We start from the raw sequence: 72,089 nt of genomic DNA, 5'->3' as shown, positions 1-72,089 counted from the left end.
AAGTGATGCAAATAAATATTGAAACAAGCAACACCCTATAATGTATATTGTTGAATGGGAGAAGAAAAACAGTATTATTATACTATGCAATGTCACTTCACTTTTGCTAATTTCCTGTGTATACATACATGTTCATAATATATTCATATATAAATTTCATTAAAATTCAAATAAAATTATGTCATTTAGAAACCGTTCCACAAAAACGCCCTCTGAAATTTTATGCTTTGTTTAAAAATTAGATTTTGCATTGCATGCATGTTATATAAAATTATATATACAATACACATATTTATATCAAGCAACAAATAAGAAATGTGCTCTCTCTAAGCACAAATGCATCAGTCTGTGTCTAGCCAATTCTTTGTCAGCCCTTCAACTGCTAATTCATTTTGAATTCTAAAGTGTGACTTTACGATAAACAAAAATTTGCCAAATATCATTATTTTTATTCTTAAGAAAGTTCAACAGAGAAAATGGGTCTAAGGGAAATTATTTCATTTTGTTAGAATTAAAAAATCTTAGTACAAGCCAGGTGGTGGTGGTGGCACTCGCCTTTAATCTCAGCACTTGGGAGACAGAGGCAAGTGGATCTCTTTGAGTTCAAGGCCAGCCTGGTCTACAGAGCTAGTTTTGCAAAAAACAAAAACAAATGAATAAAAAAGATTAATCCAGTTGTTATAAAATAGTATTATGGTATAATGGGTGCTCCATTTGAACATCTGTCATTTTATAAATTCAAACGTATCTCTGCTTAGATTGCACTACCTTTCACTTTAACTGAGATTCTGTATATAAAATGGGAAATTCAGCTATTGTACAGTAGATCTCTTAGAGACTACTTTATTATAATTCAAGTATTAACACCCCGGGCTAACAATTATTTGCAATAATAGCTTAAAGATGAGATGTAAGACAGTAATGAATGCATTTTGAGTTGAGAAGCAAACTCACGGGGCTTTGTATGTTTTTAATTAGAAATGCCCTTGGGTTGTTTAAAACTCAAGTTTATTCATAGTTTTAAAAGTTAATTTACCTGCCTAATATTTTTAGAATATCTGCTGTACTGAGTACAAGAAATGAACTGGACCTTTTCAAAAATAGTTAATTAAATGATTTACTAGCAAATTAAAACTATGACATATGTGCAGGCTAGTTTTATGTCAGCTTGACACAAGCTACAATAATTTTTTGAGGGGAGAGAACCTCAATTGAGAAAATACTCCCATGAGATTGGGTTGTAGGCAAGCTGGTAGAGCATTTTATTAATTAGTGTTTGATGGGGCAAGGGCCCAACCTATTGTGGGTGGTGCTATCCTTGGGCTGGTGGTCTTGGGTTCTATAAGAAAGCAGGTTGAGTAAACTATGGTGAGCAAGCCAGCAAGCAGCACCCCTCCATAGGCTCTGTGCCATCTTTGTTTGAGTTCCTGTCCTGACTTCCTTCTTTGATGAACAGTGATATAGAAGCATAAGTCAAATGAATTACTTTCTCCCTATGTTTCATGGTCATGGTGTTTCCTCACAGCAGTAGAAACCCTAACCGAGACAACATACATTAGAAAACTGCAGTGGGAATCGACATGAAGTAGGGTAGAGATGAGGACCTTCCTTTTGTCTTAAAAAGGAATGTTGACAGCTTCTAAATACCACTGACCTGAAGCACCCTTGCAGGAACCAGAATTTCTCTGTAGTTCATGAACCAGTTCTCAACCTGTGGGTCATGACCACTTTGGGAGTCTTAGAACCCTTTCACAGGGTTCTCCTAAGACCACTGGAAACCAGGTATTTACAATACGATTCATAACAGTAGCAAAACTGCAGTTATAAAGTAGCAATGAAAATAATTTTGTGGTTGGGAATCAGCACAAAGTGAGGAACTGTATTCAAGGGTCACAGCATTAGGAAGAATGAGAACCACTGAGTTAATGGGAACTGGCCATACAGTCCCCAACAAATATTCTTTGGTGTCCATATCTGTGTTTTCTCTTATACATACCATAGACTATAGGAAGAGGAATGAAAACAGAGCCAAGGGCTTGTTGACCATGAGATGGTCCTCCAGAGAGGGTTGCTCTGTCAGAGAAATGGCTTTAGGGAAATGTACTTTGGCTTCAAATGAGTGAGTTTATTAACTCAGTGTAGCAAGCCAAAGTAAAAGAATAAATTGAGGGTAGCAGATAGATGGTAGAACGTTATCATATCAGAAGCTTATGGTATCCTGCAGAAATGAACGAGGAAACCTTGATGAGATGAGATACTCACGCTGGGGCTCCTGACTGAGTCTCAGGCCGAGCTGAGTGGTTGTCTCATTTCCACAACAGGCTATTATTCCAGCCGTCGGATAAGCAGTAATCACCTCAGCTCAAAATGGTTTTCCTTAGAGCTGCTCTTAGGTTTAAAATGTTTATTACATTTTATGTATTTATTTCTTTGTTTATTTCTTTATTGTATGTGTGTATGTGTGTGTGTGTGTGTGTGTGTGTGTTCTCACATGCTACAGCATACTTGTGGGTACCAGAGGACAACTTTCAGGAGTCAGTTTTGTCCTTCCACCATGTGGGTCCCAGGCAAGCCCCCCTACCCACTGGACTATCTTGTTTGCCCAAAGGCACAATGTATTTAATATCATGAGCCGTTTGTTGTTTTCCTGCTATAGTATATTGAGTCAACCAGACCCAGGACAAGGGATCTCAGAGGACAGCTCAGATTACTATGTTGCATCAGAGAGAAATCAAGGGCATTGTCTCTCACTCTTAGAGTTAAGCTGTCGTCAAGCACAAAGAGCACATGACTGCCTTCCAATAGAATGTGTATTACACGTGCATTCTTAACAACCCCTAGTGTCACAGCTCAGAGGGTCACTGCCATCTGTTGACCCTTCTGACATTTATGCAGAGTTCTGAGTGAAAGACAGGACAGAAGGGTAGATAGTAAGTACTAATTACAAGAAAATTAGTTTTTACATGTTGTATCCTTTTTATATGCATACACACTGTTTGATGTGTTACAGCTAATCTTCGTAAGAACTCTTCAGCAGATGTCATCATAAGTGAAAGAATGAACAAGAACTTAGGCCCCAAATAATGAAGGTCTTGCTCAAAGTTACCCAACAACTACCTCAAAGGTCTATGGTTGGAAGTCAAGTCTTTCAAACTCCAGATCTAGCATAGTTTTCATTTACTTCAGTGCTTGTAGTAGACTATCTAAGTGGGAGGGACATGGGAAGAGCAGCTATAGAAGATGGCGTGGCTGTCTTATATGAAAAGAACGAGAAAGGAATTTACTACCAAATAAACCAGCTGATGTTATCTCAGGAGCTGTCTTAGGATTTATTGCTTGGAATTCAGCTCTTGCCAGCTATCCCAAATGCACTTTGATTTTCCTCCCCTTTCTACTTTTTCCTCTTCCAAGAACATGGCTTACAAGAAAATGTAGCACATGCCCTGGATACCAATGCTATCCTGTGGGCCCCTCATTCTTTGGCTTGTGGTACAGTTGCGTCATGCCCCTTTGCACCTGGCCCTTGTGTTAGTTAGTGAGCTACATTTTTCCTACTCCTCAACTTTGGGCTTAAACATGTATCTTGTTTTGACTATAAGGATCTTGGTGACACAGAAAAGATCAGAAATGTGTTTGAACACTCGTCTTGTCCTCTTGCGTTCCAGGATTTCAGAATAAGAACATGGCCCAGATAGCTGTTTCCTAGAATAAACATAGGTGGGACAGATTTGGAATGAACTTTAAGCAGGGAGCCAAGATTAGCTAACCTACAGCCAGAAAACAGAGTCCAGGTTAATCAACTATGTACTTATAGACCTATAGTGTAAAAATAAATGACTTTTAATGTACACACGCATGTGTGCATGCGCACATGCACACACACACAAATATTATATTTCCAGGCCACTAATATAGTTATGCCATGCACTAAAATTTACGGACATGTGGAAGAACAAGAAAACCACTGTTCTTTTTTCTTTCTGAGTTAGTCAGTAGAGAAAATCAGAAATGAGGTTCCAGAATGAATAGGCCTGAATCCATGGCCTGAGTGTGAGGGACAGATGATTGTGGTGTTTACTAGCTGGACCGGTGAGCTGCCGGGTGAAAGATAGAGGGGTCCCCTGACAGGGCAGGTGTGCTTCCCCAGCCAGGCTTGTAAGCTCCACCCCAGAGGCCAAGGAAAGACTGCCTGTCGCTGGAAAGAAGCCAAGGGACAAAAGGATGAAGCGATGGCTGCCTTGGCTCTTTGCCCTGCTGCCTTAGTGAAACTAGTGAATTGCTAAACGTAGTTGTCATGTTGCTAATCGACCTCATTTCACTTCATCTCCCTCCAGGATGCTTCCTTCAGCTAGATAGGACTGGGGCTTTATTAGAAATACTGGTGTATTTTGTGTATGAGGTAAGCTGTAGATTAAAGTCATTGGAACAAAGGATCAAAAATGAAGTTGCTTTAGGCAGTTTTGCCTCAATCTAGATCACTTGCCTGACGGAGGAATTACCACAGAAAGATATTATTCATAGTTTTTCAGGTGGGATTTGCTATAATAGTTAATGAAACACACATGAAGCCTATCATGAAATGCACTGGTGTGGGGCGTCTGACACCCCGAAGGAACTTGGCGCTGGTACTGAGGCTCTGCTGTATGATGACAAGGACGCCAACTCCTAGGAGGAAGTTAATTTCAAGAGAGACAATGACTTTGTGCTGTAGACACCCACGCTGGTGCTTTCACAGGGCTTGGCTAGAGATGTCCACAGTCATTCCCAGTTTAAGATTTCTTCTTGAGACTAAGTCCTACTTATTCACCCTGAGTCCTTGGGGTTCTGACATGGAAAAGTCTGGTGTTGGAGGGGATCCTTCTGACTTTTCTACTATGTGAAAGATCCAGCTTATGACTGAGTTGGTCTTAAAAAGCCTCCCCCCATTTTATTAGGTTTTACAGTCATATGCTATATAAGTACAACTTATCAATGCTATACAGCTATTTGGTGGGGTGAGAGTGGACGGAATGGAAACCATATAAACGGAAAGTATGGCCATTGAAATCTCTCAGCGGGTATAGCATTAGCTACACAAGCCTAGAGAGTTAGTTACAGTCCCTGGGACCCACAAAAAGGCAAAGGAGAGAACCAACTCCACAAGATGTCCTCTGAATTCCATACCATGCCATGTGCCACATATATGACATATACATTAATAAATAGTTTACTTTTAGAAAACAAGCCAGAGCCATTGTATCTTATTGCTTCTCTCCAATTTATGAGCCCTCATTATGATCAAGTATTTGCATATGGAAGTAATTAACTCTCTTACGTTGGAACTTAAAATGTACATGAAATTAAGGGCTGCAATACTACATCCTTATATACAAGAAATAATCACAGGCTTCCTTGAAACCACACATTGGCCTTTTGGTTCTGAGGCTTGGAGGCACGATGTTGACCTAAAATCAAGGTGCTGGTGGGTTGCATGGGTTTGGGGTCGGGGGGAAAGGTTTTCTTTTCATTTTCCAGCTCCTAAGGCTGTCCAGGTTCTTGCTGAGTGGCTCCCTTCCCTTTGAAGTCAGCAACAGTCAGTGCTGAATCACTTTGAACCAACCCTCTCACCTCCCATTTTAGCACTCAGTAACTCTAAGATTGCATTGATTCACCTTATAAACCAGGATATTTCCCATGTTTTGAGGACTGATTTATAAACTACCATCTGGTATTTTACCAATAGTACTGTAGGTTTCACTTACAGCTAAAGGTAACTTGAAAATAGATTGTTTCCAGCACCAGATAACTTATGAAAACCAAACAGTACATTGAACAGAAAATAAGTGGGTTTCTCCCTCCTTCCCTCCCTCCCTCTCTCCATCCCTCCACCCCTTCTTCCCTTTCTCCCCTCCCTCCTTCCCTCCTTCCCTCCCTCCCTCCCTCCCTCCCTCCCTCCCTCCCTGTCTGTCTGTCTGATTCTCTCCCTTTCTCTTTTCTGAAAAAATCTGTCTCAAATTTCTGTAATTCCAGCTCTGAGCTCAGCAAACAGCCATGTTTCAAGGTAGTCATCTAGATTCCTAGTTCTCTATCCCTTTCTTCCTTTCATCTATGTGTTCAGGTAGGAGTATGCTTGTGTACACATGGAGATCAGAGGTCAATGTGAGATGTTTTCCTCATTGATCTCCACAATATTCTTTGGGACAGGGTGTCTCACTGCACCTGTAGTTTATTGATATGCTAGGCTGACCAACCAGTGAGCTCCAGGGGTCCACTTTTATCTATTCCACCAATGCCGGAGTTACAGATGTTGAGTTCTGGGGCTGGATTTCATTTAAGTCCCAGGTATCTGAACTCAGATCCTCATGTATGTCCAGCAAGCCATTTTCCTAGAGCCGACTGGACTTTCTTCACTGTCTCTCCTTTCCTTCATTGAATCTGACTGTCTGATCATCCCTTCTTTCTGCTCCTAGAATCCATCCATACCTATTTCCTGATCTTATATCCTAGCTTGCCCCTGGTTCCATGGTCATATTACCTTTGTTACCATACTTTCTAGAAGAGGAGAAAGAGAAGAAGAACCGGAAGAGAGGAGAGATGTTGTTTAATCAATTCCCAGTTTTCATCAGAGCAGAGTTTACAAATTTAACACGGCTAACCATTTTCTCTACAACCTAAAGGATTTCAGATTCATCTCATAATACTCTATCTTGGTCATGTTCTCCACGGCAATCTTCAGAGATCGGCCTAACTGGGGAGAGGAGGGAATGAGGGAATGAGGAATGGGTAGATGTGATATTCTTACAGGCAAGATGGGAGGTGGTTTGTGCTTGGTCTGAGGAAGGAGACTAACTACAGCAGCAACTGAACACTCATTGATTTTATATATCTGAATCAAGTGGACATTTTATATATCTGAATCAAGTGGACAGGTTTATTGTATACAGTGAAATAACGAGGCAGCTTCATGGTATACAGCTAAACAAGGAGAAGGGGTTAATTAATCTTGGTGTGTGTGTGTGTGTGTGTGTGTGTGTGTGTGTGTGTGTTTTGGGGGAGGAGGTCTTTGGAGACTAGCTGTCTCAGGTTTCAGTCATCCAGGAAGAAAAATCTGTTGTTGCTAGGGTTCCTACATCCCGGTTAATCATTCATAAACACTCATACTTGGACTATATAGCAGGGGTCTCAACCTTCCTAACACTGCGATCCTTTAATACATGATGTGATGAACTCCAACCATAAAATTATTTTGTTGCTACTTTGTAACTGTAATTTTGCTATTGTTATGAATTGTAATGTAAATATCGGATGTGTGACCCCTGTGGGTGTCATGACCCACTAGTCGAGAAACACAGTGGATAAACTTTGACTAGTACAGGGTTATCTAGTTCACGAAGGCTAGGAAGTCCAAATGTATCTCTGTCAAGGGCAGTCTTACTGCATCATAGGAAAGCAGAGGTTGTGGAAAATGGTGAGACCAAGTGAGGATTCTAGCATGGGTCTCTGCCCCCTCTTATAAAGCCATTAGTGCCATTTGATGGGGTCCAGTCATCATAACCTTGTATAGTTAATCATCCCAAGGCTCCAGTTTCTAATAATGTCAAATTATGAGTTCAGGAATTTACTTTCCACCAAACATACTTTTAGAACATACATTTCACCACAACCTTGAGGAATTCTGGATTTGTTTAGTCTCTGTTTTCACACTGTTCTCTTTTCAAGAACAAGTGATTGCCTTGAAAAATCCTCCTTTTTTATCTCCTTCAGTTACGTTCAAATCTTCTGTATTAGTCTTATTCTTTAGGGGAACAGACCTGATAGCACGAACATATGGGATTTATTACCTTGCAGGCTGTGGTCCAGGCAAACCAACAATGGCTGTTTCCCAACAGAAAAGCCAGGCATCCCATAGTTGTTTAATCCCCTAGGCTAGGTGTCTCAGCTGGTCTTCAGTCTACATTGGCATCCTGAAGAAGTAGGTTCTAATACCAGAGAAGGAATGCCCCAGCAGGATAGACTTCCCAGTAAGAGTTAGTCACGCAGTGAAAAAGCAAAAGCTTCCATCTTCTGTGTCTTTTTATATAGGCTGCTAACTGGAGGAATGGCCAAGATTTAGAGTGGGTCACAAGAAACTTCTTCACGGGCATGCCCCATCGCTTGGGTTTTAGTTGACTCTAGATGTAAGCTGATAACCAAGATTAGCCATCATATCTCTCAACCTTCAGGTACTTTTTATTTTTATCTTTAAAATTTATTTATTAATAATGTGTGGATGAGGATGATGATGACAATGATGACAGTGTGGATGATGATAATAATGATGTGTGTGTGTGTGTGTGTGTGTGTGTGTGTGCGCGTGCGCGTGCATGAGCATACACTGGTTAATTTTGTCAACTTGAGACTGCCCAGTGTTACATGGGATGAGAGAACCAGAACTGAAGAACTGCCTCCATCAGAATGGTCTATAGCGAGGCTTATGAGCATCTTCTGGACTGACGACTGATAAAGAAAGGCCCAACTCATTGTAAGCAGTGCCACTCCTAGGACAGGTGGCCAAGGTTGCATAAGAATGCTGGGAAAGCTGTGGGAAGCAGACTGGTAAGGAGCATGTCCCTGTGGCTTCTGACTCAAGCCCCTGCATGACTACCAGTGCTAGCTTCCTTTGATGATGGACTCTAAACTATAAGATTAAAAACCTCTTTTTGCCCCAACTTTCCTTTGGTCAGTGTATTATTATAGTAGTAAAGCAAAAAAAAAAAAAATAAAGACAGTGTGTATGAGTACAGACACATGTGCACCACAGAGTATGCATGGAGTTCAGAGGACAGCTTTTGAAAGTCCAGGGGATTTGCGGTTTGAGTTCATTCAGGTTGTCAGGCTGGCTTGGCAGCATTCTTACCTGCTAAGCAATCTTTTCAGTCCCAGGTACTTCTTAGGCAGCACTTAGTCCAGATCTTTCTTGAGCTTTCTCTTGATGCCACGGCACCCTGGATTTCCTCTGTTAAACACACACACTAACCTTGGTGGTTCTTTCTATGATTAGCTGCCTTGATTTCATAGTGTAAGCTCCATGGGATGAGCACACTGTCAGCCAGTTTTAGTTTGATATTCAACAAATCTACCTATCTGTCTGTCTGTCCGTCTGTCTGTCATCTGCCAATACAAATTGTTCCCTCTGTTCTAAAATCTCATAAAGAAGACAAGCTATTTCTGATTTTTGCAAGGGACTTGAAGCCATAGAATCAAGAGTTAGAATCTTGGGTTTAACTGGAATCCTCTGTTTTCCTTAAATGCCCCTAGTGTTCGTGGAAAAGGAGAACTTTCTGATATTTTATCCTGATTATCTAAATTTATCTAAATGATGCTTAAAAACCAGGAGAAAGTTTTTCCAGTAAATGGGAAAATGAAGACCTTTGTACCTGCTGGATAGTGAGTCAGCACCTTTCAAGCACTTCCCCTGAGGACTATGAGCTAGTTAAGGACCCAGCCACAATGGTTCCCAGCATTACTCATGGTGATTCAGACAAGAAGACTAGAGGGTTTGTGTTTACTCATGTAAAAGTGGGATGACAGCAACATTTCATTCAATAGGGATTTAAGGACAATTCAGAGCAGAAATAGAAACTTGAATGGCAACAGCAAAGCCTCCAGTCTTTGCATGGATGAGCTGGAAACTCTGTTTTGGAAGCTTGGAGTTAAGAACAACTGTCGTCTGTGCAACAATTCCCCCAATTTACTAACACACTGCATTCTCTTTTCCCAGTAATAGTCTAGTCCAGCACAAAGTAGTGTTGAATATAGAAAAAAGGAACAATATGTTGAAATACAAATTTGGGACACAGGTAAGAGTTAAGTCTACTAGTACTGACAGATCTCTGCCATTGACTCAGGTGCTTAAAAACATTGCCTATATACTGAGGAAGGAGTTGTAGCTAACATCGAAGCATGCTACTGTTCCATTTTCCAAATTATTTGAATTTTGTTAATATTTGTATGATTAAAAAACCGTAAAGCAATTAAAAACTTTGATCCAAAAATTTCCAGTAATCTGGAAGAAATTAGAATCTAATCAGTTATTGCAATTGCCAGTCTTCATTGTCAACTAGACTAGATTTTGAGCCACCTGGGAGACGGACACACCTCCAGGTATGTTTGTGAAGGAGTTTCCAGAGAGGGTTAACTGGAGGGGAGACACAACCTGAATGTGTGGGGCATCATCCCATGGGGACCTAGACTGATTAAGAGAGACAAGGAGAAAGTAAGCTTTGTACCACACTCTTCTCTTCTTGTTTCCTGCTTCAGACACGATGTGAGCAGCCACTTTATGGTCCTGATACTAGGTCTTAAGCAACTCTTGCCAACACACTTTCGCTGCTGCTACTGGTGTTTCTTAAGCTGGGAGTCAAAACAAACCCTTTCTTAATTTTTTGTTTGGTCAGGTATCTTGACTCAGGAACAAGGAAAGTAGCTAATGTAGTTATCACACTACAAGCACATCTACATATTTCTGAAGCCCAAAATTGATAGACTATTCTATGTGTCTTTTTTATTTATATCAATAGGTGTTTGTATATTCCATGTTCATGGATAGGCTGACATCCAGCATCAGTACCTAGGGCATAAATAAATTATTTTCAGAGTTGGAGGCTGAAGAACTGAATTCTTTGATAAATGAGTACACTTTGGTCGCTTGTTAGACTCAGGAAGTAAGGATACAAGTAAAGGGGAGAGGAGCAGGTCACCTGAATGTTCAAATGTGCTTTTCTAAGATGAGTTCCCTGTCACTCAATGACAGCTCCTTTCAAGGCTGAGTGTGGTGGTTTGAATGAGAAAGTCTCCCACAGGTTCAAATATTTGATTTTGCGATCCTCCATTGGTGGTATTATTAGGAGCCTTATAAAGTGTGGCCTTGGTGGACAAGTATGTCACTGAGGATAGGCTTTGAGGTTTTAGAGTCTCATGCTATTTCTACTTGTGTTCTCTGTTTGTGTTTGAGTCTAAGGTGTGAGCCCTCAGCGTCAGACTTCAGCTACTGTGTGTGCTACCTGTTACCATGCTGTCCCTGTCCTTATGGACCCAAAATCTCTGGGTCTTAAGCTAAAATAAACAGTTTTTTTTCCACAAGTTGCCTTGACCATGGTGTTTTATTACAGAAACAGGAAAGGTAACCAACACATTGATTCCAAGTATTTTATCTGCTTCTGGTTTTCCTAATGCTTTCTTTGCCTCCTCATCACCTTTCCTTTTATCCTTCCATTTATGTTTCATTTTCATTCTATTTATGCTTCATTTATTGACACCTATTACCTACACAATGTGCAGAAGTCTGAGATGCCTCTTTGGCTTATGAACATAGGTCCCACAAAGGAAATCTGACAGAACAATGTCTTTAAAATTATGTTTGGATTACAGTCTTTTTGAGAGTTGATAATGATGATGAATCCTCTTGTCAGAAAAAAAATGCATACAATTCTGATAGATAGCCCTTGAAATTCACAAATGAATGCTAGACCAGTAATCTATCCCTTGAAGTACAGAGAAAAAATTACTTATTGGCAGCATAACCATTTTGTTTAGTTGATCAAGAGCTGTATTCTCTGCCAAACATCAACAATGAATTTCTCTACCAATTCACTTAGATTGATATTACAATATATCATAGCCTGGGTGACAGAGACATCAGATATGTGCTTTCCTCAGTCTGGAGGTTGGGAGTTGAAATTGAAGCACAATCATGTATGGGTCCTGGTGAGAGTCTCTTTCTGACATGTAGAAGCTAGTTTTCTTGCTATGTCTTCATAAGGTGGCGGAGAGAGTTTAACCATACATTCTCTGAACCTTTATATAGGAACACTAATCAGATTATGAGAGTACTACTATCATGATTTTACTTAACATCCAAGCCTTCTAAATACCATCCCATGAAGGCTAGACCTTCAAAACATGAGATAGGTGTTGAGATGTATATGGGAGGAGGCACAGTTCTGCCCACTACAGCTTCCTTAGGGATTCTACCCGCCTCGAGGCACAGAAAAGGTGACTAGGGTTTCCTTAACAATAGAAAATCTGGACTAGGTTATAAACAGCCATTGATGCTTCAGGTTGGTGTCAAGAAATTATGTGGAAACATGTTTAGTGATTCTTATAGAAAAAATGGTATAAATATTCTTGTTATTGCTATAACAAATCAATACAAATCAATCAAAGCAAATAGCAATAATGGAAAGCACAGTCTAATTTATGTAATTTATTTAGTATCATTTATGTAATAAAGGAGGAAGATAGGAGGAAGAAAAGGAAAAGAAGAGAGGGGAAAGGAGAGCAAGAAAGAGGGAGAGAGAGAGAGAGAGAGAGAGAGAGAGAGAGAGAGAGAGAATGAAGATGCACAGTCATTATCCTACCAGTTAAGGTAAGCACTCACTTGCAGAACATGTTCCTCTGATACTTTGTTTATACCTCTTGCATAAATGCATATTTTTTAATTTCAAAAATGAATTCAGCATTCATTCTTTTATACTATCAGTGTATTGAGAGTTTTTTAGATGTATTTGATGATATTCACCCTCTTCCTCTAATTTCTTATTTGGCTGTTGATTCATCCACTCATTCTCTGGTTCTTTTAACAAATACTTATTGATCACCTACTATGTGTGAGGACTGCAAAAAGGAAGAGGGGAAAGGAGACTGAGGACTAATGATGAACAGCTCCAGCTGGCTTTAGAGGTAGACCAGAGGAAACAGCTCACAAGCTCAGTATGGTGGCTTAGGCCTATAATTCCAGTCCTAGTGAGACTGAAGCAGAAGGATTGTTGAGAATTTGAGTTCAGCCTGGGCTACGTAGTGAGTTCAAGGCCAGTGTCCCAATCTTGCCTTGACCAAACAAAATCAAACAAGTAAAAAGCAGGACAGTGATTGGCTCTGGAATCAAGGATGGCCACAGCAGGATTTTTGATGGGGTGGTATTGTCAGAAACTGCTGAGGTTTCAGGCTATGTTCAAACAATGAAAATTCAACCTCATCCCTCTGCCACCAACGCCTCTTTTCATCTGGAATCCCGCTGAGCTGCATGATTGACATGGCCATGTTAGATTGCAGGGGTGTGGATGTACAGAAAAAGTTGGGGGAACATGGACTAAGAGGATGTACAGATTTTGTACACCGAAGAAATCCTAGAGGATATCATTGAACAGACACAATCTTTGCTCCTTTTTGAAGAATCAGAAGTTCGTTAGTCCAGAGGCATTCCATGCAAACAACACAGAAATGATACCACGCAGTGGTATGGGAAAAGAAATGATTATATCCTGAAAACACCAAGGTGTTTTATAGCTGCTGCTGCTGCTGTTGCTGCTGCTGCTGCTGCTAGTGGTAGTGGTGTGTGTGTGTGTGTGTGTGTGTGTGTGTGTGTGTGTGTGTGTGTGTTTATATAGTAGACCAGTGGACCAGATCTGCTTAATAATGCAACATGGGACTAAGTTTTGATGAGAAGTATGTACTTTATGAAATTTTTAAAAATTTTCTGTTTTAGGTTTATAATGTTAATAGTCTCCCTATCAATCTTTCTCCACAATCAAATCGCAACTACAATAATCTGGCTTAAAAGGCCATCCCATTGGCTTCTCTCCCACCCCATCTCCTTTTCTGGACAACTGAATTTTCAGACATTAACATGAACCAGTGGCTGAAAAAAATTCCCCCTGTCAATATGTTTATCTTGTTAGTGACATGATTAATCAAATTCAATTGGATTAAATAAGCTGGAACACACTGTCAAAAGCCATTAGCAATATAAGAGCCTCAAGCCATGAAGAACTCTCCTGTGTATCTTAGAGTTTTTCTCATGAAAGGAGAAATTCAAAGTAAAGGAAACAGTATGTTTCATTTACAAACTCAGAGTCCCTCAGGTTCAGGGTCAGCTTATTAACTCTCTGGTTTAATTATTTTCTTCTCCTCCTCCTACAATTCAGGAGCATCACTTTCTACTTAGTAATTTTTCAAGTACAAGGTTTTCTTGTTGAGATTAAAAATCTTGTTGACCATACAGTTGATATGTGATTTCTATTTTTCAAGGGGAGGAAATGAGGAACTACAGTAAAAACTAACAAGCAAAGCAGCACAGGGTGCTCCCCTCTGCCCTGTGCCCACTTCCTAGAGCCTCTGATGTATTTTTTCAGCCTTAAGAGCATCACACAGTTGCCACCTGGAATGGCCCTGATTATCTGCTCTGCCATGAGTGGCACTGACATCTCATTTATGATGATCATCTGGGAAAGTCTTAGACTTGATTTCCCAACTTACATAACCTGAATGGTCTTTTATCTCTGGGTTTATGAACAAAATTGAGGACTTATTGAAGTAACTGAAGGTGTGCATTGGAATGAAACCTAAGTTCCCACTATCTTAAACACAATGGCTTACAAATTTCAAATAAAAACTTTTAGAATTTCTTCAAAAGTTTAATCCTTCCTTTCTAATTGATATATTAATACATGTCATTTAATATTATCTTGTTTGGTCCTATTTTGTTTTCTCTTTTTTAAAAAAAAATATTTATTTATTACATATTAAGTACACTGTAGCTGTCTTCAGACACACCAGAAGAGGGCATTAGATCTTATTTATACGTGGTTGTGAGCCATCATGTGGTTGTTGGTATTTGAACTCAGGACCTTTGCAAGAGCAGTCAGTGCTCTTAACCACTGAGCCATTTCTCCAGGCCTGTCTTCTCTTCTTTTAAAAATTCATCTACCCCAGATTTTCATTTGTATGGCCCTTACTATCACCAACTGGTCTTCACTAAGATGGTCATTTCTTTACACGTTGGTTTTAGTAATGACAAAAACCTTCTTTGGTCATTGAAGGATTTTATTATGGTTTTTATGAAGTGTATTGAAAGAAAGTGATAGACTGTTGGGCTCTGTACTCTCCAAACACCTTGGTTACTCTTAGACACCTCCTGACTGTTACATTTTTTCATTGTAGAACTAGGGAACATTGTTAAATTCTCTCGTTGGAAAGAGGAATAACTGTATTTGAGTTTAATGGATCTTCCACCTGGTGGAAACTTGAATGCTGAGACAGCCTGTGTTAACACAATCAAGTTTCCTTCCTGGCTGTTCTGGGATTATGAATAGTGTGGTATCTCACAATGCCACAACTTGTCTTATGAATCATCCTAAAATATGCTCCAAATGTTTTTAAAGCACAGGGACTAGTTTAATAATCACATTTTGGTATTTCCAGAAGAAATAACTTGTGTAATCAAACAATCTCCAAAAGTCAACAAACAAAAATGTATCGAATAGCTACAGTGTACATCTTAGTCTGCCTATGTTCTATTAGTAATTTGCTACCTGCTGTCATCTGTGATATAAAGGGACTTTCATAGAACTAAAAACATACTACACAATGCTATTGTTCATGTTCTGACAGGGAAATACAGCACAATAAAGAAGCACGTGAACATTGCTAGCACAGCTGGTACTTTGAGAATAAGTCATGAGCGACTGACTGACTCTCTCTCTCTCTCTCTCTCTCTCTCTCTCTCTCTCTCTCTCTCTCTGTGTGTGTGTGTGTGTGTGTGTGTGTGTGTAGCAACCATCAGGGTCTTCAGGTTCTCTTAGCTTTACTAAATTTGGCAAACTGTTTTCTGATTTGAAGCTTCTAATCTCCTTTTTCCTTCCGTCATTTACTTTGGAATGTAACTGTACATTCTTTCTGTGCATTTCTGATACATCAATCTTTTTTAAAAAATCCTTATGCTAGGACTTCCATAAGGATCTGGGCACCATCCTTTTGAAGTGAAAACATGTAGAAGTGTAGCACCCTCACTCCTTCCTCTCTGGGAACTAGGAAACTAACCGGGTAGCAATTAGAAACACAGATGACTTAATCACAGAGAAAAGTATTTGCAAACTCAGTACACTTTAGCCTCACCAAGTCACCCCTCCAGCCACAGCCCTTGGAACTCTTCCAGCTGCTCATCTCAGCCCTCTAAAGTCTTTTGTTGTAATCCATTTGTGTTGGGCTGAACTCTCTCCCATACTGTAGTAGCTTCAGATGAAGTTCTCCTTGCTGATTGCACTCTCTATGGCGCTGTTTATTAAACTCACAGAGTTTACCTAGAGCTTTTAATTGAAAGCCACTCACAGCAAAAACTGGAAATGCTTCTGCACATTAGCTTTTAAATGATTCATGTACATGCTGTGGGGTGCTTGTTATATGAGGCTGCACACTGCTACCTTAGTCACTTGTAATTCTAGCATTGCTTTTTCCAATCCTACCTTCCTGTTTTACGTATTTACTTTGTAGTAGTTATCACTACCAGACATCTTGTCGTTTTGTGTCTTCTTTACACAGAATGAAAGCCCACAAGATCAGTGCTTTTTATGAGCCTTGCTTACTTCCGTTTTCAGTGGCTATGCCGTGGAGCATTTGTTCAATGACTTGAACAAAGGAAAGATCCGTTAGTAGCATGTTACTACTGTTATCAATAGCATCTTACTATTGTTCTCCTTAGCATTAGGTTGTGCTTTTTGATGTAATTAGACCTTCTAAAAGCTGACCCAAGTTGAGTCAGAATGCCATAGATTGCTTCACAGTGAGTGGTTACAAGGGTCATTTTATATAATCATAACCTAATATGTTGTCATCTGGCTGTGGTGAGGAAAATAGACATGAATTGGTAGAATACTGCTGAAGATGCCACTCACGTCTTTGTGCAAACCAATGCAGAAATTTATCTCTGCTCAGTTTCAGTGACATCTGGACAAGTGGCTGATTTTTCAACTTGTGGACCCTGGAAACTCACCAGTGGGTTTGGGGTCTCTTCCTTCTTGTTGGCTGTCATAAACCATAAAGCAAAATGAGATTTGTCCCACGCAAGGGCAGCCTCTGCGTTGTGTGGTCATCCTGGCTTTAGACCTGTTTATTTTGCAGCTTTCCCCTTGCTTTTTTTTGTGGTTGAGCTTCAAAAGACTTGCATTCTTCATTAGTGATGTAAAAACTGTTAAAAATGTAAGAGAAACACGGTAAATTCTTTTTATCAACAGCAGTTTACAGAGACAGTGATGGTCATTTAATATTTTGAAATACTTTCTTAAAGCATTGTGTTAGGTGAAATATCAGACACAGAAACATCAATGTACTCATTTATGTGCTTTGAACTCATGGAAGCCTAGGATACCATGTAGCAGAATCTGGGAAATGTTCTGAAGGGGTAGGGATGGAGAGAAGATGCCGATTGGGTACCAGGAAATGGCAAAGAAAGAAGAACTTTTAATGTCCTATAGCATAGTAACATAACTATAATTAATAACACTTGAATAATGTTTCCAGATAGCTACTACAGAGGATTTTGAGTGTTCTCTATAAGAAGAAATGAAAAATACCTTAGACAACATACTGATACCTTGACTTCATCATTAAGTGTACATTAATGTGAGGTGTCACATTGTATCCTGTAAACAGATAAAATTACTATGTATATATCCATTTAAATTTCTGGAAAAAGTAATTTTCTAAATATAGTTTGTTTGGTTTTTCTAAAATTGCTTATTAATTTTCTAGCTGGGAAAACCAGAGCACAGAGTGGTCAGATTTATCTCAATTTAAATGACTAGCTTTGGTGGTGATATAATGATTAGCAAAGCTGTCTTCTGAATTTGAAGAGGTAACTGAATTTAGGAGCCAGATAGAATCTCAGTTTTCAAATTCTTCCTCCAACGTTACCACCTCTAGCTGACCTTTCTTTACTTGATTTAAAACTTCTAATAAGTTACACATTGATCATAATATGTCTGGCTCACCAGTACACCCCTGCCAATGGAATTACACCATACATAGCATTAAACCTAGAAACATACTTGATATTCAAACTTAGTTGCAGAAGCAAAGCAAAACAGACTCACTCTGGAGTAAGGCTCTCAATGCTAAAATTGTAGACCTAGCCATTTCTATGTATAGGACTTGCAAAACATGCCTAGTAGCTCTGGGCTCCAGTCCTTCACCTTATGAAAGAAATAGGGGCATTTTTGTCATTAGGTTATTCTGAGAATCTGGCGAGAGATTACCTTTGGAGCTCCGTGGGACAATACTGGGGACAGAGTCAGCAGTGAGTAGTTCTTAAGCATTCTCTTAGCCCAGGCTCTGAGGAAATGAGCTTAGAAGCAGATGTGCTAAAACCTTAGACTACATGCGAGTCCAGAGCAGCAGAAGTAAAAGAGAAGTGGGTGGGGACTGAGGGGAAGCCAACGTTGACTGAACATTTTGTTTGCTCATTTGCTTCAGAGCTTGCCACTGTGCTGTGCCATCTCCACTAAGTTTAGATACAGTTTGCCCTTGGCATGCATCAGGCCAACCCACACAGATCCACAATAAGAGCACGGTAACTCCATCCACATTACAGTCACCCATGAGCATTGGAGGATGACCTGTTGTCACTTGTGACATTTATCTTACTCTAGGTCATTTTCGTGCAGGTATGTATGTGCTGCACTTTGAGGGTGCTCCTCTTCAGTCTACTGCTTTCCCTTCATTGCCTCTTTCTCTCCCACTCATCCCAGGACAGCTTTACTTCTCTTTTTCTGTGCACTAATGATTTAATGTAACTGTGTGAAAATTAGGGCCCATAAGCAGAAGAAAATGTGTTCTTGATAAGGGACATACTATACTTTGAAATGTTATTTAATGTTTATTTATGCATGTCTATATATACAAGCATGTGAGTGCCATAATGTGCATGACCGTGTGTGTGTGTGTGTGTGTGTGTGTGTGTGTGTGTGTGTCTGCATGTGTGTGCATGCATGTGAGTGTATGTGCTTTCATTAGACGACTACTTGCAGGAGGAGCTGATTGTTTTTAATCATGTGTGTTCTGGGGATCCAACTCAGGTTATCAGGTTTTAACCTGAATATCAGGCATAACAGCAAGGGCCTTTATCCACTGTCTTGCTAGACCTATGTCATACTTTTCTTCCTTCCTTCCTTCTCTTCCTTCCTCTCCCTCCCCTCTTCTTCCTCCTCTTCCTCTTCCTCCTCCTCCTTCTCTCTCTCTCTCTCTCTCTCTCTCTCGTAGTTTGTATTCCTTTTTTGACATAATATTTTATTGATTCTTTGCAAATTTCACATCATGTACCCCAATCACACTAATTTCCCAGTCCTTCCATATTTACTCCCCACTCTTGTGATTCCCCCTTCCACAAAAAGAAGAAACAAGTATTTTTAAAGCTTTCCTACTTTGTGTTAATGTGGTGGGATCCTGTCAATCAATATTATTTGCCTATTAAACATTTTTTCTACCTTGATTGACATCCAAGATCAATGTGTGGTAAGCCTTAGAAACCTGTGCCTGCTTTGATGTGCTTTGAAACCTTCCAGGTGTTCAAATAGAAGTGACACACTAGTTTTAGCCTTCTTTTAAAGTGGAGAAGGTCTGATGCTTTCCTCTTTGGAAGGGGGGGAGTAGGGTGGGAAGTGTCAACTCACGGCCTAGGTTCACACTATTCTACTGAACGCTGCTTCTATGCCTCAAGTTGCTCTCTCCAATTACAGTTCCTTTCCTGCATTGTCTATTCAAATCCTCAAACCCCTCCAAGGTCCATGCAAGCACTACTGTTCTGTAAAATCTCCCAACCCTTTCCTTTGTACAACCACCAACTGCACTTGAAAACTGAGTGACTTGTGTGCCCTTAAATTGAATCGCACAATCTAAAATCTGCCGTTGTTTATATGCATAGTCTTTTATGCAGGGGACATGCAGAGCATAGATCATTAGCTCTTTAGAGCCAAGAACCATATAGTATAATCTTTCTTGGACTTTCTGTGCCTAACAGTTTCTGGCACACACAGGTGTCTGAACAGATTCTATCAGAGCTGGAATTTCCAGTTGAGGTGTCAGGAACAATTCTGTAATCCACAAATCAGAAAGTAATTTTTGTCTGGGACACTGTCTACCTTATTTCTCAACAGCATCTCTAGCGTCTGACATGATGCCTTAGTGCACAGTAAGTTGCTGAACCAACAGTTTGACCCATTTTTCTCACAAAGTTGATGCAGAGACACAATGTCCCTCTCCTACCTGTATAATGTTACCGTGAGAATGCCGTCACTGCAGAAAGGCAGAGCCATGCCAAAACTTGAGCAAGTCTTAGTCAAAACCACGATGTGGTGACTTGCTTCACCGGGGTACTCATAAATTTCTTCTTTCAGAAGCTCAATGATTTAATGTGGCAGACATCGAGATTCCCATGACTTTTCTACCTTCGTGCTTTATGGGCTCACATTACAACTAATGGTTAAATGGAATTCTTATAAACAACGTTTTATGTGAAGACCGAAGAGCAGCTCAATGAGCTAATGGGCCAGGTGCGCTGTACCTAACTCACATACCTCTCTGTCTGGCAGCACTTCAACCATTGCTTTTAAATTTAATGTTCTTTGGCCAACCTTTCCACACACCTCGGATACTTTTATTTTTCTGAGTACAAACACACCCTTTCACGCCCACAGTTAACCACCCACCCATCCACATATTTTCATCTGACATCATTATGACATGTCTCCCCCGGCCCCCAAGAATCCTCATGTATTCTTCAGTCATTTTGTTAATATGCAATTATTGAACAAATAGACCGTGAGTCAGCCTGTCAAATAGAGTATAACTTCTTTAAGATTAGGATGACGGAGGGGCCTCTGGGAAAGTAAAAGAGTTAAAAACCTGCCAGAAACCACCTCACAGAAACTGTGTGGCATTTTCATTACTATGATCAATAAAATAGGGTCTTCATTTCAAAAGAAAATCATCTGCATGAACTCATATAGTGACATAATTCACAACCATCTGAAGGTGGAAATAGTGTCTATCAGTTGACAATTGGACAAGATAGTTGACACAATAAGGAATACTTTCCTCATATGTCACAACAGTGATGGATCTTGAACACAGGTTAAGTGAAGGAGACAACCACAGAGTTCTACACATTATATGATTCTGTGGATATAAAATGCCCATGAGCACTGGAAAAAATTTCCTGAACAAAACACCAATGGCTTATGCTCTAAGATCAAGAATCGACAAATGGGATCTCATAAAACTGCAAAGCTTCTGTAAGGCAAAGGACACTGTGGTTAGGACAAAATGGCAACCAACAGATTGGGAAAAGATCTTTACCAGTCCTACAACAGATAGAGGCCTTATATCCAAAATATACAAAGAACTCAAGAAGTTAGACCGCAGGGAGACAAATAACCCTATTAAAAAATGGGGTTCAGAGCTAAACAAAGAATTCACAGTTGAGGAATGCCGAATGGCTGAGAAACACCTAAAGAAATGTTCAACATCTTTAGTCATAAGGGAAATGCAAATCAAAACAACCCTGAGATTTCACCTCACACCAGTGAGAATGGCTAAGATCAAAAACTCAGGTGACAGCAGATGCTGGCGAGGATGTAGAGAAAGAGGAACACTCCTTCATTGTTGGTGGGATTGCAGACTGGTACAACCATTCTGGAAATCAGTCTGGAGGTTCCTCAGAAAATTGGACATTGAACTGCCTGAGGATCCAGCTATACCTCTCTTGGGCATATACCCAAAAGATGCCCCAACATATAAAAAAGACACGTGCTCCACTATGTTCATCGCAGCCTTATTTATAATAGCCAGAAAATGGAAAGAACCCAGATGCCCTTCAACAGAGGAATGGATACAGAAAATGTGGTACATCTACACAATGGAATATTACTCAGCTATCAAAAACAATGACTTTATGAAATTCGTAGGCAAATGGTCGGAACTGGAAAATATCATCCTGAGTGAAGTAACCCAATCACAGAAAAACACACATGGTATGCACTCATTGATAAGTGGCTATTAGCCCAAATGCTTGAATTACCCTAGATGTCTAGAACAAATGAAACTCAAGACGGATGATCAAAATGTGAATGCTTCACTCCTTCTTTAAAAGGGGAACAAGAATACCCTTGGAAGGGAAGGGAGAGGCAAAGATTAAAACAGACACAGAAGGAACACCCATTCAGAGCCTGCCCCACATGTGGCCCATACATATACAGCCATCCAATTAGACAAGATGGATGAAGCAAAGAAGTGCAGGCCGACAGGAGCCGGATGTAGATCTCTCCCGAGAGACACAGCCAGAATACAGCAAATACAGAGGTGAATGCCAGCAGCAAACCACTGAACTGAGAATAGGACCCCCGTTGAAGGAATCAGAGAAAGAACTGGAAGAGCTTGAAGGGGCTCGAGACCCCATATGTACAACAATGCCAAGCAACCAGAGCTTCCAGGGACTAAGCCACTACCTAAAGACTATACATGGACTGACCCTGGACTCTGACCTCATAGGTAGCAATGCATATCCTAGTAAGAGCACCAGTGGAAGGGGAAGCCCTGGGTCCTGCTAAGACTGAACCCCCAGTGAACTAGACTATGGGGGGGAGGGCGGCAATGGGGGGAGGGTTGGGAGGGGAACACCCATAAGGAAGGGGAGGGGGGAGGGGGATGTTTGTCCGGAAACCGGGAAAGGGAATAACACTCGAAATGTAAATAAGAAATACTCAAGTTAATAAAAAAAAAAAGAAAAATACAATAAAAAAAAGAATTGTGAAAATTCTCTGACCACAGATCTATAAGGAAATAAATTTGTGTTGCCTAAAAAAAATAAAATAAAATAAAATGCCCATGAAGCGATGATCTACAGAGACAAAACAGAAGATGAGGACACTGGAGAAAGTGATGATTGGATGTTGAGAGGTAAAGGATACATGACTTCTAAAATGATGAACTATTTTAAAGATCGAGTGTGGTAACTGCTGAGTATCCACTGATCTGGATACAGTAAATAGGTAAATTGTGTAGTGTGATAATCTGCTAAGGTTTTCATACAAAATATCACAAACTGAGTAGGTCAAGCAACTGAATTAATTAACTTATTGTTGTAGTTCTGGAGACTGGGACTCTAGGATCAAAATGAATTGGTTCCTTCTGAGGGGTGTGAAGGAAGGATCTGTTCCAGGTCCCTAACCAGACCTTATAGATGACCACTTTTTGTCTGTATTCCTGTATTTGCTCCCATATCCCTTCTATGTCTGTGTCTAAACTTTCCCTTCCTAGGAAAACACTGGGGAGGAATTCTGATCAGTTTGAAGGAAGGGCTTAACTCTAGTCAGTGAGGCAAGTGGATGATTCTGTTTGTGGAAGGTCATAGGCAGATAGGCTGAGGAGGCTAACAAAATACCCACTACACTTTTTCTTTGGTTAAGGGAGAAGGGGGTATTGATTTCAGTTGTTACTCTTGCATTGAATATTACTGTATTGTTGGCTTATTTTTCTTTAAGATGTCATTTCGTGATATTGTAAAACCCCAAGGCTGGGAAATATGGAGTCATTACACTTTCCTGATCGAAATTAGAGCTAGCAAATGAATTGGAGACAGATCATGTTTGTGAAACACATAATGTCCTGCAAGGGCTGTAAAAATAGATGGAAAATTTCACAGGAGAAACAGAAGAGTGCTCATCTGTTTGGTCTTATAAGGTGGGATTTATTTATTGTAGAATAAAACTTATTTATTTATTTATCTATTTATTTATTTAACCTGGGCCAATTTTGAAGTACTATTTCCTTAAAAGTATGTCTGGTAGTGCTGGGTGGGAGCATGGAGGCCTTTGACTGTAATAGGAACACTAGGAAGGCTGAAGCAGGAAATGGTGAGTTTTAGGCCAGTCTGAGACTCTGTCTGAAAAGTAAGAATAACAGAAAACAAAATCATTCAAGAAAAGTGTCAATCTCAGCTGTATTTTTTTAATGACTGAACATACTGGTGGAATAATTGCTCCCATTAAGTCCTTAGTTTTTACATTGCTGCTTTATACATTTTCATGATCCTGAGCTTTATAACAAGCCTATAAGATATATTATCCATTACCACTGAATAATAATACCCTTTACAAATGTGACAGCTTATAGTATTTTCATCGTTTTGCCACAGATACCTTTTTGAATATGTCTTGCTCTGGGGCCTGGGATTTCTCCAGTTTTTAATCTTTTGTACAATTTTAAAATTGCCATGCCAGATCTCAGGCATGAGGTCAACTTAGTACCTGAGAACAGCAGAAGAAAACATCGACCTCCCGATTTACCATAGATTTTATTATTGATTTGTCATTTCTTAAAATTAGAATTAAGCCTTGAGGGGACTTTTGGCAATTAGTATAGTCTAATTATTAGGGAGGAATGGATAATATAACATATTTTATTTTTGCTCCAGTTTTAGAACTAACTTTTACTTCCTTGTCAATATGTTGGGGGCAAAACGTTAAGAACTATGTGGAAGAAATAAGAGATTTCCAAAGAAAAGATAAAATTTTACAACAGATCAAACTTCTTTTGACATTTGCCCTAAATTTCAAAGCACTCTGCATGTTCTTCATTTCTCCTCACACACTCAAGTGCACTTTTCCTCTTCCTTGGCTGTTGATTTTAGATCAGATGAAACCCTCACATTGTCCTAAGGGTCAGTCGACTCAGTAACGTTTTCCCTGCAAACTGAATCACAGACAGGGTGATGTCACCTCTCAGTTCATGAGCCAAGGATAGTTACATACTGTTATGAAACTTGAATGTGTGCAGACCATGTTCTTTTAATGACACGCACACACCCAAAGGCCAAGTTCTGCTGATTTATGAAAGAGAAGAAAATGGTCACAATCCAGCTTTGTTTTACATGCTGCATAAGCATGAATCCACCTGGTCCAGCTTTGGGCTTTCTGCTAGGTAGTTCCTCTTACACATCACATTCCAACCTTCCAGCTCCTCCATCCCAAAACACTGGTACCCTGCTTGATCTTGTCTTTTCCCACCAGCAAACACTGGCAGCATTAACGGAAGCGTCTACTAGGAAGCTGAACATTTCTGCTGATCCTCAAGTTTCCAAGCCACCCCTTTAGACCATGGCAGTGACCTCTTGTATAGATTCTCTGCTTCTGGGTTGCTGCCATGCACTCAAAACCAAAACACAGCTACAGTGCTTCCAATAACCTGTCTGCCATAAAGCACATAATTCAAAACTAGTCCCGTGTCTGCTAAACATCCTCCAGTGGGTTTCCATCATTATGCAGAATAAAGGACAGCTCATAATGGGTCACAATGTCCTCTTCCCTGGACCCTCCTTTCTCTCTGTGAGTTCACCTTGTGCTCTCTACACATTGGTTATCAGTGGTCTCCATAGGAACCTTGACTTTGCCTTCTTCGGGTTCTTGCTAAAATGTTGACTTCTTTTTTTTATAGAGTTGCTGTTCAAAAACAGCTCATCCCATCACCCTATTTCTTTATTGTTCTTATCATATAATTCATATATTTCATGTATTTCTCCTTATTTCAAGACAGTGATTTTTTAATGTTCATTGCTGTATCTACAGGCTCTAGAACAGTGCCGGTTTATATAGTAACTCTCAATAAATGTGAAACTGAACGCTTTCCAGACCAGAGTTACTTAGGAATGTCCTTGAGACTCCTCAAGTGGATACAATTTTATTTTGGACTAAAACCAGAGATTAGAACCACTGTCTCCACCCCCCGTACCCCCCGGGCTATCCAGGAAGCTTGACCAGACACAGCAAGGAAAGATTCATCACGGTGTTTCAGATCAGGAGAGCAAATGCTGAGAACACCCTACAGAGCTGTGGTTCTCCAACTTCCTAATGCTGTGACCCTTTAATGCAGCTAAAGGGTGCATTAAAGCTGTGGGGACCCCCAACCATAAAATTATTTTCATTGATACTTCATAATTTTGCTGTTAAGAATCATAATACAAATATTTTTGGAAATAGAAGGTTACAGTGGGGCTGCGACCGGAAGGTTGAGAAACATTGCTTTTTAGGCACTGCACTAATCTCCCAGAACCCTTCTGTCTTCTCTGCAGCAGTCCTGGGAACTAATGGTTAGCTTCAGGAAGGACCATGAAGGATTGCAAGTTTAAAATGTAGGTGGCTTGAGTTAAACTCCTCCTCAGAGAAAAATGTTTCACTAAACAAACAGTTGATCACTGATGTCACAGAGATCACATTAAACACCAAGCTAATTCAGATCCATAGATTTCAATGAGGAACCACCCTTAGCAATGCAATGGCATGGGCTAGGAGGAGGACAGTGGTTTTGCACAGTGGAAGTGTGTATGTTAGATTCATGCCAGCACCTGCACTGCGACATCTCTATTCTTGCCCCATCTCTTACAGGGCCTTGTGATCCCAGCTGTGGTAAGTGCTAACACCAGCTTTCTTTCTTTCTTTTTTTTTTCTGGAGCTGGGGACCGAACCCAGGGCCTTGCGCTTGCTAGGCAAGCGCTCTACCACTGAGCTAAATCCCCAACCCCAACACCAGCTTTCTTGATCCCATTGTAAATTGTCACAACCACAGAAGAGGATCTTTGCTTTTTAAAAAAAAATAGAGACACAAGATGCTGTGCCTACTAACCCGTCATCAACATGCCAGGCAGCTTAAAAAATTGCGCTGAATCAGAAAGCAACACAGGCTGCCAATTTGCACATGTCAAAGTTTCTTAGCACCATTCAAAGTTTGCTTTGACTACCAAAGCCCATGATGGTAGGTCGGAATTTCCAGCAAGTCTGCAATGAAGTATCTGGCAGGAGGCTTTGTGTTTTGTTTCCCTTCACAAATTTCCCTGAGATTTCTGTTGACTTCTGACACCCATTATGTCATGCCTCATCATGTTGAGCCAAGCATGGTGGAAACACAAGGAATCTGGGAGACTAAGAGTCCACATAGAACTTGTCCTAGAACTTTAATAAACAGCTGCTGGGTACATGTCGTGTATGGCCACAGGTATTAACGCTGGAGACATCTGCAGTGGTCACTCTAGGGGTCTAAAGCATTAAGTCTGGTTGTTATGTGATTGAGGGGAAGGAACAGTTAGAACAGAAGAAGCAGGTGAGGTAAAATCAGGCATGCTCTGTGATGGTTTGGGTATGAAGTGTCCCCACAAAAGATTTGGTTTCGAGCCTTGGTGCTCAGGAATGGTGGTTGAGTCAGGGGGACAGTAATATGTTGATGGAGGTCTCCATAGTGAATTAAGAGACTGAGTCTCATTAGAAGAAGTAGATCACAGGAGTTTTCTTTAAAAGACATATCTTGTCTCTCTAGTTGCTTCTTGGCCACCAGAAAGTGAGCAGCTTTATTTTATAACACTCCCTCTGCCATTACTTTTGTCCTTGATGAGGTAGGCCTAAGATGAAAAGGTCAAGAAATACTTCCATCCCTTGGTTAGTGAGTTCAAAAAGATTTTAAAACATGCTATCAGGGCTTGGGGGTACATAACTTTAATCTCAGCACTTAGGAAGCAGAGACAGGAAAATCTGAGTACAAGGCCAGACTGATCAACATAGTGAGGGCTACATAGTGGCACCCCATCTCAAAAAAAATAAATAAAGTGTCTTATTTGGATATCTGCTCTGTGATGTTTGAAACTGCAACAAGTGCTTCCAGGAAATGTGTCTATCTGTGCACAGGAGGAATTAGCTTGTGGTGAACGCACTGCCCTGGCGTGTTTCTTTGAAGAAATATATAACATTCCTCACAGCTGTGTCATCTCTGGAACAGGCAAGGTCATCAGGAACGGTTCCAGTCTCCTAACTTCACTATAATTTAGTTTCTTAAGAATGTCTGAAAATGACAGTAACTCAAGGAAAAGCACAAATCTGCCCTAAAGCCAGCTCCTCCGGCTTCCCCGAGACCCTGCGGTCAGAGCTTCTCTACAACTTAAAAGTTACGTGCTGGCAGAGGTGAGTGAATGGATGGGTCAAGCTTCAGAGAGTGTTGGGGAGTCAAAAATGAAAGTGAAAATCTCACCCTAAAACTGAGAACAAATGTGTACTTTGTTTTATTTTCAGTTGAAGTGCTGATATTTCCAATAAAATCAGGAATATTAGGAAAAATGGATAATGAGTATTAGGGAGACATGTACGTGTGTCTGAACGTAATGGTATACATTTTAGAGTCCAATTTTGCTTTGAATAGTATGGGAAACTCAATGTACTCACACCATTAGGGCTTTCTAAATGCCACTAGTTAGCAAATAAAAAATCACCAATGGTCAATTTCTACATGCCGAGGCATCTGCTTGAATATTTAATCATAAAACATCATCAAATATAAATGATGGCTCAAAGAGTGGTCCATTTCTAAGCTGCTGGTGTTCCTGTCAGCTTTTACCTGTACATGACTCAACATAAATTATTTTTTTAATAAATTTCATTTTTTTGAGTGTGAACCAGTTCATCACACAAAAGAACAACTTAGTCTTCATTATACTGTGTTCTTTAAGACCGCTCCCTTGATCCACATAAATATCCTCACAGAGCAACACTGATCTCAAGGATTTACACTTCCTGATTCTTTTCCCAATCAATTATAAGCCAGCCAACTTTCTTCCACTTTCTATTTTCTATCCCTTCTCATAAAATCCCAATCCCATCAACTCTTTTTTCCCCCTTAATTGTATCTTCCTAACTTAGGGACAAAAATAGTCATTGAGAGATTTTACTTGGTTGAATATATTTTTCCTTATTATTTGACAGTTCTATATTTGTAAACAAAATGAGAAAAACTAGAGATGAGAGAAAGGGTGTGGTAAGCCTGGGCTAAAAATAAAATAGATGAAAATCAGCAAAATCTGTTTTTTTGTTTGTTTGTTTTTCAACACCACATTTATTTAAAACAAGATTCTTAGTGGTTTAAAATAGTACCAAGTCACTAAGTGCCACTGTTTAAACACTTCCTTTCATTACATATCAAATGTAAGTTAGAGAAGAGCTTTTCATACATGCCCACTCCCTCCCCCAGACCTGTGACATCAGCATCATCTGAGAATTTGTTTTAAATGTAAATTGAGTCACAGTACACATCTTAAGTTAGTAACTGAGGATTTGAGAGTCTTCCAGACAATAAACATAAGAGAAACTTTGACTTAAAATGGGGAACATTAATGAGTTTGGTATTGGAGAGCACATGCTGGTCTTGCAAAGCTCCTGGGTTTGGTACCCAGCACTATGTCAAGTGGTTTATAAAAGCCAGTAGCTCAAACTCCAAAGAAGCCAACATCTCTGACCTCTGCAGGCACCTGCACTGATGTACAAGAACAGACACATACAGAGAGGAGAGAGAGAGAGAGAGAGAGAGAGAGAGAGAGAGAGAGAGAGAGAGAAAGAGTTGTTCATAGAAGGCTGAATTCAACTTTCCAGACACCTGCTACAGTATATCAGAACAGAGACAACCGCTTCGTGCTTTCAGTCAGCTGCTCATCCCCGAATCCAACTAGTAAACATACAAACCACTGAGTATCATTTAAGGCCAACTTCCTTTTTTAAAATGTCCTGAAATACTGATCTTGTAAGGAAATGTGTTAATCATTGACTTTTAGCATATCCAAGTCTTTGCTTCTCAATTTAGTCAACTAATATATAATTTAGTAAAATATCAATGTTTGGTAATAAAAATATTGTCTTAAATTTAACATCAAAATATAAACAATAAAAATAAGTCTAAAGATATACAATACAAAGGCACAGGTTTGCTTTTCTTAGTAATATATGACATTCTAAGAAAGACATACATTTGGTTGTATGTTCTTTCAGATGCAGAGTTCTGCAAATCTTAAAATTATGGTGTTCTCAACCAGACACTCTGAGAAGGGAGAGGTGACTTCAAGGCAGAGTTGAGGGTGGTGCTAATGAGGGAGACTGATCATCCACTCTTGCAGCCTTTGGTCATGAGCTGAGGAACCTGAGAGGGCCTACACAATTATTCTACATCCATCTGTAGCTTGAAGGAATATTTTGCCCAAACACTAACACTTATCCAAAAGAAGGAAGTTTGATTTAAAACTATACATATATAATATATAGTAGATACATTCACAATACATACATATGCATGTATGTGTGTATGTATGTATGTACACATGTATGTATGTATAAGAAACAGAAGCCAGGCATGATGTAATATACCTAAATTAATACAACTTGGGAAGCTGAGGCAGGAGGATTGCCATAAGTTCAAGGCCAGCCTGAGCTACAGAATAAAACCCTGTCTCAAAACAAACAAGTACATATATGCACATGCACGCACGTATGCACGCCACCCACCCCCCCCCACACACACAGAGAGAGAGAGAGAGAGAGAGAGAGAGAGAGAGAGAGAGAGACCTATGCATAATATCTCCTAGTCAGGAACACTAAATGGCAGGGTGCTGACGAGCTTGCCAGACTCGGTGATGATGGCATCATAGACCCAGCACTCCAGCCCACTTGTGGGAGTTGCACTTGGGACATGGGTAGATGCATCCCAGACAGTTCTCCAGGCAGTCACATAGGTTCCACGTCATTACAGATCAGCCTGTTGCTTTTGTCATACTTCTTCATCACCTTGTACTTCACAGAAAAACATTCATCTTTGACATCCATGCTTTCTTTTTCGGCTGCCTTGTCTAGGGATTAAAATCTGCCACCTGAGGTCCAGGGTTTTGAAATGCCAAGCACTTTAGCTGCCATTCTATCTGTTGCTGTGAGTTACCACCCAACCTTGCAAACCTGACAGGACAAACTCCAGAACTAGCTTTACGTGGGCATAAGGACAGAGCAGTAATGGTACTCTCCCAACCATCACTGAAGAAACCCGTTTACTATTGTAAAATCTATTTTTAAATGTGACCATAAAAGCTCCCTCCTCATCCTTTTGTCTTCATGACCCACTTCCATTCTCTCTGATCCATCAGTTCAGAGGCTAATGAAAGGTAAGCAGTGCCTCATAAGAGAAGACTTTTGAGGAACCCAAATCTTCATAGATAGGATAATAATAATTCTTCAAAGAAAAAGTCCTGCAGTTTGGCCTGGCGAAGTGTCAGATATGGTGGTAGTCCCCGTACAGGAAAGGCTTCAAATGATAAGTGTACAGGAGCTCGAACCAAAAACTATTGGCTACATGGGGTTTGGTAGATGATGGAGAGAGGGTTGTTTGCATTTAGAGTCAAAGGAAACTGTCAACAAACATGCTGAGTGTAGAAGGATGAATGTGGAAGGAACTGTGGGTGTGTGATTGTGTGGAGCCAGAACCCTTGACAAGACAAATCCAATGACAGAACTACAGACTTCTCAGGAACTTTTACACGCACACACACACACACACACACACACACACACCATATACATATACATCATATACACACACCATATACATGTACAACATATACACACACACCATATACATATGTCACACACACCATATACATACACATCATACACACACACCATATACATATACATCATATACACACACACCATATACATGTACAACATATACACACACCATATACATATATATCATACACACACACACCATATACATATACATCATATACACACACCATATACATATACATCATATACACACACCATATACATATACATCATATACACACACCATATACATATACATCATATACACACACCATATATACATCATATACACACACCATATACATGTACAACATACACACACACACCATATACATATACATCATATACACACACACCATATACATGTACAACATACACACACACCATATACATATACATCATATACACACACACCATATACATGTACAACATACACACACACCATATACATATACATCATATACACACACACCATATACATATGTCACACACACCATATACATATACATCATACACACACACCATATACATATACACCATATACATATACATCATATACACGCACACCATATACATATGTCACACACACCATATACATATACATCACACACACACACACCATATACATATACATCATATACACACACACCATATACATATATCACACACACCATATACATATACATCATACACACACATACATACACCATATATATATACACCACATACACACACATGTTTGTAGGCTTATCTAGCCTTTCTTGTGCCAATCATATCTTCTGGAATACCTAACTGACCTGGGACAATTTCCCTCCTGCTTCAATAACTCCATAAAGTATTTCATTCATCGTGGCAAAATTCTTCTTTTGTTTCTTTGAACATAGTGATTTCATTCTTGTCTTAGATGTCTGTTTTCTGCAGATGAAGAATTCTAAGTTGGCAGAGATTCTGTTTTAGCATTCTAAGATGTCAGTCCATTTTCTTCTGGTTTCTAAAGTTTCCATTGAAAACTGTGAGAAGTCAGCTGTTGATCCTTCTGAAGATAATGTGACTTTTTCCTCTAAGTGCTCCTGGGATGCTCTCTTTGTCTCTGACTTTTAGCAGTTTTATTGTAACATGTATAAGCATGGCTGGTTTGCTCTGTAGTTATCCTGCTCCGAGTACAAAGAGTTCTTTACATCTATGTAAAGAGCTTTCAGCAGCGTCTTTCATCCGTCTGGGAATGTTTGAGTTGATGTTTTAGTCTAAAGGAACCTCTTTTATTTGTTCCTTGTATTTTTTTCTTCTGTTTTCTAGGACACTAGTCTGAATACTTTCTATTGAACTATAATCGAGGTAATAACTCCAGTATTCTCTTGTTTATGGTATTTAACTGACTTCTTGAATTTTCATTTTTTAAAAACTTATTGATTCTTTGTGAATTTCACATCATATACCCAATCCCACTCATTTCCCCATTCCTTCATATCCACCCTTGCAACCCTCCTGCAAAACAAAACAAACCATCTTGCAGTGGAAGTTGTGGTGTATCACGGCGTGTCACTGTGTATCCTTTTGCCCAAACAGCTTTACTTGCAAGGTGGATGAATAAATGTAGTAGAATAGCAACACGTTCTTCTATGGGCCTCAAGCCTATGGAGCCACGGTTTTGAGACAGTGTGTGGCTGAACTTTGAAGTTCTGAGTCATTCTGTGTAAGGAACCATTGTTTTCACCAGTCAATAATATTTCGCCACATGTGGAGGGGGTTTCTGTAAACATAGAGGGGAGTAAGTAAAATTTCTCTCGTTTTTCTTTAGCCTTTCTATATAAATAAAATAATAAATCATATCCCATGCAAAACTAAATAAGGATGAAACATAATTCAGTCAAATAAAAATATAGCTCTTCAGTGTGAGATGACATTTAAAAAGCAGATTAATATCACTTTCATATCCTTTCTTGAGTATCAGAGGTAAGAGTTTATTTTGCTTTTTCAATCCTGAAAATGTATCAGAGTTCTGCTACATAAGCTCCTGAGACTTTTCCAGCTTAGCCAGCACCTTGATCTTATCTGTGGTTTATGTCCTGCAATGCTATGCGGTTGGGCACACTCTCCCAGGCTGGTGGTTTTGATCCCAAGACTAGTACTTCAGCTGCAGGAGACAAGGTTCTCAGTTTTAGGTGGGTGCTCTCTGAGGCTCAGTGCTTTCCTGAAACGCGTGTTGTCTTCACAAACCATAGAGGAACCAAAATAATCATTGTTTAACTCAGTCCTGTCAGCTGATGCAAACACCAGCTGTTATAATTGTAGGTATTAGCACACAGAGGGTTGTTTTTTAAAACCAACTGTTAAGAAAGATTTTCAGAGAAGCTTAAAGCAATCTGGAAGCAGGAAACAAAACCACAGAAATTCTAATCTGTCTCTGGGTCACAATTTGTATTTGTTTCTCCCAGTCAACCTTAAATGTTAATGTATTAAAATATACATAAATCCAGGAAAGGCATATAATGCATATGAGTTAAAGATTGGAAATTCCCTATATGGTGCAGCAATAAAGATTGTCTTCTATTTAATTAATTAAGCCTCTGTTATTTTATTTTCTGTTTGTGTTTAATGGTATCATTAACAATATAACAGGAGACATACAGACACATAAAACACACATTTTGCATTTGTGATGTGCAGGATGCTAACTTAAGAAATCTAGACACTATGACCTGCAGATTTATGCTAACACACTCTTCCTCTTCAAGTGCTTTCTTCACTGCTGTCTCTGTTGGGTGAGTGGTCACCTCCATCTTGACATCAAGAGTCCTGTTAGTTTATCTTGTAAGCCTCCACATAGCCCTGGCCTCTCCCTTAGCCTCTGACAAAATTTTCTTTCTGGGCATGCCAACCACAGCCTTCCTTCCAACTGATGTTTCCTCTGTTCTTATCTCTTCTCCACTCAGCACCTCAGTTGGCCTTGAAATGCAGATTCCTCGTCTCACCCCAGCATCTCCGCACCCCATCCTTAAACCACTGGATCCTGTGGCTCACTAGCAGCTTGATCACTTCTAGCCTCATGCCTTCCTCTGGCACGTTAGAAATCTCAAGACATTGAAAATATCCCTGTAGCTTAGGATTGTTTTGCTTTTTATTGGATGTCTTTTTAAAAAGAAAAATGGTAATTTCTTGAATCTTCTGTCTATAGTGATTTTATTTTCCTAAATAAAAAAAAATCTGATCTGAAAGAAAGTGTTATCGGGAAATAATAAGCTCTCGGAAGCTATGACCTTCTGATCATTCTGGGATGTATTGTTGTCTCACCTTTATCTCCTGTCTTTTTTTTTTTTTCTTAAAACACTGAAATGAACTCTATTACATTTATTCCATGGAAATTTCTCTTTGTTCTACAAAATTAAACACTAAGAGACAAGATACGAGAAGAGAGTAACAACCAATGTCTTTGATCGTACAACATGCTTGCTCATGGGAGCTGATCTTTTTTTTTTTTTTTTTTTTTTTTTATTAACTTGAGTATTTCTTATATACATTTCGAGTGTTATTCCCTTTCCCGGTTTCCGGGCAAACATCCCCCTCCCCCCTCCCCTTCCTTATGGGTGTTCCCCTCCCAACCCTCCCCCCATTGCCGCCCTCCCCCCATAGTCTAGTTCACTGGGGGTTCAGTCTTAGCAGGACCCAGGGCTTCCCCTTCCACTGGTGCTCTTACTAGGATATTCATTGCTACCTATGGGGACAGAGTTCAGGGTCAGTCCATGTATAGTCTTTAGGTAGTGGCTTAGTCCCTGGAAGCTCTGGTTGCTTGACATGGTTGTACATATGGGGTCTCGAGCCCCTTCAAGCTCTTCCAGTTCTTTCTCTGATTCCTTCAACGGGGGACCTATTCTCAGTTCAGTGGTTTGCTGCTGGCATTCGCCTCTGTATTTGCTGTACTCTGGCTGTGTCTCTCAGGAGCGATCTACATCCGGCTCCTGTCGGTCTGCACTTCTTTGCTTCATCCATCTTGTCTTGTCCACATTTTCTGTATCCATTCCTCTGTTGAAGGGCATCTGGGTTCTTTCCAGCTTCTGGCTATTATAAATAAGGCTGCGATGAACATAGTGGAGCACATGTCTTTTTTATATTTTGGGGCATCTTTTGGGTATATGCCCAAGAGAGGTATAGCTGGATCCTCAGGCAGTTCAATGTCCAATTTTCTGAGGAACCTCCAGACTGATTTCCAGAATGGTTGTACCAGTCTGCAACCCCACCAACAATGGAGGAGTGTTCCTCTTACTCTGCATCCTTGTCAGCATTTGCTGTCACCTGAATTTTTGATCTTAGCCATTCTCACAGGCGTGAGGTGAAATCTCAGGGTTGTTTTGATTTGCATTTCCCTTATGACTAAAGATGTTGAACATTTCTTTATGTGTTTCTCAGCCATTCGGCATTCCTCAGCTGTGAATTGTTTGTTTAGCTCTGAACCCCATTTTTTAAGAGGGTTATTTGTCTCCCTGCGGTCTAACTTCTTGAGTTCTTTGTATATTTTGGATATAAGGCCTCTATCTGTTGTAGGATTGGTAAAGATCTTTTCCCAATCTGTTGTTTGCCGTTTTGTCCTAACCACAGTGTCCTTTGCCTTACAGAAGCTTTGCAGTTTTATGAGATCCCATTTGTCGATTCTTGATCTTAGAGCATAAGCCATTGGTGTTTTGTTCAGGAAATTTTTTCCAGTGCCCATGTGTTCCAGATGCTTCCCTAGTTTTTCTTCTATTAGTTTGAGTGTGTCTGGTTTGATGTGGAGGTCCTTGATCCACTTGGACTTAAGCTTTGTACAGGGTGATAAGCATGGATCGATCTGCATTCTTCTACATGTTGCCCTCCAGTTGAACCAGCACCATTTGCTGAAAATGCTATCTTTTTTCCATTGGATGGTTTTGGCTCCTTTGTCAAAAATCAAGTGACCATAGGTGTGTGGGTTCATTTCTGGGTCTTCAATTCTATTCCATTGGTCTATCTGTCTGTCTCTGTACCAATACCATGCAGTTTTTATCACTATTGCTCTGTAATACTGCTTGAGTTCAGGGATAGTGATTCCCCCTGAAGTCCTTTTATTGTTGAGGATAGCTTTAGCTATCCTGGGTTTTTTGTTATTCCAGATGAATTTGCAAATTGTTCTGTCTAACTCTTTGAAGAATTGGATCGGTATTTTGATGGGGATTGCATTGAATCTGTAGATTGCTTTTGGTAAAATGGCCATTTTTACTATATTAATCCTGCCAATCCATGAGCATGGGAGATCTTTCCATCTTCTGAGGTCTTCAATTTCTTTCCTCAGTGTCTTGAAGTTCTTATTGTACAGATCTTTTACTTGCTTGGTTAAAGTCACACCGAGGTACTTTATATTATTTGGGTCTATTATGAAGGGTGTCGTTTCCCTAATTTCTTTCTCGGCTTGTTTCTCTTTTGTATAGAGGAAGGCAACTGATTTATTTGAGTTAATTTTATACCCAGCCACTTTGCTGAAGTTGTTTATCAGCTTTAGTAGTTCTCTGGTGGAACTTTTGGGATCACTTAAATATACTATCATGTCATCTGCAAATAGTGATATTTTGACCTCTTCTTTTCCGATCTGTATCCCTTTGATCTCCTTTTGTTGTCTGATTGCTCTGGCTAGAACTTCAAGAACTATATTGAATAAGTAGGGAGAGTGGGCAGCCTTGTCTAGTCCCTGATTTTAGTGGGATTGCTTCAAGTTTCTCTCCATTTAGTTTAATGTTAGCAACTGGTTTGCTGTATATGGCTTTTACTATGTTTAGGTATGGGCCTTGAATTCCTATTCTTTCCAGGACTTTTATCATGAAGGGGTGTTGAATTTTGTCAAATGCTTTCTCAGCATCTAATGAAATGATCATGTGGTTCTGTTCTTTCAGTTTGTTTATATAATGGATCACGTTGATGGTTTTCTGTATATTAAACCATCCCTGCATGCCTGGGATGAAGCCTACTTGATCATGGTGGATGATTGTTTTGATGTGCTCTTGAATTCGGTTTGCCAGAATTTTATTGAGTATTTTTGCGTCGATATTCATAAGGGAAATTGGTCTGAAGTTCTCTTTCTTTGTTGTGTCTTTGTGTGGTTTAGGTATAAGAGTAATTGTGGCTTCGTAGAAGGAATTCGGTAGGGCTCCATCTGTTTCAATTTTGTGGAATAGTTTGGATAATATTGGTATGAGGTCTTCTATGAAGGTTTGATAGAATTCTGCACTAAACCCGTCTGGACCTGGGCTCTTTTCGGTTGGGAGACCTTTAATGACTGCTTCTATTTCCTTAGGAGTTATGGGGTTGTTTAACTGGTTTATCTGTTCCTGATTTAACTTCGATACCTGGTATCTGTCTAGGAAATTGTCCATTTCCTGAAGATTTTCAAATTTTGTTGAATATAGGTTTTTATAGTAAGATCTGATGATTTTTTGAATTTCCTCTGAATCTGTAGTTATGTCTCCCTTTTCATTTCTGATTTTGTTAATTTGGACGCACTCTCTGTGTCCTCTCGTTAGTCTGGCTAAGGGTTTATCTATCTTGTTGATTTTCTCAAAGAACCAACTTTTGGTTCTGTTGATTCTTTCTATGGTCCTTTTTGTTTCTACTTGGTTGATTTCAGCTCTGAGTTTGATTATTTCCTGCCTTCTACTCCTCCTGGGTGTATTTGCTTCTTTTTGTTCTAGAGCTTTTAGGTGTGCTGTCAAGCTGCTGACATATGCTCTTTCCTGCTTCTTTCTGCAGGCACTCAGCGCTATGAGTTTTCCTCTTAGCACAGCTTTCATTGTGTCCCATAAGTTTGAGTATGTTGTATCTTCATTTTCATTAAATTCTAAAAAGTTTTTAATTTCTTTCTTTATTTCTTCCTTGACCAGGTTATCATTGAGTAGAGCATTGTTCAATTTCCACGTATATGTGGGCATTCTTCCCTTATTGTTATTGAAGACCAGTTTTAGGCCGTGGTGGTCCGATAGCACGCATGGGATTATTTCTATCTTTCTGTACCTGTTGAGGCCCGTTTTTTGACCAATTATATGGTCAATTTTGGAGAAAGTACCATGAGGAGCTGAGAAGAAGGTATATCCTTTTGCTTTAGGATAGAATGTTCTATAAATATCCGTTAAGTCCATTTGGCTCATGACTTCTCTTAGTCTGTCGACATCACTGTTTAATTTCTGTTTCCATGATCTGTCTATTGATGAGAGTGGGGTGTTGAAATCTCCCACTATTATTGTGTGAGGTGCAATGTGTGTTTTGAGCTTTAGTAAGGTTTCTTTTACGTATGTAGGTGCCCTTGTATTTGGGGCATAGATATTTAGGATTGAGAGTTCATCTTGGTGGATTTTTCCTTTGATGAATATGAAGTGTCCTTCCTTATCTTTTTTGATGACTTTTAGTTGGAAATTGATTTTATTTGATATTAGAATGGCTACTCCAGCTTGCTTCTTCTGACCATTTGCTTGGAAAGTTGTTTTCCAGCCTTTCACTCTGAGGTAGTGTCTGTCTTTGTCTCTGAGGTGTGTTTCCTGTAGGCAGCAGAATGCAGGGTCCTCGTTGCATATCCAGTTTGTTAATCTATTTCTTTTTATTGGGGAGTTGAGGCCATTGATGTTGAGAGATATTAAGGAATAGTGATTATTGTTTCCCTTTATATTCATATTTGGATGTGAGGTTATGTTTGTGTGCTTTCATTCTCTTTGTTTTGTTGCCAAGACGATTAGTTTCTTGCTTCTTCTAGGGTATAGCTTGCCTCCTTATGTTGGGCTTTACCATTTATTATCCTTTGTAGTGCTGGATTTGTAGCAAGATATTGTGTAAATTTGGTTTTGTCATGGAATATCTTGGTTTCTCCATCAATGTTAATTGAGAGTTTTGCTGGATACAGTAACCTGGGCTGGCATTTGTGTTCTCTTAGGGTCTGTATGACATCAGTCCAGTATCTTCTGGCCTTCATAGTTTCTGGCGAGAAGTCTGGTGTGATTCTGATAGGTCTCCCTTTATATGTTACTTGACCTTTTTCCCTTACTGCTTTTAATATTCTTTCTTTATTTTGTGCGTTTGGTGTTTTGACAATTATGTGACGGGAGGTGTTTCTTTTCTGGTCCAATCTATTTGGAGTTCTGTAGGCTTCTTGTATGTCTATGGGTATCTCTTTTTTTAGGTTAGGGAAGTTTTCTTCTATGATTTTTTTGAAGATATTTACTGGTCCTTTGAGCTGGGAGTCTTCACTCTCTTCTATACCTATTATCCTTAGGTTTGATCTTCTCATTGAGTCCTGGATTTCCTGTATGTTTTGGACCAGTAGCTTTTTCCGCTTTGCATTATCTTTGACAGTTGAGTCAATGATTTCTATGGAATCTTCTGCTCCTGAGATTCTCTCTTCCATCTCTTGTATTCTGTTGGTGAATCTTGTATCTACAGCTCCTTGTCTCTTCTTTTGGTTTTCTATATCCAGGGTTGTTTCCATGTGTTCTTTCTTGATTGCTTCTATTTCCATTTTTAATTCCTTCAACTGTTTGATTGTGTTTTCCTGGAATTCTTTCAGGGATTTTTGTGATTCCTCTCTGTAGGCTTCTACTTGTTTTTAATGTTTTCCTGTGTTTCCCTAAGTGTGTTCATGTCTTTCTTGAAGTCCTCCAGCATCATGATCAAATATGAGTTTGAAACTATATCTTGCTTTTCTGGTGTGTTTGGATATTCCATGTTTGTTTTGGTGGGAGAATTGGGCTCCGATGATGCCATGTAGTCTTGGTTTCTGTTGCTTGGGTTCCTGTGCTTGCCTCTCGCCATCAGATTATCTCTAGTGTTACTTTGTTCTGCTATTTCTGACAGTGGCTAGACTGTCCTATAAGCCTGTGTGTCAGGAGTGCTGTAGACCTGTTTTCCTCTCTTTCAGTCAGTTCTGGGGACAGAGTGTTCTGCTTTCGGGCGTGTAGTTTTTCCTCTCTACAGGTCTTCAGCTGTTCCTGTGGGCCTGTGTCTTGAGTTCACCAGGCAGCTTTCTTGCAGCAGAAAATTTGGTCTTACCTGTGGTCCTGAGGCTCAAGTTCGCTCATGGGGTGCTGCCCAGGGGCTCTCTGCAGCGGCAGCAACCAGGAAGACCTGTGCCGCCCCTTCTGGGAGCTTCAGTGCACCAGGGTTCCAGATGGTCTTTGGCTTTTTCCTCTGGCGTCCGAGATGTGTGTGCAGGGAGCAGTCTCTTCTGGTTTCCCAGGCTTGTCTGCCTCTCTGAAGGTTTAGCTCTCCCTCCCACGGGATTTGGGTGCAGAGAACTGTTTATCCGGTCTGTTTCTTTCAGGTTCCGGCGGTGTCTCAGGCAGGTGTCCTGCCGCTCCTGGGCCCTCCCCCACGGGAGCCCAGAGGCCTTATACAGTTTCCTCTTGGGCCAGGGATGTGGGCAGGGGTGAGCAGTGTTGGTGGTCTCTCCCGCTCTGCAGCCTCAGGAGTGCCCACCTGACCAGGCGGTTGGGTCTCTCTCTCACGGGGTCTGGGAGCAGAGAGCTGCTGCTTATCTCCTGTCTTAATAAACGTGCAAGGATCATGGTACAAAGTCCCACTGATTGGGTCACAGGTGTGAGTCATCTATGTCATGGTGCGTCAATGGTGTGAGTAAAACAACTCCCAGGATCTCATCTCTCATGTATGTCCTGCCTGCCTGTCCTCTCCTGTGTCTGTGTGACTGAAGGGTTCTCAGAAAATCAGTGCTGCTTTGTGACATCTCCACCGTGTACAGTGTGGATGGTGTGAGCTACCTAAGCATGTTTCCTGGAGCGCTGGTCTTAAAGGGCATTTTATAGAACAGTTTCCCTGAACACACACGTGGGGAAAGTGTATGTTCTTCAGTGCTCTTGGAAATCACCATTTGCCTAATGGGTTACAGGTTTTTATAAATCTTTGCAGTCACTCCCCCTCTGTTGAAATTCCTATAAAAGTCTACATAACAAGCTTTTGAAAACATCTGACCAGGTAATATATCATAAATTTAATTTTCTGTAGATATGAGATTGGTATATAGAATGTGTTGAGAAACTACAGCTCTTTTATCTGATATTAACACAACAATAAAAGTCGAAGGTCTATGTTAGGAAAAATACTGTTAAACACTTTTTTCTAGGAAGAGTTTGAATGCTGAAGTTAGAAGAGGTCACTGGAGTGGCAGGATGTGCTATTACTGTTAGATGTGAGGTGTGTGCAAGGTGGAAGGGGATGACTGATACATTTCTATACATTGGTGATAGAGTGATACCTTTTCAAAACACATATATCAAATTCATTCTGGATGAGATAGTTTTGGGGGAGTTACAACTAAGGCTCCAAATGCCCAGCACAAATGATATTTCCTTCATCCGTAGTCTCTGTGCTTCTCCTAATCTGCAAGTCCTACAGCTACTTCTGACCTGCAAGCAGCTGATATTTTGTCTAACCAGCAAGATACAAGTGAAATGATAAAGATGTAGATCAGAGCCTCACCTTATTGGTCAATAATTTATGTGACCTCTTTGGTGCCTCACACAACAGCATTTTGAATATTGAAATAATGGTTCCTTTACTGGCTATGATGTTGACCCGACAATGACCACAGTGATGGCACACTTTAGAAATGTATTTTGCAGGGGGAGGCGTTAGGGGGATGTTGGCCCAGAAACCGGGAAGGGGAATAACAATCGATGTAAATAAGAAATACTCAAGTTAATAAAGATTAAAAAAAAAAAGAAAAAAAAGAAGTGTATTTTGCACTAGCTTTTCCCCCTCAGTACAGTCTAAGAATAGAACCTAAAAAAATAATACATTGTCCTGATGTGCGACCTATCGGTGTCCATGATCTAGAGCAGTGACTCTCAACCTTCCTCAGGCTGTAACCCTTTCATATCTTTCTTCATGTCTTGGTGACCCTCAACCATAAAATTATTTGTGTTACTATGCCATAACTGCAATTTTGCTACTGTTATGAAATGTAATGTAAATATTTTTGGAGATAGAGGTTTGCCATAGGGACTGTGACCCACAGGTTGATACCTTCTTTTCTAGATATTCTCCCTATGACTGATTTCAAGTTATGGCCAAGTTGAGGCCTTTGAACAGAATATGGAGAAGATGTGATGATTCACCCACCATACACTAGACCTCCCTGCTCCAGGAAAACAATTGAGAATGGTATTACTATTTCCCAAGCTTTATTTCTATTTGTACTAAATTTCTGAGATTGATAGGATAATTTTGAGAATTCCATCTCTTTGAAGCTGACACGGCTGGTGAGTACAGATATTAAGTACCAGAGAATAGCGTCTAACGTTTATGGGTTGCAAACTTCTCTTTTTCATGGTTTGTCTTAGCATCCTATGGAGCCTAATTGGGAGAATACAGCTAGCAAACAAATGTAACACACACAGGGCTCTGAATCATTACCTCTGTGCCCCCTGGAGGTGGGTGGTTTGTTAAGGCTAATTAATGTCAAATATCTCTCCATATGTTAGTGATGAGAATCATGTGTTCTCTTTAATAACAACAATAACAAGAATAATGACATTATTTAACTTATATACTTTGTGCTATGAAATGTTGTGAGAGATTATGTAAATTAATCATTAAATTTAAATTCTTTCTTTCTTTCTTTTTTTTTTTATTTATTTACCTTATGTCCATTGGTGTTTTGAATGTATGTATATTGGATCCTCTGCAACTGGAGTTATAGACAGTTGTAATCTTTCTTGTGGGTGCTAGGTCCTCTGGAAGAATAGTCAGTGCTAATAAATGCTGAGTCATCTATCCAGGGCTGAAATCATTCACTTAATATACACAGTGGTCTTTGAGGCAGGAAATATTTAAAGAAGTTACCTTTCTGGCTGCTCAGACAAAATCCCTGATAAGAGCCACTTAGGGACAGAAGGAAGGATGGTTGGAGGGATGGAAGAGAGAAGGGTTTTGTTTAGTTGACAGTTTGAGGGCCAGGTCCATTATGGAAGAGAAGGTGTGGTTGTGGGGAGGAGGGTGTGAGGCTCTTTGCTATCATGGGACAGACTAGAAAGCAGAGAGGCATGCTGGCAAAGATAAGTAAGTTCCAGTGTTATTGCACTGATAAGTGTAGAGTGTGGTTTTGAACTTACGCAAATGGCTAGAGGATCCATCTTCTTAAACAATGTCTTGTTCTGCTCTTCTTGGACAGTTTCAATGCACTTACAATTTAAACCTCATTTTAAATTCTTCTTTTGGATGGAACATTCATTCTGTTGTCTGCACTTCAGAATTTTAGCCTTGGCCTAAGCACTGAGTTCAAAAATGCTATATGTGGGTGTGAGAAATGTCACCACAGACAGTATTCCTACGACTGTGCCATTCAACCTTTTTAGTCGTGTTTAAGAGTTAACATTATTTTTGGATTAAAATAATATACATTTTAAGGGCTAGGATTGTAGAGCAGTGGTATAGCACTTGTCTAATATGCATAAGACCATTGGTTCAGTCCCCATTTCGACAAAGAAACAGAAAATCAAATATGAAATAAAATGAATTTAATAAGGAAAATGATAATAATGACAATGTGTAATTATCAACTGATTTGTAACTCCTGAGAAACAGAGGCTGGGACTGGACACTGGAATGTCATCTCAATGAAGGTAGGGGCTTGGCTACATGGTCCCCTGATACATCATGCCAGTCATATAGGAAACACAGTAATAAAAGAATTCATAGACAAGCGATTTATATGCTTCATTTCCTTTTATCCTTAGCATTCTTCTGTGTAGGATATTTTCACATCATTGCAGACAAGGAGACTTAAGGTATTTGCCTAATGTTTGAAATCTGGTAAGGCAGGAGTCATGTGAGAATGTATGTTTCTAATGCTTGTGATTTAATATGCCATTCAGTCAAGTATCTGTATGGTAAGATACAAACATAAAGTCATTTACAAACCTAGTGCCAGGGAACTTCTGTGGATAGCTTTCAGAGGTCAAGAAGAATTCTTCTTAGTAGGAGAGAGAGGTGTCTTAAACTAGTCTCATTCTGATATATATATATATATATGTGTGTATATATATATATATACATATATATATATATATATATATATATATATACACACACACACACACACATATATCTCACTCATTCCTACTTTGGAAAATGTTAGAGACCATAAGAGCAGAGTGCAGTGTTTTAGGTCTAATTAATATGCAATATGGGTGAAAACAGGTTAATTTTGATATGTATTTATTTTGTTTGATTGTTAATAGCCCAATTTGGCCTTAACTTGTTATATGGCTGAGACTGGCCTTGAGCTCGTGCTCCTCCTATTTCTGCCTTGCATGTGCTGGGATTATAAGCATGGAATCCCAGGCCCAGACAAGGCATTGATATCTGCTGAGCTGTTCCCACAGCAGGAGAAATCTTCCAGGCTCTCCACTCCATTTTGTCCTCGTGCATTCTCGATGAGGTCAGTGGGTAGTTAGATTAAGTAGCTACTATTACATTTCTTAAGTACAGCTCTCTAGACATACCCTTTCTTCTCAACTGCACCCACTTAACTAGATAATTAATACATACATGGTGTTTTGACAGTGACAGGTTAATTACCTTAAAAACAAGTATGTGGAACATATGCAGAAAGCAAATTTCTCTCTTGAATTTTACTAGAAATAGCATAAGGGGGGAGGCGTGCCTGTATGGTTTCAAGTAGACAGGAGAGGAACGGAGAAAAGTTAGCGATGAATAACGCAAAGTGGTGACTGCTGGAGTGTTTGCTAACTCGGATGGGATTACGAAATCGTGCATCTCAGAGTTGGAAAGGATCTCAAGGGACAGCCTGGAGCAGGGCCCGGCCTTCAGGCAACATCATTATCCTCATTTCCAGATGAGGCAAGAAGGCCCAGGAAGGTTACACAATCTGTCTGAGGCCAATGGCTGACAGGTAGGTACCAGAAGAAAGACCGGCAGTTTTTCTAGCAGTTTTTCTTTGTATGCTTAAAGCCTTTAGTCTTGGTATGAATTTAGAGTACACCTCAGAAGTCACAAAGCCCCTGGTTTCCTCTGAAAACGTCACTTAAGGAAGCAGATACAGCGTTTCCCCTTGGAGGTTCTTTTCAGAAAGAACTTTTATCCTCAAGATGTCAAAGACAGTGTGAGCATTTTTGTTGTTTGCTTGTTTTTAATCAGTGTTCAATTCTTTTTCTCCTATAGTGGCATAACAGTGTGGAAAAACATGAAATCCTAGTGGTACTGGCCAGAGATTTCCTACGTGTGATGAATACATTTGTGTATGGCTTGACTCAAGAAGGATGGGGCGCTAATGACAGGGTAACAAACCTAGTGAAGGAGGCAAGCCCTATAAACGATGACCACTGGAGATCATGTCATGCATACTTAATGGGTTGTCACATGGATTGATTTTTACAATGACTTGGGTGAAGTCTAGAATTCTGAAATTCTCTTTTAAAATTTGGGATATGCATGGATTATATATTAGCAGGTATCAGTGAATGCTCCAGCTGGGCCCTTGCATGTTCCCCAAATACTCATGTAGTCAAGGTCTGGTTCCCAGTCTACAGAACCATTAGGATGTGGTGAAATGTCTGTGTGGGGCCCAATTGCAAGAAGTTTGGTTACTTAGGAATTGACTTTGGAAAGAATATTTCATCCTTTATTTTTGATTCCTGCCACCCTGAAAGGAACAGACCTCTTTCTTGTGAACTCAAGTCAAAATATACTGTGTCCTGACTCACTGAGAGCGATGGCAACAGCAACCAAACAGTATAACCTCCGAAAGAACTAGCCAGACAAGCTGCTTCTTTCTCTAAGTTGATTGTCTCAGGTGCTTTGCCACATTAACTGAAAACCAATGGACACCGTGTACTATCTTGATAAATTCTCATAACATGCACGTTACCAAGCCCAACGTCTCTTTATTCCTATCCCCTCTTACGGTTTTCTAATAATTACCATATGTTCCATATTTAGGTTATCAAGGGTTTAGTAATTTCTCACAAGAAATTAAATTTGATATCTTCCCTCCACTTGGGAACTCCAGACCACAAATGAAGGAAAGCAAGGTTCCTTCAATTTATTAAAATTATGTGCATTATTTTGGTTAAGTAATAGCATCTAAATTATGCTGAGCCTCCCCATGGTATCTCTCCGAAGGGACTCATGTCTAGATCTAGAGAAACAATTGAGAAGCAATTTAATTCTTCAGTTCACTGGCAAGTGCAAAGTAAACCTTAACTATTTCTGGTTTTTTTTTTCAAAAATACTCCAAAGATCTTTTCCTTTCTATTGCTTTCTACAACTCGTGCAAACATGGTCTATTTGGTTGAGTTTTATTTCGCTCCCCTCTGCTTTCTGGCTTAATTCTTTAACTTGCCTGGAAGATTCCTTTATTGATTGTTGAGGTCTTTGGTGGAAGTTTGTGCAGCCAAGGATGCAATTCTAAAACCAATTCAGGGAGCATGAAGCCATTCTGTTCAAAAAGAGATGATGGTGTCATTCTTGGCAGGAGATAAATATTTCACCATGTACCTTGAAGGTAATCTTGAGACACTGCTCAAAAGCTTTCATTCTGTGGGTCTGTGGGCTGAACCGCTTCTGATTCCCACATAGTGTGGGAATGAAGGAACTTTATATTTATAGTCAGACAGTTTCCTGTGATCTTTGGGGATCAAGTTTCCTAATCTATCAAAATTGCTCCTCACGCAACAAAAAAGTTTAATGCCACCTTTGAAAATTTACCCAAATTGAATTCAGTTCGATCTAACGATATAGCGCAACAATTTTGCTGGTGAAAGAGATGTCACTAGATTTTAAAATCAGTGTCATTGTCACTGAATCAACAGAAAGAGTGACGCATGGGATCTGGAGCAGGTGTTCATGTGAATCTTCAGCCTGAGCAGCAGTTGGGAGTTTTGCAGAGTATTATTAATTCAGGAGTCAGTAATTATCCTTTTAATAAGTATTATTAATAGTATGCTATTGGTAATTTAGCGCAATTATATGATGCTGTATGGTTTAGCCTATGAATGTGTAAGCTAGAAGCTATTATACAAAGATAAACTTAAAAATTTATAGGATAAAGCTAAACTAAAAATCATGCACACACACACACACACAGAGAGAGAGAGAGAGAGAGAGAGAGAGAGAGAGAGAGAGAGAGAGAGAGAGAGGAGAGGAGAGAGACTCTTTGTATTAAATATAAATGTTTAGTAACATTTGAGATCAGCCATAAATCTCTGCTTTAAACTTCACTTCATTCTAAGAAATATGTAAGTTGGAGCTTTTGTTGTGAAAGTTATATTGGCCATTGCAGTTCAGTGCATTTAGTACATCTCTAATAACTCTGAGGCTATGCACCTCTAGTTTTTAAAACATGCAGACCAAACAAACTAAAAGCTAATGCTGTACAGTAATATTTCTTGCAAATAATTTTGGTTTTGGAATCACAGTCAAGGTTGTACGGGTGTGTGCACGTGCAAGGGTGCACAGAGGCTAAAACAGTATCCCTGAACTCAAGATATGACTGAGAAAGGTCTTGAACTCCCAGTCTACCCGCCTGAGTGGTGGGATTACAAGCAACAACCACCCCAATCAGCTTTGTACAAGTATTTTTTTAAAAAAAATCTAACATAGCAATTCATGTGTCCATGAAAATATACTGCAAACATCTCCCTAAGAACTCTGACAAATTTCAAATTTTGGACTCAGGGTCTTTTGAAAAGTGCAGCTGTGTGGTTACTGTGTCTTCATTCAGGAGAGAATCTGTTGGCTGCATTGGCAGCTTTGATTTGGGATTAATCTAGATTTCCTGGATGTAATTCCCATAAGAATGGATGACTGTACATTCGTTTGACAGAGTCTCTCGGGGTTTCTAAGAGACATGCACAGGGAAGTGAGTGTGAAATGAGAGAACTCCTGCAGACAGAGGCAGCCATGCAGAATCCTCCCAGGGCTATTGTGAGAGCTGGGCTGTGGGACTTTTAAACCCTCTCCTGAGCTTCCCATTCTCTGCTCCTGGAAGAGCAGACATCATCCTCAACAGGAGAAAGGAGATTATCAGAAAGCAATGCCTGCTGGGGCATGAATGGATCATACTGACAAAAACTGGGCCTCATGTGTCTGTGACAGTTAATTTTATGTGTCAGTTTGGCTAGGTCACAGTTACCCAAAATTTTGGACAAATATTACTGTGGATTTTGGGAGTGATTTTTTTTGAAAGATGAGTCTGATGTTTACATTGGTAGACTTTGAATAAATTTACCCTTCCTGTTGGGAGTAGACATCACTCAGTCAGTTGGAAGCCTTAGTATAAAAGATTGATCTCCCTGGAAGACAAAACCATTTTGTCAGCAGATAACTCTTCAACAGGTCTCTAGCCTGTCCTGCAGATTTTTGAATTCCTCAAGTTTCTCCAGTGTGTGAGCCAAGAACTTAAAATAACAAATGTTGTTGGTTCTGTTTCTCTGGAGAATCCTAACTCATTCTGCATGCAACTAGTGTTGCTTTGAACAACATGAAGCAAACATGTGCTTGAGACATCGTTGAAGACGTTAGGTCACATTGAACAGATAGGTCACAGTGGATGCTCAAACCTCGACTGATACCTTTTAGGTTATTAAAAGTATCCTGATACATAGGCCCAAGATTCTAAGTTAGCAAATTTGAGTGGGACCCAGGCATCTACAAACAATGTTTAAAGAGCTCACCAGCTCCCAAGTAATGCTATCTACAGCCATAATCGTTGGGTAAAACAATAGCCATCCCTGAGGGCTATATAAATAGGAATGACCCTCTGATCTAAAACAGATAATCTTAATACACAGTAATCTATTGGAAGAATTTTAAATGAGAAATATAATACTTGGCCCTTTGTAGGGCACATCAGCATCCTATGTAAGACTGAACCATCATTTATGCTCTCATCTAAAAAGACTTATTATGTAAGTATTATGTTCCAGATTTTAGACTGGGATCTGACTGACAATAGTTTTAATAAAATTTGGTGTGTAGATTTTAAGGGCTTAAAGACATGTACTTTACAAGTATCACATTTATTTATTGAATTTGTAGGTGCTTGAGTCATGTGTATGTTTGAAAACTCTTTATTCTAGTTATATTTATTCTAAATATTAGCTTTCAGTTAAAAACTGGTAGAATAAAGGCCTGAACTTATATGATATCTGCAGTCTTAAACATCAAATATATGATCACGCATAGTATAATCTTGGATTTCAATAATCCCAGAAATTGTGGGACATTTAAAAAGGATTGGTAGAGAAAGCCATTGGAATGTACCCCTCCAAACCAAACCAAACCAAACCAAACCAAACCAAACCAAACATAGAATTAACTTTAAAGCAATATCCCTTTTCGTTCCCATGATGTTAGGACACTAAGCAGGTTATCTTAGAATCCCAAAATAGCTGTGGACATTTTTGACATTAGGATATTAACTTGCAAAAATGATTCAGAAAAATCCCTTTTCATGGTTTAATAGTTGTTTTGCAGCTGGAGTAGGACACAATAAGGAGAACACACTACGCTCGAAAAGACTTTGGAGATAAGCACATCTGAAGCTCTCAGTCAAGAGAAGGGGCTGGTGCTGAAGGAGACAGTGTGTGGGTGAAGATGCTCATTGAGTTAGCAGTAGTTGAAACAACCTCAAACGCAATGTGTTCTAACAACTGTACGCTCACATGGTAAACCCTTTATTGGGCATTTTGATTGTTATAATCCGCCTTACTCATCAAAATTGCTCCTTTCAAGGATAGAGTCAGGAGTCCATCTGGTTTCATAAAATTAAGAAAAGAGATCAATTAACGTAATAAGATAGATGCTTTATAGTGACAACTAACCACTATCACTCTAAAGAGAAACATTAATTTTTAGTAGCTTTAAGGGGATATGAATTAGGATAGCATTTGACTTCTGGTAGATGCTGAAGGAGGAGGAGCTTCTGGTAGATGCTGAAGGAGGAAGGAACTTCTGGTAGATGCTGAAGGAGGGAGGAGCTTCCTTGTAGATCTGAAGGAGGAGGAGCTTCCTGGTAGATGCTGGAGGAGGAGGAGCTTCCTGGTAGATGCTGAAGGAGGAGGAACTTCTGGTAGATGCTGAAGGAGGGAGGAGCTTCCTTGTAGATCTGAAGGAGGAGGAGCTTCCTGGTAGATGCTGGAGGAGGAGGAGCTTCTGGTAGATGCTGAAGGAGGAAGGAACTTCTGGTAGATGCTGAAGGAGGGAGGAGCTTCCTTGTAGATCTGAAGGAGGAGGAGCTTCCTGGTAGATGCTGGAGGAGGAGGAGCTTCCTGGTAGATGCTGAAGGAGGAGGAACTTCTGGTAGATGCTGAAGGAGGGAGGAGCTTCCTTGTAGATCTGAAGGAGGAGGAGCTTCCTGGTAGATGCTGGAGGAGGAGGAGCTTCCTGGTAGATGCTGAAGGAGGAGGAGCTTCCTGATAGATGCTGAAGGAGGGAGGAGCTTCCTGGTAGAGTTTGCTTTTTTTTTGGAACTGAGTTTTGGTTTCCAGCCAACTTCCCTCAAGTTTTCAGTCTTCATCATCCTGGCTCCACGTTTATATTAATAGGAGATGTGATCCTAAGATGTCCTTAGATGAAAAGGAAAATGAATTTGTTAAGCCCGAAACATCTTCTACACGAAGGGAACAAATGAATAGAGAGCAGGAAGAAGGAATGGGTGGACTGCGAAAGATATTCAGTGCAGAGATTCTCGATTTCTCTCTGCAAATGGGCTACCTGCAATATCTTGTATCTTCTGATTCTGAAACCAATTGATAATGGTTTCATTCCCAGCCAAAAGAGTCCTTATAATTATTTTCTCGGGCGGTAGGGAGATTTTCAACAGGTTTGGAGGATATGTATCTACTCAGAAAGCCCAATCCCCAACTCTGTGAATGTACTGGAAGCTTACTGATTTGTATATTTGTATTCCATGTTGACAATGGCGTCCCAGAGATAAGTATTTACAATTGCTTTAAATCCCTTCATTCAAATGTGGGAGCTGAAGTCAGCATAAAACAAGCAAACAAGGCAGCATGAGCAGGCTATGCCTCAGAGAGCTGGTTATTATATCACATGCACTGATTTATAGGTTCAGTCTGCCTTTCCCTAAAGTCTAGTTATTTAACAGCTGTCGTGAATCAGCCGGATAGAGGATTAAGGGGGGGGCAGGAAGGAGGAGAAGGTTAAAAGAAAAAAAACCAAAAACACTTTAATCTTATTCTACAATGGTGGAACAAGTTGAGTCAGGTCTCCTAAGGTAATTTTGGTGCTCTGAGGCTTCTTAAGGGGAAGCATTGTTTAACTGGAAGGTAAAGCAGCTTTTCCTAGATCACTGGGCTGTGTTTATGTTCACACTGTCTGTGAGGGAGGAAGAGCTGGACATAGGCTAGAAAGCGATGCACCAGTCTTCACTGAACATCAGTTTAAACAGTGTTCTCCAGAAGTGTAGGTGAGAATATGAAGATTTAAGAGCATGCAGTATACAGCAGCCAAGGTACCACACAGAAATCCAGGAAGCATTTTGTTGGACTAGTTCCCATACAAAACTCCAGGTGGCATATAGTTAGAGTCACCTGGATTGCATTCAATCTTGACGCCTGTCTTAGATGGCAATGGTCTTGAAGGACTTAAAAGGTAGAGGCATAAGACTGAACCCCCAGTGAACGTGATTGTTGTGGGGAGGGTGGTAATGGGGGTAGGATGGGGAGGGGAAGCCTATATAGAAAGGGAGGGGGATGTTGGCCCAGAAACCGGGAAGGGGAATAATAATCAAAATGTAAATAAGAAATACTCAAGTTAATAAAGATAAAAAAAGGTAGAGGAATACTTTTGCAAGATTTTTGAATTTGGGGGTTTTCAGAAGAAAAGACAACCTACTGAGAATGTCTACAAGTCTCTTCTGAGAGGGGACTATGGTACCTTTTACAAGAATGAAGCCCACTCTATCTTATTTCTCTAACTTACTTCTTTCCCTCGAATGGCTAGTCTGGGTAAGTTTCATCCTTTGCATACAGGACAATTGGACACATACTAACAGAGAGCATGACAAAAGCTCACTACTGAGTGTTACTGCTGTAGGCATGCGAAGTTCTCACAACCCCTCTGTGTGGTGGGTATAATTTTATTTTATAAGTGAGTAAAACAGTGCAGGCTTGGAGGCTACATATAACAGTCTTGATCGCTTACAGGTGCTAAAGGCCATCTGCTTTTCTAGATATTTCTAGTGTCATTCCCAACACTCTATTCTCTCTACCAAATGGGCACACATCTAAGCAAGAAATTGTATCTTAAACTCTGTTATACATTCAAACATTTATAAAATAAAGTAATTAAAGTAAAATAAAATATTAAAGTTTTATGTATGTATGTATGTATGTATGTATGTATGTATCTGTTTGTGGCAAACACGCCACAGTGCATGTATAGAGCTCAGGGAACTGTTTGCAGGAGTGGGATTTCTCCTTCCATCACTTGGCTCCTGGGATTAAAATCAGGTTGTGAGGCTTGGCAGTAATCACCTTTACCTGTTGAGACATCTTGTCAGCCTCCCTGCAAACATTTGCAACCATTACCTTTCCGCTCAATTAATGCTGTATTTTCACTGTCTCCTGGTGACCTTTAAAATAGAAACTAGACTGCTTAATATTTCCACACATTGTCTTCTTGCTAATGGCACCTGGCAAGAAAAAAAGTGTGGAATTCTTCGACAATGAGGCAACGTTTGTGCTGCACCTGGAGAAAGGGAAGCTCACCAGAAGGCAGGAAGGAGAATGTAGATCTCAAAAAGCTGTTTCAGTCTGTGGGAAAACATGGAGGGGCAAGTGAGAAGTTGGTGGAGCGGATAGTGCTGGAAACCAGAGTGTTTGTTTGGGATAGGGCTTTGTTAACTTGCTGGGTGTTTTTGGTCTTTTGGAACATGAACAAGACTTTGAAAGCCATTGGAAAGGCTAAATTGATCACACTTTGTTTTGTTTGTAGAAGGTAATTCTGGCAATGATTCAGAGGATGAATACTAGACCAGCTAACCGTGAGGATGACAAGTTTGATAGTTTTGCAAGAAGAAGAAGAAAGATGAAGGAGAATAGTAAAAGACGTATCAGATAAATAGAACCCCAGGGACAAGACAAGGGAGAAAGCCTGAAATGAGTATTAGCATAGATTAGTGACTTGAAGTAACTTGAACATTGATGGCTTGGAAGAAATTGAAGAAGAGGAACGGAGGGTGGCCTGGGTGTGCCAATAAAAGTTATAGTGTGTTCTGTATGAGCACAGACATGAATATTAACTTCTCTTAAATTAGTTTGACTCCATTATTTGAAACTGATGGTCTAATTTAACTTAACAATATGTTGAGAGAGAGAGAGAGAGAGAGAGAGAGAGAGAGAGAGAGAGAGAATGATATTACCTAAAATCTCCATTCCCTCTGGAATTTCAATTATAAAATCAGAAAAAAATCATGAAGTAAAAATAATGAATATTCTTAATACTATATTTTGTGACAGAATGAGATATTTTAAAGTAACTACCTCTCTTTATAGTGATATAGCTAGAAGACAGTTCCAGTAAGGGACGTGTGTTTGTTGTGTCATCACAACATGTTGTGTGTGTTTGTTGGTGCCTCAACATAAGATCAATTAAGGGAAAGTCTGGCTATAGATTTGGGGGAATTTTGTATCAGAAAGAATTTGCTAAAATCAACTATCACATTTGAATTTTATATTCAAATATGAAAATAATGTAGCACACTGTCAAGAGTAGTGCATATTCTACTCAAGTTAAAACTCTAGCTGGCCTCTGAGCCTAATGATGCATTCCTTTAATTCCAGCATTTGGGAGAGAAACAAGCAGATAGAACTCTGTGAGGCTGCGGCCAGAGTCTTCTACATAATGAGTCCCAGGCCATCCAGGACTTCATATTAAGATCCCATATCAAGCTATCCAACCAAGCAACTGAGGCATAGGTACATACAGAGCCTGTGCATGCATACACACATAAACACAGGTACACAGTATACCACCATTACCATAAAGAAAACAAAACAAACAAACAAACAAAAACCCTTTGATTGATACCAACTTGAGTGGCAGAGGTAGGTAGAGCTCCAGGTAAGCTGGGTCAACATCTGGGTCATCCAAACAAAAACTGAACAGAGAAATGCTGGCGCCAACTGATGTTATAAATCAAATGGACCCAACACATTTACTGAACATTCCAACAAAACATAAAAGATTATATTTTTCTTCTCTGCCCCACAGAGAACTTTCTCCTGAATTTTTCACATACTCAGACAAAAAGCGAGTCTCAACATATACAAGAAAAAATGAAATTGTACCACACACCCTATCTGACCACTACAGATTAAAGCTGGATATCAAAAAGAGCAGAAACAGCAGGAAGCTTACAAACTCATGGAAACTGAACAACTTTACTGAATGGAAAATGAGTCAAGACAGAAATTAAGAAAAAAATTAAAGACTTTCTAGTATTGAATGAAAATGAATACACAACATATCCAAATTTACAGGAAATAGTGAAGGCTGTTCTAAAAGGCAAGTTGATTGCACTCAGTTAAAAAGCATATATAATATGTAGCTCAGATTTAACTTAGGTGTAGATGCTTTAATAAAGTGTAAACTTTGCCATCCCCCTAGTGATTCACTCAGCAGCATTACTATCACGGTCAACAACAGACGCTGTGGCATGGACTCCATTCCAAAGCAGCTAAACCAAAATTCCAAGGACTGAACTCCAGGTCGCAGCATCTTCCCAAAATCTTAACGATGGAGAACCCCAAGTGTCATGTCATCTGACTGAGAATAAGATCAAATGGACAACATGGAGGCAAGTCAAGACAAAGAGACTAACTGAGGCCTTAAAAATGTGCTGTAATCCAATAGGATCAGCATCCCTGTAGAAAAGAACAGGATTCTCTCTCCCTCCCTCCCATCTTCCTCTCTCCCCTCCTCTCTCTCATCATACAAGTTCTAGAATAAGAAGGTAGCCAGCTGCAACTGGTAACTCTCACCAGACACTGAACCAGCTGACTTAAGCTTTTGACTTTTCAAGCCACCAGGGATGGAGGAAAAACGCTCTTATTATTTAAGCCACCAAGACTACACTCTTTAACTTCTTGGATGATTTGTCAATTAGAAGGCAGCATTACTATTAAACATTGGATTTTGTATGCTGTCTTGGAAAGTTCACACTGTTACTCACCAAATAAATGTTTTATTTTTTAATCATAGTTAAGTATAAATCCTATTTGTAAGAGGGAAGTGACTCAGAGGATGTTAGTAATAAAACTCATTACTTCAAATATACCCAGGTGGAGGCAGCGTTTAATATTCATCTGTTATTTCTAGGTGTTTTAATGAACACAAATGTCCTGTGCAGAATAAAACAGAAGCATGTTTAGAATAATATGGCAGTGACACTTCAGCAGCTAAATATGATTTTATCAGCAATAGTAAGAACCAATAGGCTTCTTTCCTCTTTAGAAGAAATTTAATTACTTTCCTTGGGAATTGGAAACTTTCTGAAATATTTTTTAAGATGGGTTTCTTTGCATGTGTGTGTGTGTGTGTGTGTGTGTGTGTGTGTGTGTGTGTGTGTGTGTGTGTGTGTGCCTGTGCACGCAAGTCCCTGTGTAGGACTATATGTTATAGGTATATGAATTCCAACAGAGGCCAGAGGAGGGTGTCAGGAAATCTCTGTAATACATAATTAATTTCCACATTGAGTTAGGCAATGAAATATATTATTTAGAAATCAGTGTGATTTTTCCATGTGTTTCAAAAGGCATACAATTTTTGAGGAACTTAAATACTTAAAATAGAAACCATAAAGTAACTTCCTACTTAAAGATTTGAAAATACTTGGAGTACTATTTTTACTATATTAATTTATTAATGTATGCTCTAACACTTAGAACCTAATAATTTTATATGGCTAAGACATTATTATAAAAATTTTAGAAAATTATGTGAATGAAACAGATAACCTAGTGAGTATTTAATTTAAGGAAATACACATACACGAACATATATATTATATAGACAAGTGGAATTATTTTAAGGTCTAAGGAAGAATAAATTTTTTTCCAAATGAGGAATCAGGAAACTTTCTTTGTGGAAAAGAGAGAATCTGAGCCTAGTGTGGGATTTAGAGATAATTTAGACATACCATTTTATTGGGAGGAATCGAATATGGTCAGTGCAATGCCTGTAAGTCCCTTACACACCAGTTCTTCAGGGCCTTGTAATTTTTTATTTTTGGATAGGCCGTAACCTAAAAAAAATATCTGAAACCAGAAGTTCAGTTTATCCTTCACAGCTTTTCAATCGTACATTAATTTCCATCCCTTTTTGCTGTCACTAACATTGCTATGTCGTAACTGTTTGAAGTCATGAAATCGAGCAGAAAACCACGAAGCTACCAGCCCATTTTAACCCTTTGTATCTTCATTTGAAAGCACTGTTACCAATGCTTCACAGCTCACAGAATAGTGGAAAGATTTCACGAAGAGACAGAACAGAAGACAGAGCATGGTACCTGGCTTACATTGCAAATGCAGTGAGTGTTCATGGGTCTCGCTGGCAGTCTTTTTCAAGCACGTCCTGGATTTATTTTCTTCTTTGTTCACATAAGATCAATTATTTTGGGACTTCTGCCAGTATTATCAGTGGCTCTGACCAACCCAGTAGCCCATTAGTTTTTTGTTTTGTCTTGTTTTTTGTTTTTCTGTGCCTCCTCACAATCTGCTGGAAAAAATCATGTGGTGGTGGATTTGGTGTCTTACCAAAATCATAGACATCCATTACCCACAGTGCCATTCGTCAATGCTGTGGTTTATCACTGTTCACTTTTATTCCTTAATTGCAGCAAGCTTTTCCTACTTAGGCTACTTCCATACAAAAGCTACGGAAGGAAGGATGGGTTAATATGGCCTCACATTTGGAAGATGAAGCCCATTGTGGTGGGAGAAGTGTACAGCAGGGGCATGAGGCAGCCGGCCACACTGCATCTACATCCGAGCGGCAGAGATCAATGGAAGCTGGTTCTCAGCTGGTGTTCTTTCTCCTCAGCTCAAGACTCCAACCCATGAAGTCATGCCGACTGCACTCAGGTTGGGCCTTCCAACCTCAACCCAGTCTCTAAACTCCTTCACATCTATCCAGAGGCGTATCTCCCGCATTGTTCTAGATCTGTCAAATTGGCGATCAGTATTCACCGTCACAAGTCAACCCTTTGTCTACCTGACAACCAATCGTGTTACTTTTAAGCCACAATCCTCTACTCTTCATCCCCAGAAGCTCATGTCATCTCACAGCACAGCATGCATGTTGCCCGATCGCCAAAATCCCATAGTCTAACAGTTCAAACACTGTTCAAAGTTAATGTGGAGTGTTTCCTGAAACTCAGGCAACCTTTCAACAGTGAGTGAGAGTAACTTCAGAATTACACACTACCAAAATAAAACGGCATTCCCGTCCTCAGAAGAGTCAGAGCATGGCAGGAGAAAAACGTGAATCAAAACAAAACTAAAACCCAGCAGGGAAAACACCAAGTCCTGCAGTAGCATGCTGTGCTAATGCCTTTAATAGGCTGAGCTGCTTCCTCAGCGCTCACCTTGCCTGCAGTAGTAGACTCTCTCCTCTCTTCAGCGAGTGACACATTTTTCACATCTTTTCTCTCCCACGGTTGCTTTCTCTCTCTGCAGACTTGGATACACGCAGTGAGCAGAAACCATAACACAGACTGGATGGTATCTGCCTTGACATTTCCCCTGCCAAACACATTAGTTCATCACTTTCCAAGTTAGCTTCACTCAAGTTGTCAGGACATGAACAAAACGTAGCCAGACCCTTTGCCAGAATAGCACACGAATGACACCAGCCCAGTTCTCAATAGAATCCTTGTTTCTCTCAGACCTCCATTTGTCTACGTTTTTCTTAACATTCTAGACTTTCTAACTCCTTCTACTCCAAGTTCCATTAAGCTAAGCTTACAGCAGTTTATGGCTACTCTATCCCGCAGTTCCAAATTCTTTCCCACATTTCTTGCAAATCTGTTCCTAAAAATCCCAAGAACAGGTTTGTCATCACAACAATGATATCATTCTTGGTACCTATTTTCTCTATGATTTTCTCTTTTCTGTGATTAAGTACTTGACAAAAATGACTTAAGGCAGGAAACATTTATTTTGGCTCATAGTTTGAGGACACAGTCATGGTAGTGAAGGTCTGATGGTAGCAGAAAGAGGCATCTAGTCACAGTATATCCAGAGTCAGTGAGATATTAATGCTGGTGGGCAGGTAATGGTGTTCTAAGAAACACACACACACACACACACACACACACACACACACACACACACACACACACGATGATCCTGGAAACACTAATACCCATGTATGTACCTATGTTACCTTCAAACAAATCAGACATTTACACTAAAAATTATGGCAAGCAAGGAGAAGAAAAGCTATCACAATCAAAGATGCTTTCCTTTTAAGTCTGCATTAACTAACAGGTTGAAAAGGGAGAGTGCTAGAAAGATGATTTTTTGACGACACTAATCCACTTTCCCTGTTCTAGCAAGAATAAAGTGCACAAGTCTATACAAGCTAAGTGTTCTCATGGCTGTGTTTTAAACATTACATTTTTGAAATAGTTTTTGTGTGTATTAAAAGCATACAAGACAATCTTACAGATTATACATAGAAAGTTATTAAAAAACAATCACTGTATGAACAAAGTTAACGTATCTGTCTGCCACCCCTGCATGCTCCCCACACATACAACACACACACACACACACACACACACACACAGTCACACACACACACTCACACACACACACACACACACACAAACTTGCACCTATCTTTTTCTGATAAGATTATATTATACCCTGTTTAGCACAAATTCTAAATGCATTATGATTTTAAAATAAAACTTTCCATATTCAGAGTAATATTAAACAGTAAATGAAAACATCCTAGAATATAGAGCCCTTTTGAGACTTTCAGCAGCACCTTTTCTCTTCCCTTTAAACAAAAGATTCTGCATTCCTATTGCAGGAGACCTCAGAGGTCAGGTAGCTGGCTCTGCCTTTAATAAACACACAAACTACAAGGTGGAAGGAGATTTTTGGTTTCCAGATGGTGTGGTACCCTACACTTCCTCCTACAGCACTCACTGTGCAGACACAGTGACCTCCACGCGTCTTTCACCATTACCAAGACCAGCGCTTCTCGGTTCTGGGAGATGAAGCTGTACTGTCTACTGTGGATGCTGCGATCCACCAATCTCTCATTCGCAGCCATGGAACTCATGCTCTGGCTGCTACAATGGCTGGTAACAAGATAAATTCCAACCTCAGATACGCCTTTTTGGTCGAAGGGAACTACTTGCCTCAGCTAAGCAGAACTTTGAGGGGTCATCCCACCTTCCAAATTCTGCAAAGGAAGGACTCACTTCGCCACTAAGGGCTTGCAGGATCTATTTCTGCTTGCCAAGGTCCACTTTCATTTTCTCAAGCTCGTCCCTCCTGACAACACTGCCAACAAACTCTCAGTGTCTCAATCCCTCTCCACATCTCTTTTCTCTGGATTTAGACACAAATGTACCAGCATTGAATTTTTAACAAATTATGCCCTGCATTTTTTTTTCAGTTGACAGTTTGCTGTGCTTACACCCATGAAATGTTTGGTCACTTGCTTTCTTTTTCCTACAGTTACAGCTGCAATTCTGTCTACTCTTATCCATTTCCCATGTGTTCCTTACGTAGTCATGTTTTATACCAAGGAGGCTATTTATGTCTGTTTGCCAAGTTAGCCAGAGAAACCACAATTCTTAAACAAAACACGAAACTCCTCAAAGCTACTCTTTGCTCTGACAATCATTTTCTTTGTCTAGGAGAGAAATACCAAAGCCAGTATTTTCAAGTTGAATCAGTTATCATCCTGGATATTTTCAAGGAAGGTACTAAATCTGTTTTCACCCTGGAATGCTTTGGGGCTAGCTTTTACTTGGAAGTTTTCAGCTTCTAAGCTATCAACTCAGTCCCATTCTTTAACGTGACTTATTATGCCTCATGTTAGCTATAAAAATTATTCTCCGTCATGTTCTTTTAAAGGAATCAAAACTCCTGTAAATATGCAAATGTCTCAGACACAAGTTTCTACTGCCCAAGAACACGTCTGCTGGTGTCAGGGGCATTATTGTAAGGGTACGTTCTGCAACTCATTTGAGAAATATTTGCCTGACTCAATCCTAACATTTGGCTACCGGAGTCAGGAAGATAAAAATTAATACCTCTGAGTCATAAGGTGTGGGTAAGATATATTTTCTCACAAATTGAAAATTGTTCTTATGTAGGTCACTTGATCTTTTTCGAACCTTGTGGAATTCACACTCAGTCTGGAACAATTTCTGGCTACCAGTAATTATTGAGGATCAAGTTTATCATAACTCTGACTGTTCGTTTTCTATATTGTGATATTTTTGTGGGACAACAACCTCTCCCTTACCCTTATTTCCTTGTTTATTGTCACCCTACACACATTTATTAACATAAACTCTATTCTTCAACAGTATTCGCCCAATAGAGCTCAAATGCAAAGGAAAACGGAAACAAATAAGATGAGTGTTTAAAAACCAACTTCTTATCAGAGGGCAAGCCTGGGAAGCCCAGAGCGCAGCTGAACAGAATAACTGGGTTCATAACATGCTGACCCACATATTGCCTGTGCCCCCATGTTCCTGGTGCTCTCTATACCTGGATGTGCAGCTGTACTGAGACAGAAACTCTCGTTACATGGTGTGATTTATACAGCAATATGGTCTCTCAACCTAAGCCAGATCCCCAGTGTTCAGAATCATTTATTACATTTGGCTATGTAGAGGCCCAAGTAACCTCTATAATTCTATGTGTTGTAGTCACCGATTAAAGTTTCCTTTATAGGGGAGTAAACAGGAAGGAAGCAGGCTGGTTGCCGGGCACTAGGAAGTGAAAAGATCTGGGATTTCATGAAAACTGCTTCTTAGTTTTGCTGTCACAGTGTGGTAATACACAAGTTAGCATTGCCAAATCATACTTGTTTTCCAGGGAGATTGGAAATCAAATGTTTATAATAAAAGCAATACAGAAATTATAGCAATCACTCGAATCTTCGTACATTACGTTCAGGCCATCATCACTGTCAACTCTCTGAGTTTCTTCCTGTAGTTTCCCATTTTGTTTCTGTTTCTATCATCACCATACTGGTCCCACTGCCTGTATATGAATAATGTATGCTTCAAGTCTACTGTCCTTTGAGCCACCATCCTTCTACCCTTGAAGTTACAGAGATTCCCCTCCCGGGCCTTCTCTTAGATGTCTCCTTGTCAGCGAGACTTCCCAGGCCACCCTATTTGAAGGTTCACCTCATCTTCCTGCTCATTACCCTTTCCTTGATTGATTTTGCTCAAAAGCACTCATCACCATTATCGTAAACAAATGTCCTCTTTTCCCTGTTTATTTGTCCTTTGTTATATTCCCAGTTTCTAGAGCAATCTCTGACATACTTTTATTTTTTTAATAATTAAAAAGAACTGTAACTTAAGGGCTGCACCAACTTATGGTGCTTGTGTTTTGGTGATGAGTTCCCAGAAAGGCAACGTGACTCAGTCCCGGCCTCAGAAGCACCAGAATACATTCACCTTCAAAAATGACAAGTTTGATAAGAGTGTTCAGACCAAGAAAATTAATGCAAAACTTCATGATGGAGTATGTCAGCGTTGCAAAGAAGTTCTTGAATGGCGTGTAAAATACAGCAAATACAAACCACTGTCAAAGCCTAAGAAATGTGTTAAATGTTTACAGAAGACAGTAAAGGACTCTTACCACATAATGTGTAGACCATGTGCCTGCAAACTTGAAGTTTGTGCAAAATGTGGAAAGGAAGAAGAAATTGTTATTCCGTTTAATAAAGAACCAGAACCTTCAGAAAATACTGAAAGTGAAGGTTCCAACCATAGAAGAAGCTGCAAACGGAAGGAAGACAGTGATGAGGACTTAGATGCTGAGTCTGACTCAGAGGGCGAGGACGAGGACACTCAGGCCTGACCGCAGCTCAGGTGCAGAGGGCGTCGGCAAAGGCTGTTCCAGTAGGCAGAACTGGCTCAGGAGCAACGTCAGTCACTTACAACATTTGAGTATCAGGTTTTCACAGTAACACAAGCTGCATATGCAGAATATGTGTGGGCACACCATGGCATGTCGTATAAAACCTATAGAAATTGTTTAGAAAAACATATTACCTAATGTGTTAAGAATTGGTGGTTGTATCAGAACTCTCTCATGGAAAACTAAGATGACTAGCTCAGAGGACACTTCTGGAGCCTGACCTCGGTGTATGACTTCTTTAGCAAAAGTCCCCTTAAATCTTACCAAGCAAACCGTTACACACACACACACACACACACACACACACACACACACACACACACACATAATCTTATGTAATGATTTTCCTTCAAAAATGTTTTTATATACTTCATCCCATTTTTTTTAACCTTTTCCAGGTTTGGAAATATATTTTTAGAAAAATGCATAGACTGTATAGTTACTATCTAGAAAGGAACATCCAGCATTCATACTGGAGTGGAGACACTTGCAGTCTCAGAAGCCCCTGTGAAGTTCTTCCCCATCCGCTTATCCTTCCCAGACTCCATCATCCTGAGTTGTCACTTTACTGTCAGGCTTTCACTGTAATCAGTGTCAGTTAGCTTCATGTGATTGTTGAAGTCTGTGCCCGTGTGTGTAAAACCCCAAAGCTACAGGAAGTGGCTCTCTTTAACTAGATTCTGAATTTTAATGTTTTACTGTGTTTTCTTTGTGCCTTAAGTTCTACTAATGTATGTATGATTCATATGTACATGTATGTGGGTGTATATATTTGCTGAACCATTGAAATAAATGGGAAGCCGTGAAAAAAAAATAATTAAAAAGAAAATGATGAGTCTGTAAGCCCTCTTTGTTCTGTGATTTGAGCTTTCAATCTGTGAGTTATTTACTTTGAAAATTTAATCACACAACAGAAGGACAGTTCCCGTAGTGAACTTCTAGAGTTTTTCTATCAAAGTAAAGTAACCCGATGATGTCTAGTTTACAGTTAGGCTCACGTAGTTCGGCAACTGCGGCAGACAGCACAGTTTTAGAAAGTTGTGGAACCTTTAGGATTGTGGTCCAGTGAGCAGACGTGGGTTCTGTCTTTGGAAGCTATACTCACCTCTGTTTTTGGCTCTAGCAAGCTGCTGACAGCCATAGGCAGAAGAACCATGTGACATCGTGCCTTCCCTGTCCCATACCAGGCCTTCCCTAGCTGGAGCCAAAGAGCCTTCCTCAAATCATTTCTGCCAGCAAATTCATGACAGTGATGAGAAAAATAAATAGAAATAGAACCATCCATAAAATCAGAGTATTTCTGTGAGTACAGTGAGCCAGGCAAAACCAAACACACCAAACTATGGCTGACTTATCCATATCAGGATGTTTCATTGCCTGCAATTTGATGAAATGCTTAACCAGTAATGACAAGGCCATCACATTTACTCTACTCAGAATAGGCCCTCTTACTCTGCTCTGCTTCAGGCAAAAAGTCTTTAAACTTAGGCTTGCTGCTCAGGAAATTAATATATATTAAACATGTATGTTTATATTTATAAAAGAGATCAAAGGAAGTAATATTAAGACTGATCTTTGGGGAGGAATGAAGTTAATTCACATAGATACTTTCTCTGAAAGTCCTACTACATCATTATTCTGACTCATGGGATTCAATGCTTTGGATGCTATTGCTAATAATTCATGTTCTTTTCTTCCTTCTGTTCTTTCTCCCTTCTGCACCCCGTTTCTTTGACAGGGTGGCCTTGAACTTGCCATTTATCGGAGGACAGCCTTGAACTTCTGATCTTCCTAATCTCTATCTTCTTAGTGTCGGGATTACAAAATTAATATACTTCTTTAAATAATCATTGTGCTAAAGGAGCTTGTTGAAAGCATATACCTCTTAATGAGTATCCCTACTAAGAACGGAGAACTGTGAGAAATGCTTTGGAAATAAATAGAAAACTGGTTTATACACATAAGGAAGAGTGCAATTTCACCAGGTTGACAAAATACATCTTAGTAAAGTTGATATTAGACTACAAACAAGCAATTTCTTCTCCCGAAAGCCTAAAGCCTTCCTAGCCTGTGACTCAATTTCCTACACCAAGGGTCTGTTGTCCCAGTAGTCCCAGTAGCCAAAGGAAGGAAATGCTTGCTCACCTTTGCTGGGTTTAGAATAACTGCTCCACATCAAAGAAGTGACTCACTCTGCCCCCTTGCCAGACCTGGGCTTACTTCCGACCTCCCACCACCCTTTATTGGCTGAGCTACTGTTTGGCTTGAGGGGCCTCCATCAGCAAGTCTGGGTTTGTGGTGTCTGGCACGTTCACCTCCCTGAATGACGAGGCTTCCTGAGGTGGGTTGTTTTGCAGGTTAGAACCTGAAGGTGACCACTGCTCCACCTGACCTCTTGTTCAAGTTATATAATTTAACATCAGGAAGCTCGGCTCATACCATCTCTCCTTGACCAACACAAAAGGAAAGGGAATAATTTGTGTCTGCACTCTTCTTCAAAGTAAATCGCACAAACAGGTCATGAGTTAACCCTAAAGGGTGTGAGTATCTACGGTCATTGGTTTTTGAGAGACACATTGCTGTTGGGAATTCCATAAGTCACCAGATTTTAGAGAGCCCAGAAAGTACTCACACAGTATGGGGCAGGTGGTGGGTGCTCAGAAAATACCCCTGAGGAATATGCTTTGTTTCCTAAATGGAAACCACTTAAAGTAATAACTTCATGTTTCTTAGAAATGAAGAATCCATATTTATTTTACTAAAAGTCCACCATGAAACTCAATAATATGTGGAGTTTAGACGTGGAAAATAGAGGGCTTCTGGCTTATTACAAACCTGGGGCAGATCATGTTTTAATCAAATAAATGTAGTCTGGTGCTAAAGGAACCTGGAATCAGACTGACTGTTCCAGAATCACTTACCAGCAACATGACTGTCGAAGCTTGGCTTCTCTAATCTTCTATTTGGTCATTAAAACAGAGTTAATAGTGACCATTTCTTAAGCTTTATATAAGTTCTAAGTAAGACAATGTAAGTGATGCTTTAAATGCAGACTATTTCCTATTTTGGAAAAAAAGGAGAGTAAGACATGCCACATTCTGCAGGTCAGAGATGGTGCAGAGCAGGTGAAGTACCATGAAAAAGCTTTTCCTCAGTGTGCTTGGCATTATCTAACTTCCTCTTGGTCACAGCATCTTCCTGTCCCTTACCTCTGAATATGGTCTTTTCTGCTCTCATCTTGTGGTACAGTCCTTGACTATTTGCACACAGGGTTTTGTAGAGCAGCATTCAAAGGGCTCGTAGCACACAGTTCCTTCTAGTAATGGTCAGAATGACAACGTGCTTGTGCTTGGCTGCATACTCCTTCAATACTTTGCATGTAAATGTGCACTTCATTTGGCTATCTAGAATATAGAGCTATAACTGGTGTCTATGTAAACTTTGGGATGCTCTCAATGCTGATAAATGCTAAAATCACACCCCTCTAGGACTATATCGATAGTTGCGTGGTCTGTTCATGTTAGAGAGTAGTGTGCCTCTTGCTTGGTCTTTCCTTACAGACAGCCTGGTATTTTTTTTTCCTGGCGTGGCATGCTGATTAATAATGCTGCTGGGGAATTTGGAGAAGAGGTGGTGTGAATGAGTTTATGTATTATCCAGATTACCTCATGATTACTCACAGTTAACTGGAAAATTTCCAACCACTTCTTCTTGATCTTAGCTTCCTGAGCTATTTGACCTGCCATCTGCTATCAAAGCCTGTTTGGAAAGAGCACACTTGAGTACTGATTCATTAAAAAAATGAAATGGAAACTATTAGTGGGAGGATGACATGGAGTAGAAGAAAGTCCTTCAGCAGGGGATCACCTCAGCTTCTATACCAAGTCTATCATTGGAGCATCCCAAGAGAATCTCAGACCTGTGTGATGACAGCAGCCATCGGTCACAATACTGCACACTCAGACTCCACAGTAGAAGGAGTGGCAGTTGCTCCTTGTTTTCTTTTCTTTTGGAGCTATTCTAGTAAGAGCAAATATTCAGAGAAATCAAAAGATTTTTTTTTCTCCAGGTGTCTGTCATTATCCCACAAGGTAGTATGAGAGAAAATGGCAAAAGAGTGCTTTGTCACAAACATAACAGAGTTTCTTTGACTATTTAGACAAAAGGTATTTGCAACCCAACAAGCATTTAAGACTATCCAAATACAGGGATTTTAAGAATTAGAAGAGAAACGCATTGCTTGCATCATAGCAAGGACTCATATTACATTTTACTTTCTCCTTTTTAAATTTGGTTTGTTTGTGCTTTTGGTTGTGTGTTTGTTTATAAGAGACAGAGAGAGAGGCAGAGACAAAGACAGAGACAGGTAGGCAGACAGAGAGAGAGAGAGAGAGAGAGAGAGAGAGAGAGAGAGAGAGAGAGAGAATACTTAACTAAAAATTTCAGGGAAATTGGATACAACAAAAAAGAGAAGTGAAGCTAAAATATCTTATTATTATAATTGGACACATTATTTTCTGAAGATTACAAACCTTAGAAAATTGCCTGTGCTAGTACTTAATAACTCAATGTATCTTTTAAAACTCTGACCAGTGAATCAGTTTTTAAAGGATGATTTTTTTGTTAATATGGAAAACCCCATTTATTTAGAGGTAAGCTGTCTTAATTAAAAATTCAGTGCTGGGACTAGCTGTATGAATATAGGTATGGAATGGAGAGGGTTAAGAGGTTACCTGGACAATCTGACCAGGGAAGATAGCTGACGCAGTATGGCTCAGCCTTCCATATTTTGCGGTCAGTGTTATTTGCCAGCCTTGCCTGGGTAATTACATCAGATTTCCACACCCATGGCTCTGTGGACAGAGAGAAGGTTTTTAGCTCATGCAAGAAGGTTAAGGAAGTCTGACTTGCATAATTGGTGTTCTGTCTTGAAAACATCTATCCATGAGTGCTTAGGTGGGTAATATGCCTGAACTTGCCCTTTGGAGTTTCTTATGCTGGTTAATAGTCACTACCCACGACTATGGCATTTTCGACACTGCAGAAATACAAATCTTTCTTAAGGTCCTTTTCTTTCACCCTCCCCACTTTAAAGATTTCCTCTAAATAATTTTCATAAAATCACATAATACTGGACACTACTGATAATTCTAGTACTTCTCACCTTTATTTATTTTTATAATACACATCTATTTGACTTTAAAATAAACTTTATTTTAAATAAACACCAAAAAAGATGTATTCAAGATTGTGGATTCAGTGTGTTGATTATTTTCCCCAATAATAAACTAAGTGTTAACATGTATCTACTCAAATCATGTAATTTAACTTCAGGAAGTTCTGTTATCGACTACTCTTTAAACTTTTAGCAAAGTTTACCAAATTTTCTATAGGCAGATAGAGTTGATGGTTGGAACCATGCTTTTAGACCCTTAAATCCAGGTCTCTCTCACAAACTAAACTGATTTTGGTTGGGGGTCTATATGGTAAAAGAATAAGAAATCTTCACTTAATAAAATCTTACAGAAAAACCATCCATTGTAAACAACCAAAATGCTCCATCTTCCTATTTAGGAGCGCTTTTACTATTCTTAAATATCTAGCAGGACACAGAGGCTTTAAGAAAATGGTCCTCAGCCAAAGTGCTTGGACAGGGTTCACAAAGATGTCCTAAAGTCATGTATAGTGTTAAGAATGTTGTAGAAACACGAATTCCCCCTGAATTCCCTAAGAGATTTGTAGAAAATACTTTCCTATTGAGAATAGCGTTTTGCTGCCATAAAAGGAAAGGCAATGTTTCTGTGCTCTTGGAATTTGGTTAGGACGCCTTTCTCCAGATGAGTGACGCTATTGTTACAACTGCTGCTGTAGACGTGGAAAGTGAAAGAATTTCATGTCTGGTGTCAATCCTTTGTTCTCCACACAAATGAAGGCATATCGAACAATTTTCAGCTGATAGATCTTCAAAAATATTTTTGCATGGTAGATGAACATATAATTTGGGACACAAAAATTGTGCAAAGATCTAAAAGTTATGTCACAACTATAATAAAACTCCATTTTTAATCTTCAGAGGAATATTTTAGTACTTATCTCAATTAAAATGTATAGCATTAATTGCTGTCCTCATAGATCAGTGCCATGTTCAGTCATCATCAGGGAAGCTAACTCCCACAGCAGATGGGAAAAAAATACAGAGACCCACAGGCAGACATTACACAGAGCTTGAGAGACCTTGTAACTTCCAGGCCTAAATGAAATATCTCTATTAAATCCATCCCCTCAGAGCTCAGGAAACCCCATGGAAGTGGAGACAGAGAAAGTGTAAGTGCCAGAGGGGACGGAGGACATCAAGGAAAAGGTTCTCTAAATCTACATGAGTAAGGCTCATATGCACAGGTCTGCCCCAGGTCCTCTGCATACATACTATGGCTTCCAGTTGAGTGCCTTTTATAGGATTCCTGAGTGGACGAACCAATAGGTGTTTGATTCTCGTGCCTTCTTTTGGGCTCTTTTGGCTTGTTTTGTCTAACTTTGATGAGATAGTCACTGTTTTATCTTATATTTTATTCTGTTTTATTTTAATATTAACTCACTTACCTGTTCTTCTCTAACGTGAGACAAAGGGAGGGGAGGTGGGGAGAAACTGGAGTAGAGAAAAGGGAAGCTGCAGTAAGGATAGGTTATGTGAGGGAAAAAATCTATTTTTAACAAAAGGGAAATGTTTAAAAATTTTAAAAGGAGAAAGGAATAAAATTAATTCTAAACTTTAGCTTCTTCTAGCAATAAATACTGTTCAAACACAGATGTACATGGAGAAAATGGCCGGACCCATGATCTTCTTCAGATACTTTCAGCATTAGTTTCCATTTATTTATCAAGGTTTCATATTTATGTAATTATATTGAACATGATCCAGTGATATCTGCTAAACAATTTACTAATGAAAATTATAAAATACCTCATAGTAAATATTTTTTAACATTGAGCAAACTATTGGAAAAATTTAAAACTACATTTATTTATATTCTTGCTGTAGAAAAAAATGAATAGGGCCACCAACTGATGTCATTCAAAAATAAAATAATATTATGCAAATACATTTATATCAAACTAATGTAAAATCTAGTGAGAAAAGAAAAGGAGCTAAAACAATAAGAGGAAGATAACATTGCAATTTCCTTGGAAGATCTCATTTCTCAATTTCTGGCTTTAGGATTATTGATGGGGAATCAAATCACTTTGTTATCTAAATTTTATAGCAGGAATTTAAAATTGTGGAATAATTTTGTTCAAGAAGATTAATATTAAAATAAGCTGTACTTTTACTATGGAAACAATGACATAGGTAGTGAACTTGTCAGTTATATTTTAGCCATTCCACAGAAACCTGTGTACTTCCTGTATATTAAAAAAATATAGTGTTACCAGAAAATATAAAACAATTTGGAAATCAATGGAATAACTTAGAAATAACATAACTTACAATATTTACATCTTGATTAAAATATTAGGTTCTTCAAGTGGTTATAGAAAACTTATAGTTTCCTTGGGGTGTACAGAAACAAAAAGTTTGAAGACCATTTTTTTGACTGAATTCAGTTTTTTAGATGAAGAATTCTCCATGGAGAGACTGTGACCTGGTGTCACTTCCCCAGGAATAGGTCCAGTGGCTGTCCGCTGAGCATGGTGCCGCCTGGGTCCCTGGAACAGGCTGTCAGGTAGTCAAGGGATGAGCCTGAAGGTCGGCTCATCTATCTGTTTGCTTCACTGAGGTGTGCAGTTGAGTCCAGATTACTTTAGCACAGTCTACATTAATGACAAGAATCTTCTCCAGCTTCCCACGCCAAACTTCCGTGTTTGTCAGATAAAGGAAGTAATCATTCCTTATGAAAGCTAGAAAAGCTTAAGGCAAAAAACTAGAAATAGTTTGAATGAAGACACGAGCTTAAAAGGTTCTTGTACATGTAAAATGGCTGCAGTTTTTAAAGTCATATATAACCATACTGGTATTAAAAGTTTGAAGTTAAGCTTGGTAGTTAAGTTCATGCCAAAGTTGTTCTTGAAGAGAAATAATTCAAAACCTAAAGCTTTACTCTAGTAACATGTAGGAGAGTTTTATCCTGAGTAAATGTAAATTATTTATGATTCAGAAACATTTTAATAGCATCAAAAGTTTATACTTTAAAGACACGAAGTTTAACTATATCTTCCATTTCTTTTATAATTTTTGGCAGAAATTTTTAAAAACCAGAAAGACAAAATTTCCCCAAGTATTTAAAAACAGTTGGACTCTAAACAATTGTAAATGTGTAAAACTGCTTATGATGTTTTATTTAGCACAATTGAAGCATCTCAGCCCTACTGCAGAGCACAGAGAATTTCTGGCTTCTACTTTTGCACATTATAAAATATAAATTTTATCCTGCTCTATCAAGTCTTGATTATATTCAAAAGTGGTAGATCTTCTTTTTCTACCCATCAGCATTTTTATTTTCACTTTGGGACATTAGAAAAAAATGTAGAACTCTCCTACAGCACTGAAAATCTGGAAATGAATTCTGTAACTGATGCACTGCTTCATAATGTCTTCTTCTCCATAAACACAACAGTGCTGCCTGCCACTCATATTTCACTGCTGGCCTGTTTCAGGGAAGCCACAGAAACCATAATCATCAGATGAAAAAAATCATAGGGAAATCACCCCCATTTAGAAAAACCCACTTTTGTGATAGACTTGCAAGAGCATATTACAAATATTATATTGCGTGCAAAGTCAGATATCCAAGAAACTCTTCCAAGTAATTTGGAAAATATACACAGAATGTCTTTGAAAACTGAAGCACATTTCAAATAGTCAGTTTAAAGGAAAAAAAAAGACAGGCTAATGAGATTGCTCAGTTCATAAAGCATTTACTATACAAGTTGACAGCCTGAGTTCATCCCTAAGAACTCACCGTGGAAGGAAAAAAACAATTTCCACAAGTTGTCCTCTGACCTCTCTGTACGCTCCAACACACACACACACACACACACACACACACACACACACACCAACACACGCAACACACACACATACACAAACACACACAGAGTGATACTGTAAAAGCCAAGAGCCCCAATGTTTTCTTTGTATTACTTACCTAAATGAATAAAAGCACTAAAACTGAGTTCAGCATTTTCAGTGGAATCACAAAGAGGAAATATTCCAAGAATTGTTCCCAGCCATTTTGAAGGGAAACATGAATGGGATTTTTATCAAAGGGTAAAGCTTCACAGAAAGAATGGATGACTAGGATGATAAATTTGAGATATGGGTGGATACCTCATGATATGCAGGCCACTTGCCTAGGAGAAAGGAAGAGGTGAGTTGCTTTGCCTTTGTGATAAAATCATGCAGCAGTAGACGCTGTTTGATGTGATGATGTGTTTAATTTGTGTTTAATTTGGTGTATTTATCTGCGGTATTTACAGTAACTTTGTTCCAAGTTGATTAAGGTTTAATCATAAATGACTAAGCAAGCAGGCATGAAAGAGGGAATAAGTCATAGCTGTTACTCACTTAGGCTCATTCTTCCAATATTCAGGGTATTAGACTTGCTGGCACACTTTAGGACTAATTTGAGACTTTTCGTTAGGAAAAGAAAGTAACGTGAGATGAAATTAAGAAAGGGAAAAT

At 39.5% G+C, this 72,089-nt stretch overlaps 1 long non-coding RNA gene and 2 pseudogenes across 2 annotated transcripts; 1 reads left to right on the top strand and 2 right to left on the bottom strand.

Moving 5' to 3' along the window:
• Positions 1 to 30,225: 30,225 nt before the first annotated feature.
• LOC134487078 (ARL14 effector protein-like) lies at positions 30,226 to 30,467 on the bottom strand (annotated as a pseudogene).
• Positions 30,468 to 49,912: 19,445 nt separating this feature from the next.
• Positions 49,913 to 57,985, bottom strand: LOC108350998 (uncharacterized). Its single transcript, XR_015620296.1, has 3 exons — positions 57,868 to 57,985; positions 50,654 to 50,824; positions 49,913 to 50,220 (listed from the first exon to the last, which is right to left on the bottom strand). It is a non-coding gene; the product is annotated as an uncharacterized LOC108350998 (long non-coding RNA).
• A 3,851-nt stretch (positions 57,986 to 61,836) lies between these two features.
• On the top strand, positions 61,837 to 62,577 carry C5h9orf85 (similar to human chromosome 9 open reading frame 85; annotated as a pseudogene). Its single transcript, XR_015620295.1, has one exon. The product of XR_015620295.1 is annotated as a similar to human chromosome 9 open reading frame 85 (transcript).
• The last annotated feature ends 9,512 nt before the right edge of the window (positions 62,578 to 72,089 follow it).

The sequence above is a fragment of the Rattus norvegicus genome, chromosome 5, assembly GCF_021556685.1.
Source record: "Rattus norvegicus strain SHRSP/BbbUtx chromosome 5, alternate assembly SHRSP_T2T, whole genome shotgun sequence".
NCBI lineage: Eukaryota > Metazoa > Chordata > Mammalia > Rodentia > Muridae > Rattus > Rattus norvegicus.
Note: the sequence above shows the minus strand (reverse complement) of the source record. Positions and strands in the feature narration are given on the sequence as shown.